At 45.2% G+C, this 71,718-nt stretch overlaps 4 protein-coding genes and 1 pseudogene across 4 annotated transcripts; all 5 read right to left on the bottom strand.

Moving 5' to 3' along the window:
- Positions 1–19,021: 19,021 nt before the first annotated feature.
- On the bottom strand, positions 19,022–20,108 carry LOC124705896 (probable glutathione S-transferase GSTF1). Its single transcript, XM_047237585.1, has 3 exons — positions 19,956–20,108; positions 19,609–19,657; positions 19,022–19,506 (listed from the first exon to the last, which is right to left on the bottom strand). Exons 1-3 carry the CDS (start codon positions 20,106–20,108, stop codon positions 19,022–19,024), a joined length of 687 nt encoding a protein of 228 aa, XP_047093541.1.
- A 9,306-nt stretch (positions 20,109–29,414) lies between these two features.
- On the bottom strand, positions 29,415–30,329 carry LOC124647191 (annotated as a pseudogene).
- A 9,343-nt stretch (positions 30,330–39,672) lies between these two features.
- LOC124649205 (glutathione S-transferase 4-like) lies at positions 39,673–40,567 on the bottom strand. Its single transcript, XM_047188863.1, has 2 exons — positions 40,300–40,567; positions 39,673–40,196 (listed from the first exon to the last, which is right to left on the bottom strand). The coding sequence occupies exons 1-2, from the start codon at positions 40,502–40,504 to the stop codon at positions 39,724–39,726; spliced, it is 678 nt and encodes a 225-aa protein (XP_047044819.1). The 5' UTR covers positions 40,505–40,567; the 3' UTR covers positions 39,673–39,723.
- Positions 40,568–45,658: 5,091 nt separating this feature from the next.
- On the bottom strand, positions 45,659–46,553 carry LOC124649211 (glutathione S-transferase 4-like). Its single transcript, XM_047188868.1, has 2 exons — positions 46,286–46,553; positions 45,659–46,182 (listed from the first exon to the last, which is right to left on the bottom strand). Exons 1-2 carry the CDS (start codon positions 46,488–46,490, stop codon positions 45,710–45,712), a joined length of 678 nt encoding a protein of 225 aa, XP_047044824.1. The 5' UTR covers positions 46,491–46,553; the 3' UTR covers positions 45,659–45,709.
- A 14,568-nt stretch (positions 46,554–61,121) lies between these two features.
- Positions 61,122–61,886, bottom strand: LOC124650453 (glutathione S-transferase 4-like). The gene is made up of 2 exons (XM_047189973.1): positions 61,682–61,886; positions 61,122–61,604 (listed from the first exon to the last, which is right to left on the bottom strand). Exons 1-2 carry the CDS (start codon positions 61,884–61,886, stop codon positions 61,123–61,125), a joined length of 687 nt encoding a protein of 228 aa, XP_047045929.1. The 3' UTR covers position 61,122.
- Positions 61,887–71,718: the final 9,832 nt, after the last annotated feature.

Genomic DNA, 71,718 nt, shown 5'->3' with positions numbered 1-71,718 from the left:
GTGTCCACTAGTGAAAGTATGATCCCTAGGCCTTGTTTCCAAATACTGCAATTATCGCTTGTTTACTGTTCGACTGCATCTGTACTGCCTGCAATATTACCACCATTGACTGCACGCCAGTTGTAGCAGCAAGCTATTTTCTGGTGCCGTTACTACTGCTCATATACATTCATACCACCTGTATTTCACTATCTCTTCGCCGAACTAGTGCACCTATACATCTGACAAGTGTATTAGGTGTGTTGGGGACACAAGAGACTTCTTGCTTTGTGGTTGCGGGGTTGCATGAGAGGGATATCTTTGACCTCTTCCTCCCTGAGTTCGATAAACCTTGGGTGATCCACTTAAGGGAAAACTTGCTGCTGTTCTACAAACCTCTGCTCTTGGAGGCCCAACACTGTCTACAGGAAAAGGAGTGTGCGTAGACATCAGGAAACATAGTGGTTCATCTCCGGGTGCGGGGGCATGGTTATTGGTCTTCCCATGGGGTCATGTCTTGGGTAGTAAATGAAGCGGGTACTCTTGAGCTTGTTCATATTCTGTCCACACAGATGGGCAAGTGCTTCTTGCATAGCTCTGACTAGTCCTTCCTTCCAGGTGTTTCCCGTTACAGAAAACCATATGGTTCCCCATATTGGGGCTCGGAGCCTTCCACTCAGATTTGCAGTAACTTCCCACCGAGGTTGTCCTCCCGATGGATTGTTAAGGGGTATTCCGAAGAACTCGGGATACGGGCGTCCTAAATACTCAACTAGTTGCTTCAAATCCTTCTCGAACATGAGGTTTCCTCCATGGCCAAGCTGATTAGACTTGCAAGTGTACTCCATCTGTGAACAATTAGGATGAGTAAGTTAGAGAAGTGGGTAGTGTGTCCAAATTTTATGTAGTAGTATAAGAAGAATAGAGCATAACTTTCTTATTTTGAAGAAGATCTCAAGGATGAGAGTGATAATAAGTTTTCATAAATAATTACTTCATTTGTTTTGAAACTAAGTTTTTCACACGTCCATTCTAACTAGGGTCTCCTAAGGTCAACAATGGCTCTGATACCAACTTGTCAACACCCGGATTTTTACTTCCAGATGCCTATTATGCCATTCATCGCAATCCCAGGAATATTGTTTTTGCGAGACATAATAGATTGATATCACAACACATCATTCATTACAACACATAATAGTCTTACAAATTAAAGGATCACATGATCCAGTCTCATTACAATAATAGATGATCTATTGATCAATTACAAAACACATAGCGGAAGCGAAGTAGCGTAGTAGTAGTCCATTTATTCCACAGGCAACTGTTGACGTCAGGAGTGATCCTAGTTGTCGTAGACGTCCTGTTGTCCTTCTTCCGGGTTCTGATACTCCTCTTCATAGTCTGGCCATTTGAATAGCCAGGGACACAGCCATGAGTACTTTTAAAGTACTCGCTGACAAGGTATCAACTTGTCAATGCATATGGATTATAGGCTAGGGTTTAGTTGGAAGTAGAGGGCAAGTAGATCTCGAAGGTTTCAGCCGAAAAGTACTCGACGATTATGAGAACTAGGGTTTGTAACAATGATTCGATTATCTCTTCGTCCCTCGACTCCCCCTTTATATAGGAGGCGGAGCCGAGGGTTTCGTTTTGTACAAGTTATAGAGTCCGGGCCGGTTTCTAACTCAACCCGCCAGATTACAAATAACACTTCCTATTACAACTCTAACTTTCCTTAATATATCTTGGGCTTCCGAATCTTCTTATTCCTCGGGTATTGGGCCTTCAGTAAACCTCGGGTACTATCTTTGGCAGGCCCATTGGGGATGCCTATGTCAGTAGCCCCCGAGATTTTGCTTGAATCGTAGAGTCAGGGAAAATCTCCACTGTTTATTTTTATTTGAGAACTGTAACCTTTTTATATTTCTTCACATAAAATTCTATATTGTACAGGGATAATGGTAGTTGGGGCTAGTTCATCTGACGGATCAGGTACTAGTTAACTGCTCTAGTGGCAATCCGCAAAAACCTACTTCAAGATCACGTCCCTGGACATGATCTCGGGATACTGGTGTAAACTTCGACAGGTGCCGCTTAAGGTCTTACCATTCTGTCGAGTCCCAGTCAAATTTATCGAGTACCTAACGCGTCCGTTAGGATTTTTCTTCGTATCTGTTGATACGGATAAAAATAGCAGAGCGCGATCTTCGGCGATGCCACGCCCAGCAGAACGGATCTGGGGTCTTACCTTCGCAAATTTTGCGGCATTCAGAAATTGATCGCAACTTTGGCGTTCTGAGAATATATTGTCGAGTGCTTTTCCGGCTGTTGGAATGGCACATTTTACCGAGTCAAATATGACTTATACTGTTCTCCCGATGAGAGTATATGTAGAGTTAATTATAACTCGAAATATACTTTTTTGCTTTTCTATCGTTCTATTTTAACTTTATCGGGCACGCGAACAGCGTTCCCGATGGGAGTAGCCCCCGAGGCTACAGCCAATGACTTGTACTTGGTTGTAGGCTCAACATTTTAGTCCACCTTGCCGCTATATTGTCATTATTTCTCGATATGATCTTCTTTTCATCTCTCGGGTGCGCGACCAGCGCTCCCGATGGGAGTAGCCCCCGAGGCTACAGCCAAGGACTTGTACTTGGTTGTAGGCTCAACATTTTCTATATTGCCATACTCGAAATTTTACTTTTGTCAAAGTAGCCCCCGAGCATTTGGGCAAAAACTTGTATTTGATCAAAGGCTCCCGAAGTATTCAATGATTTCTCCTGTCGCCAATCTGCTTTTATTTTTCTTGTCGACATGCTTCCCTTAGTCAAATTTACTTCATCTCTGTTAATAGTCGTGATTTTTCTGCCTTGTGGGTCCATTGTGTCCACCACGTTGACACGTCGTGCAAGTGGGGGACACACGTCCTCCGCTTTTCCTGGCACACGTTCAGTAACGCCACACGATTTCTTTCATCCAACGGTGAATTTCTTTGCCCGATTCCTATATAAACCTTTCTTCATCCTCCGTTCACTCCTTCGCTTGCGCCGCACCTCTGTTCCTCTTTGCAAAAACTTCCCCTACGCCCAATTCTCTTTGATCTTCCGCACGCACGAACGTTGCTTTTCCAGTGCCGTTGATGCCACCGCGCGCGCGACTTACTCGCCACAGTACTCCAGAGTCCAAGATGGCCGCTGAAGATCTTGAGTGGGAGAGATCTAAAATCTCCAACCAAGATATCAACCTGCTGAAGAGGCTAGGCCTGATGAAGAAAGAGGACGCCATCCGCTTTCCCAGCGAAGAAAGCTACCCAAACCCTCCAATGGAGTACCGGGTTAGTTTCGTTGATAACCTTATCCGCGGCCTTTCTGCCCCAATTCACGATTTCCTCCGCGGCCTTCTTTTTGTTTATGGGATTCAAGCGCACCGGTTGACCCCCAATTCCATCCTCCATGTCTCTATTTTTATCACTCTTTGCGAGTGCTTCCTTGGAGTCCCTCCTAATTGGGCTACGTAGAAACGCATTTTCACGCCTCCGCCGCAATGGCTCCCACAACGCCTCCTATAACATAGGCGGCGTTGTTATCTGTGTTCGATCTGACGTTGATTACTTCGACGTCAAATTTCCTGATTCTGTCCAAGGGTGGCGCAAAAGGTGGCTCTACATACACGAAGAAAGTGCCAATTCTGTTGAGCACAACATAACCCCTTTCGATGGAAGTGCTAAAGTTCAGCGCCGCTGCTCCTGGGATGCTGAAGCTTCCGAAAAAGAGAAAACGTCGACAGAAGCACTTATGTCTCGTATTCATCAGCTTCAAAATACTCGAGGCAAAGAACTGTCCGGTGTTCAAATCACCGCCTACTTCCTTAGGATTAGAGTGCAGCCTCTTCAGGCCCGCAAAAATCCCCTTTGGACGTATGTTGGTGCAAATGACGCCAATAGGCTCTCCAATGATCTTTCTGTAAAGGACTTGGAGAAGCTGATTCGAAGAATATCCTCGCTGAACAAGAAGGATCCTATTCCCTCCTCTTGCCGCGTGGAACCATACAGCTCCGCCAATCCTCTCCCCGAGGTATTTTGTCTTCTCGAATTTTTGTCTTGTTCCGAACTTTCCCTGCATCTCATTGTATTGATATTTCTCTAATTTTTCTTTTGTCGCTATTTTCCTGCAGAACCATCCTACTATGGCTTCCCTTCCTCCTCTTCCTGAGGATGGAGAAGTCGAAGAAAGGGCCATTGTCACGGATGACAATCAGGAAGCTCCATCTTTTGTGAACGAACCCGTGGATTCTCGAAAATCTGCGGGTAATTCCGAAGATACTTCATCGGCACAATCTCCTCCTCCCGCTGTCTCCCCGAAAGGCAAAAGGAAAAGGAATAATGTCGAAGACTCTGGCACTTCCAAAGCCGAAGAAGTTGATCCTTCACACCAGAAGGCAACTTACAATCCTTATCTTGAATCCTTCGTCAGCTCGTAAGTCCATTTTATTTCTTCTTATCTCTGTACCCGAAATGTTTTGTCTTGTCCTGCTTTTTATGCTGTCTTCTTTTAATTGTAGTGATGACGAGGGAGAAATACGAGCTGTCGATACAGCTCCCCGTACGAGTACGTCACATACTTTGCTTGCTTCGGATACACTAGTTGAAGGAGAAGAATCTTCACCTCCTCAACGGAACGTCGTCACCACTACTCCGCCATCAAGCCCCCTTGCGCCTTCACCAAAAAGGGCAAGGATTGAAACGATTGTTGAGCCTGCCCCTCAGTTAGGCGGCTCTTCTACTTTGTTTTTGGACGATGTAAGTTTGTCGATATCTATATTTCCTCTATTTTGTTTTTTCATGTCTTCACCCGTTTTTCATACCGATATTTCTCTCTCTTTTTTTCTTCTTTGACAGCCCATGGTCAAAGAACTTATTCGCATCGGATCCCAATTCGTTGGATACCGTGAACATGCCATCAGAACTGAGGGTAATAACTTTTTTGCTGTCTTTGTTTTTGACCTCTTGCTCCTGTCCTTTGTCGCAATCTTCTTGACCTTTCTTTTTTTCTTTTATACTTCGACAGAGAAACTTGCAGAGGCCAACGAACGTGCCGACACACTTGCTCAACAACTAAAGCAAAGTGAAGCGGCGCGTAAGAAAGCCGAACTTGTTGCTAGTGAAGCCAAGGCAGAGGCTGATGAAGCCAAAGCGAAGACTGCTCGTGTCGAGGATCTGCAGAAAAGGCTTGAGGATGCTGAGACTGCTTTAAATGAGCACAGAGCTGCACAGGCTGATCGTGAGCAGGGGATCCTCAAGCGTCTGAAATCACAAAGTCGGCGCACTCAAAGTAATATTATTGATTTCTTCTATTTTTGTGCTACCCGCTGTTTCTTGTTTTTGACCAACGTTTTGTTTCATGTGGCAGACCAAACAAACCAAGAATTTGACTTGGAGAACCCCGACAATGATCCTCTCCTTGACGCACTTTCTTATCTTGAACTTCATGGAGCCGAAATTCGTGAAGGCGTGGCGAATGCTAGTGCGGGACTGTCGGCGCTGTTCCCCTACTTCTTCCCGAAGAAAGAGGAGCCCCCGACTTTCCTTACCCTTGCCAAGAGTTTTAATTCATCAGATGACCTTGGACTGAAGATGCGCCAAGAAAACATGAAAATTGCTGTCGAGAGTACTGTTGCCTTGGTCGTCGACGATCAACAATCTGTTGATTGGATGAAGGTTGGCGACACCAATCAGATAGAGCAATCAAGATGGAGGTCGCTGATTAAAGCAGCCAAGCCCAACACGAAGAAAATCTTGGCCTATCTCGGGATCAAACCAGCCTCGACTCCTAGCTCATCAAGGCCGGAGGTCTAGTTGCATGCCTCTTTGTTTTTCTTTCTCTGTTTCTTTTGCTCTTGTCGCCAAAGTAGTTATTTGGCGACACGTACTTTATTAGCTCTACTGTAAGGCCTTTGTAATTATTCCGAAAGATTAATGAAAACTCGGTCTTTCCTTGTTGATTGATGTTGTCTTGTTTCATTAAATTTCAGTTGGTATGTGATAACTATACTCCATCCTCCGCTCCTTCCAATGTTTCGCCTTCTTCCTCTCGCTCAAGAAGAACTCTTGCTGATGTCACACCTGTCGAAGATTCCTTGCCGCGAGAATTGGATGAACTTCGGCAGCAACTTCAGTATGCAAAGAAGCAAACACTTGTGATGATGGAGAAATCTCGTAAGTCATCCGAAGCCGAAAAAATTGCACTTCAGCAAGCTTGCGAGGCCATGGCTGCTAAGGAAATCGCTGCTTCCGAGGCTGAAAAGGCGACTACTCGAGAAAATTTCATGCTCGAGTTAATGAGTGAAGCCAGTGCAGATATGTCGGGTACGCTTGTTTCATCCTCCAATATCTTCCGTCTTCATGCTATGTTTCTTGAAGTTTTCTGCTTCGTTGCTTTAATAGGTTCCTTTGCTGATGCTGTTGCCGAAAAAGAGAGGGTAAATACTAGGACGAACTTCCTTGTTAACCTTTCCCTTGACCATGGTTCTCTGTTTTGGGCTACCCCAGAGAGGACTCGCCAGATTGTCAGATTTCAGGATCGCGTCTCTCAAACTCGCGACTTCCTTAACTTTTGTACCAAGACCCTGTTTATGGTTTACAACTCCATGTTTCCTCGGAACGTTCAACCAAAAACTCTTCCCGAGTTAATGGAGAAATTCAAGGATGCCCACAGGATCCATGATTTTGTCAGAGCTCAACTTGTAGCTGGCGCCAGATTTGCCCTTATCATGCTTCAGATTTGCCACTCGAAGCTTGACCTGACCGAAGTTGTTGCGAAAGTTCATGAGAAGGTAAGGCGCCGAAGAATTGGTGTCGACCGAATTAACACGAAGGTTTCGCCTATAGCCGAAGAAATGATTGAAGACCTTCTTCGGATGGATGCTGACTTTTTTGCAGATGGTCATTATGCTGATTTTCTTGGCGCTGCTCCTGAAGAAAATAGAATTACCCTTGATGATATATTGAATCATGACTGATTATTTTCCTCGGGTAGATAACTTCTTCTTTGTAACCCACTGTTGTGATTTGTATTGTGAAACAATCATCATATTTCTATATTTGTCTAGCCCCCGAGTGTTGTGGTGGCTATTTTTGTATTTGTGTATTGCGAGGTTTTGAACCAAGGCATTTATTCAATATGCAATGTTAGCGAGAATCGGCCCCCGAACTTGTTTGTTAAGTACTATTTCCTCTCTTTATTGGCTCGCGAGGTATTTTGATACCAAGGCGAGGCTTTTCTTTTTTCGAAGAGCTATATTGGAATTCGTCGTGTTCGAAACTTTGAGCGTGTCGATGAGGAGAAAACATACTGATACTATCTTTATTATATTGCAGCACCGCGAGCCCGCCTCATTAAAAACCTTTCCCGGCCCCACTCGATGCCCCGAAAAAGGAAAAGAGTGCGTCTGAAAACTCGCGGGCGTTTCAGTACATTGAGGTTTTACAAAGACTATATTTTAGTTCTAGGCGTAGAACCGCCTAAGTTGCGCCACGTTCCAGGGGTTTTGCTCCTCTACCCCTGTCTTCTTGTCCTTTATCCTGTATGCTCCTCCTCCGATTACTTCCGTGACAATGTAAGGGCCAAGCCATGGTGATTCGAGTTTTTCATGACTTTTTTGTGTGAGCCGAAGAACTAGGTCTCCCACCTGAAAAGATCTTGGCCGCAGACGTCTACTGTGGTAATTCTTCAAGTCCTGTTGGTATTTGGTTACCCTTGATAGTACTTCATCTCGAGCTTCGTCGAGTGCGTCGACGTCGTCTTCCAATGCTGTCTTAGAAGTTTCTTCATTATACTCTGTAACTCTGGGGGAATCGTGCTCTATTTCTATTGGCGATGCTTGCCTCTCGCTCCATGGACCGGGAAAAACGGGGTCCCTGTGTCGCCGTATTTGGTGTTGTTCGGATGCTCCACAACACACTTGGTAGTTCTTCTGGCCAGGTATGTCGAGCTTTTTCTAGTGGTCCTAGCAGGCGTTTCTTGATGCCATTGCAAATGATGCCATTGGCTTTCTTGACTTGCCCATTGGTTTGAGGATGTGCAACTGACGCAAAGTGCAATTTGATACCCACTTCTTTGCAATAATCTTTGAATTCGTGGGATGTGAAGTTACTGCCATTGTCTGTGACGATGCTGTGAGGCACTCCAAATCTGAAGACGAGGCCTTTTATGAATTTTACTGCGGACGCTCCGTCGGGTGAATTTATCGGCTTCGCTTCTATCCACTTTGTAAATTTGTCGACAGCTACTAGCATATACTCCTTTCCTCCTGGCCAGGATTTGTGTAACTTGCCCACCATATCAAGTCCCCATTGAGCAAAGGGCCATGACAATGGTATTGGTGTTAGTTCTGCTGCTGGAGAGTGCGGTTTTGCGGCAAACCTTTGACACGCGTCGCACGTTCTTACTATTTCCTTGGCGTCCTCGATTGCTGTCAACCAGTAGAATCCTGCCCGAAAAACCTTGGCTGCAATAGCTCGACTACTTGCGTGGTGGCCACATATTCCTTCGTGAACATCCTTCAGAATTATTCTTCCTTCTTCGGGTGTGACACACCTTTGCAGGACGCCTGAAATACTTCGTTTGTACAATTCTCCTTTGATCACCGTGAAAGCTTTGGAGCGTCGAATTACTCGCCTTGCCTCAACTGGATCATCGGGTATTTCTTTCCTGAGGATGTATGATATATACGTCTGCATCCATGGTATCTGAATCATCATGATCAGGTCCTGGTCTTCTTCTTCTTCTTTCTCCTCCTTAGTAGCCCCCGAGGGTTTCTTCTCCTTCTTTTTTGATTTTATCGATTTAGTAGATCTCTCTGTTATCTCTTCCCAAAATACGCCTGGCGGAATTTCAAGGCATTGCGACCCGATGTTTGCAAGAACGTCGACTTCGTTGTTGCTCAATCTGCTAATATGATTTACTTCGCATCCGTCAAACAACTTCTCGAGCTCGTTGTACACCTCCTTGTACGCCATCATGCTGTCATTGACTGCGTCACATTGGTTCATAACTTGCTGAGCCACTAATTGTGAGTCGCCGAAGATTTTTAGTCGAGTTGCACCACAAGCTTTCGCCATCTTCATCCCGTGTATGAGAGCTTCATATTCTGCTTCGTTATTGGAAGCGTTAGGGAACGTCATCCGAAGGACATATTTTAACTTGTCGCCTTCAGGTGATACAAGTACTACTCCTGCGCCAGCTCCTTCAAGTCTTTTGGACCCATCAAAGTTCATGGTCCATGTTCTCGACAAGTCTGGGGGTCCTGTGTTTTGCAACTCCATCCACTCTGCAATGAAGTCTGGAAGAACTTGCGACTTGATTGCTTTTCTTTTTTCATACGTGATGTCCCGAGGGGAAAGTTCTATTCCCCAAAGGGAGACACGACCCGTAGCTTCTGGATTGTTTAGTATATTTGACAAGGGAGCTTCATTGACCACTATGACCGGGTGTGCCGAAAAATAGTGGCGCAATTTTCGTGCTGTTGTGAATACTCCATATGCTAGCTTTTGGTACTGAGGGTACCTTTGTTTTGAGGGCGACAGAACTTCGCTCACGAAGTATACTGGCCTCTGCACTCCATGGAGTTTTCCTTCTTCTTCTCTTTCGACAACTAGCACCGTGCTAACCACTTGAGGTGTGGCTGCAATATACAGAAGGAGAGGTTCCTTTTCCTTTGGCGCCACCAAAATTGGTGGTGTCGAAATTTTGCGCTTCAAATCCTCGAAAGCTCTATCGGCCTCTTCGTTCCATTGGAATTTATCTCCTTGCTTTATCAAAGCGTAAAATGGTAACGCTTTTTCTCCCGGCTGGCGACGAATCTGCTCAAAGCTGCGACTCGCCCGGTTAGGCTGCTTGTATTTCTTTCAACTTTGTTGGCTTCCTCATTGTTACTATAGCTTGTATTTTGTCGGGATTTGCTTCAATCCCTCTTGCTGAGACCAGAAACCCCGAAGTTCTCCTGCTTGGGACGCCAAAGGAACACTTCGTCGGGTTCGGCTTGAGGCAGAATTTGTCGAGGTTGTCAAAAGTTTCCTTGAGATCCTCGATCGGTGTTGCCCCCTTTTTGACGTTATGACGACATCATCGATGTATACTTGCACGTTTTTCCCAATCCGTGTCGCCAAACACTTCTGCATCATCCTACGATATGTTGCTCCTGCATTTTTTAGACCAAAGGGCATTGTTCACGTAGCAAAACACGCCGTATGGTGTAATAAACGCGGTCTTTACTTCATCTTCTTCTTTTAATCTGATCTGATTATAACCAGAATATGCGTCCAGGAAGGAAAGACGTTCGCACCCAGCCGTGGAGTCGATAATTTGATCGATCCTCGGGAGGGGAAAGTGATCCTTTGGACAATGTTTATTGAGACACGTAAAGTTGACGCACATGCGAAGGACTGTCGTGTGTTTCTTCGGCACCATCATCTGGGTTAGCTACCCATGTGGCTTACGTAGATATCTCTTTGATAAAACCAGCATCCTTGAGCCGATTTATTTCTGATAGCATAGATTTGCGGTTTGGTTCCGAAAAACGCCGCAAGGGTTGTTTGATTGGTCTCGCGAGAGGGTCTAAGTTGAGGTGGTGCTCGGCAAGTTCCCTGGGTACTCCTGGCATGTCAGCTGGACACCATGCGAAGATTTTCCAGTGCTCACGGAGGAACTTGACGAGCGCGCTTTCCTATGCGATATCCATATTTGTTGCAATGGATGTCGTCTTTTTCGGGTCTGTCGGGTGAATCTGCACCTCCTTAGAATTTTTCTCGGTATTGAAAGTTGATTCTTTATTTGGCCTTCCAACATCTGGTAGTACGTCGTAGTCAGTCATACTTTTTGACGCCAAATACTCAGCTTGCATCCCGAAAGTTTCTGATAACCGATGAAAATCCTTGTCGCATTTATCGGCCAAAGCGAAGCTTCCTTTGACTGTGATTGGTCCCCTTGGTCCAGGCAATCTCCATAACAGGTATGTATAGTGTGGCACCGCCATGAATCTAGCATATGCTAGTCGTCCCAACAAAGCGTGGTACTGCGACGGAAAATCTACGACTTCAAATTCCAGCCTCTCGATTCTATAATTCTCTCGGGTTCCAAACTGAACGTCGAGATTAATTTTCCCCAATGGATAATTTGGCTTCTCTGGTGTGATACCGTGGAACCTTGTGTCTGTTGGCTTCAGGTTTGCTAAGGATATGTTCATCTTCCTCAGTGTGTCTGCATACATGAGGTTTAAGCTGCTGCCGCCGTCTATGAACACCCGAGAGACATCAAACCCCGCAATAACTGCTGGCAGAATAAGTGCTGACTGCCCTGGTCGAGGAACTTGTTGCGGATGATCTGCTATGGTGAAGCCAATATCTTGCCCTGACCAATTAAGATACTCGACAGTTGGTGGAGGCATTTTTTCTGCCATAAACACTTGTCGTGAGATTACTTTCTGAGCTCTATTTGACGGCCTTGCCTTCTGAATCATCGACACCGCTCCGTGAGAGTTGGGATCAACATAAGGTGGTGGTGGGGGTGCTGCCGCTATTCTGAGCTGGTGTCGATTGTCATCTGTAATCGCGGGAGGTGGTGGCAGGTGAATCTCGCTCCTGGGTTCTCGAGGATTTCTCTGTGTTGCCCGCGCATTAGCGTGCTCTGCATATCTTAACATTGCCTGAAAATTTCGACAGTCTTTCTGCAGGTGCCCTGACTGTCTTTTACCGTTGGTCGTCGAGGAAAAAGTGTATCGACACGGCCCATTCATCATCTCTTCGGGGGACACGAAAGGCCTTGGGAACCTAGGCCCGCTATTTTGCCTGTTGTTGCGAGAATCATCCCTATTATCACCTCGCTGTTCACTGCTTCTCTGATAATCATCTCTGTTGTTTCCTCCTGTGTTTGCTCGAAAACCTGCTGAAATTTGCCCTGGAGCGTCATAATTCGGGTACTGTCGAGGAAATCGTCGCCTCGGTTGATAATTTCGACCACGGTCCTCCTCTGGCGACCTGTGCCGTTTGTTGTAGACAGCATCTTCTCCATCTGCCCATTTGTTTGCTATCTCCATTAACGCAGATACTGTCTTTGGATTGGTCCTTCCCAAGTCCTCGACAAAATCTCCACGCTGATTCTGCGACAAACGCATCTATTGCTCTCTCGTCAGATATATTTTCTGCCGAGTTTTTGATGATATTCCACCTTTGGATATACTTTCTCATTGGCTCATCTGGCTTTTGTCGACATGCTCTCAATTCCTCTAACGACGCAGGTTTTTTGCACGTGGATCTGAAGTTCTTGACGAATACGTCCTCGAAACTTTCCCAGCTGTCGATGGATCCTGGAATGAGTTTCTTTATCCACGATCGTGCGGCTCCACTCAAATGCACCTGAATGCTTTGCATAGCTGTTGCTCTGGTTCCTCCTGTGAGCTTCACTGTCTCGAGATAATCAACTAGCCAATCATCTGGATCTTGAAGGCCGTCGAACTTCTTGAAGTTGTCGGGTAACTTGAATCCTGAGGGGACTCGAGTTTTTCGGACTCTCCTCGTGAAGCATGGCAAGCCGCACATATCTTCATCGTTAAGCTCTGGAGATTGCCGATGATCCCTTCTGCTTTGTCACGCTCTGTCGACCCTCGTTTGTGCTGCTATGTCTCTTGCTCCACTTGGTCCTTCAGGTGCTGCCGCCGTTGCTGCTGCAGGTCGTGGACTATTTTGTCTTGCCGCTCCTTCGGGAGGCGTTGATACAAACGCTGTTCCCATAGCTCCAACCCCTGCTATCGCCATATTGTATAGTGTTTCCCTTGGATCACCTGGAGGTGGTTTAGATGCAAGGATAAAGGCTTGTGTCGCCATATACCCAGCTTCTGGTGTCTTAGGGATAATGTTCCCTCTTGTGTCTATCGACATAAAGGACATGTCGAGATTTTGAACCAAGTGCTCTCTTTCAGCTTCGGGTATGTGTTGTAACCTTGATCTTCCTCTGTTCCGAGCCTCCCTGTGGCTATCACCCGAAGTTCTAGATTGTCGACTTAGATCTGCCCTTCTCCTGCTGGATGCAGAAGCTGCCTCCTTTCTTCTGTTTAACTCGACTGTCTGTTTTTCCAACTCTCTGGCAGCTCGTGCGAGCCTATATTGATATGCTTGTAATTCCTCTGGTGTGGCCGTGGTAGCCATTGGTTCTGTACCGTTCATAGCTCTCGCGGCTCTGTCCCATGCTGCTTGTGAAAGTTGAACTCTGTCTCGCGGCTCTGGTCCGACGTATTTGTTGCCCAGGCCTTGTCGCAGATTGGAGGGATCGACGTATGGATTTCCCAAATCGTCGAAAGCCTCAGATGTTTCCTCTTGATCTTCAATGGCATAAATCTGATGATGCTTTGTACTCAGATCTATGTTGGGTTTGGTGACATCATTGTTGAGATTGATGAAGACCTTGCCCACTGTGATAGATTTGTCGATGAAGTCGTAACTGTCGACATCACTTGAGCCATCGCTTATATATGAGTCCGCAGATGACTCAAACGACATGTCGTTGAAGATCTTGGCGAGTTTCTCTCTTGTCCTGGTGCCGACGTAGCGTGTCGATGGAGTTTCTTCTTCTTCTGACTCGGTTGACGATGTATAGCTTGAAAAATCGGAATCGACCGCCGACGATCCCGATGAGATCGGAATTTCGACACGATACGATCCTTCTTTCTCGACGCGAAAATGAAACCTTCCGAACGTCATCTCCATAGGCTCCGCCAGGTACGCATATGCATCCAAACGGGAGGGTGGGTGAGGAACAAAATCGACAAGACCAGCAGCGATCTGTTTACCTCGATCCATTATGTTGCTTGCGGTTGATGATGTCGAAGATCTTGAACGTGCCATCGAGATCAGATCCTTACGCCTCTAGTTCCCACAGACGGCGCCAATTGACAAGGTATCAACTTGTCAATGCCTATGGATTATAGGCTAGGGTTTAGTTGGAAGTAGAGGGCAAGTAGATCTCGAAGGTTTCAGCCGAAAAGTACTCGACGATTATGAGAACTAGGGTTTGTAACAATGATTCGATTATCTCTTCGTCCTCGACTCCCCCTTTATATAGGAGGCGGAGCCGAGGGTTTCGTTTTGTACAAGTTATAGAGTCCGGGCCGGTTTCTAACTCAACCCGCCAGATTACAAATAACACTTCCTATTACAACTCTAACTTTCCTTAATATATCTTGGGCTTCCGAATCTTCTTATTCCTCGGGTATTGGGCCTTCAGTAAACCTCGGGTACTATCTTTGGCAGGCCCATTGGGGATGCCTATGTCACTCGCAAACTAATACTAAGGTAAATACTATCAACTATAGTAAGGGGGTTCTAAGCTCTGGTTTCATTTGCATAAAGCCAGTTTTATTTCATAAGTACTTTAATAAGTAAAACCTCTTCATTTGCCTAACTTAACTCAAGTGGGAACATTAGTGTCATTCCCACAACTCAGTTGTGATTCAAAGTCAAAGTCACCTTTCAATTCAAGTCACAAGTCACCATTCATATTTTTAGAAAAATTCTGATGACAGAACAGTATGGCCTTTCCAACTGTCCATGACCGCAGACGTGGCTATTCGAATAGGTTAAACTCTGCAGAGGTTGTACACTTGTGCCACAACAATTGCAATAGTTCGTCAGGGGTAACTGGCCCTGATTTATCGTACACAGTACGCGAACTACCAATCCTAACCTTTCATTTACATACCCTAGTATAGGCACCTCTCCCCATGAGCTTGGCCTCCCGGTGAAAACAAACCGTCAACCCGGGAACTGCACAGGGCTTGAGTAGGACATTCACCTCATTTCACGTCATTTCACTTTCAATGGAGGCAGCCTCGGCATAACCCCTATGACGCTTGTTCAGAGGGAACCCATACTAAAATACATAAGTTTCCAGTCAAGCCTTACCCCAGATTCAGGTATTGTGGGGGTACTTAAGAATTGGAATGGTATCGCATCCGAACACAACCATCAGTTTTGTAAAAGTCACCAAGTCATTCACCAGTCATATTCACCTTCAAAATCTTTCAATAGAATGACTCATCATTCCAAGGTTTTCAAAGTCATTTCATTTCACAAGTCCCCAACTAGAGTAGTTACTTTTAATGTTTAGCACTAGCAACTATTTATGAGGGGTGCTAAATAGCTTATAGCTCTCCAGGATAAGTGTGATGCTCTTGTACTACTCTATAACTAAACCAAGTGAATCATAAATCAAAAAGTAACTTTGATAAATAAAAATTAATAAAGCTTGCAAAGTAAAAACTTGGAATAGGATCATTAGGCATAAAGTAAAATGTAATGATGCCTTGCTCTTGTAAGCTTTGCACTAGTCTAGCTTGCATTGGTAATATCTTGCCTTGATTGGTGAGGTGATCAAAGTTTTCTTCTTCTTCCTCTTGGTAGAAAACCTCTTCCTCTTGATAGTCTCCGGTACTAGTGTGTATAAACGAATACGAGGATACAATCACCAAACAACACTTAAGTAGACTTAATTAGCCTTAACGGCTCACAAAAATGATCTAGCATCCTCGAGGTGTGGAGAGTTTTCCTGGAGTTATGGGAGGGAGGAAGAAAACGAGTACTACTACTACTCAGAATTCGAGCCATGCAGTTAGCAATAGCAGAAGGAAATCAGAGGTCACAGTGGCTCATTATTCATGCCTCCTCCTCCTCGATTATTTACCCATGCCTGTTTGGTTTCCCTTGCCATGTCAGCGATCCATGTCGCTTTTCATCTGAACCACACATCTTCATCTTCTCCCAAAAGCAAGATGCAGTTTTGGAGATTGGAATTTTCCCCGTATGCTCTCCTATTCCCTGTCCAACCATATCTTGCCTCCTCTATAAGTACAAGAACATAATTACCTAGCCGCTAGCGCATGACTTTTGTGACTTAGACTTTGGAGGAGGAGAGGACTTGGCCATGACGCTTTGGAGGAGTCCAGACGAGCGCCGTCGGTCACCGGCCGGCTGAATAGAGGTGATATAGCAGAGGAGGTCTCCTTCCTGTCATCTAGCAGGTGACTTCTTCTCACGCATGGATCCTTTGCTTTTTCCCATCGCGCGGCACATACACAATCCTCATGATTGACACGTGGAGGTAGCTGAGCAAGAAATTTTTAGGAATATTATATGACAAATTAAGGAATCTAATCACTGAGTTCTAAGAAAGTAATTAATTTTCAAAGGAAATCTAATAGTCCCCGATACATCCGCTCTTGAGGCCTAAATAGAGTAAAAAAATCTTCATGATACATGCCATGCATGGATGTAGCCAAGAAACGGATTTGCAAAGTTAAGCCATATATGCTACTACTACTAGTAACAAAGGAATCTAATCACTGACTTCTAGAAAAGAAATTAATTTTCAAAGGAAACCAAAGAGTCCCTGATCCATCCCCCATCGGGGCGCCTACAATTACTACGCCGACATGCACGCAACTAGAGATTTAAGGACTGGCTTCCAAGTCATCGATCCGTGACAAGAATCATCTTAGCCAGTCATCCATCCTTAGCGATCCTTGAAAAGAATCATCTCAGCCGTTCCTGCATCCATGGCCATCCAACAGGTGGTGTTCAAGAGAAAAAAAATAACGGGACTGCTTCTCATCTTCTTCTTCCATCTAATTCTAATCCTCTCCTTCTATAAGTAGAGGCCCTTTGTTACCGTCCGCGTGTGGCGAGCGCGTGTGACTTTTGTGACTTAGACTTTGACTCTTGCTCGGAGAGGGGAGGGGGCTGCCGTGATGCTCCGGCCGGCGGAGACGCGCGGCCATGTCGACTTGCTCGGAGGCGCTTGCAAGATTTCCGGCCGGTGGCGATGCCGGGTCGGCGGAGGGCTCGGCCATGGTGTTCCAGAGGCGAAACCACGCACGCACGGTTGCATGGTGGGAGGCGAGCGTGGCTCCCGGGCAGCTAGCCGCGCGCGCCATCATCTATGTAGCAGGTGACTCCTCTGCATATCTCTGTTTTCACGTTTGGATGAGATCGATTGGGTTCGCAAGAAAAACTACTTTCCAACCGACTCATGCATAATGCTCCGTGTAAATTTGTGCAGTACCGACGGCAAGCTAAGGTACGCACAAACCTCTCACCTAAGGTACGCACCAGCATGGGCGTTCATCTTCCTCTCTACAGCACTACCTCTCACCTAAGTTGGGTAATTAACATAAAAACATAAAAATGTAATTAACATAAAAACTAGCATAAATTCACATGTATGACTGTATGTGGGGTGAATCTAAATGTTCGTAAAGATGAATTGTTCTTTATAACACGAGAAAATTTAAATGTTCGTACTGAAGAATTCGAATTTTATATATACCTATTTTGGAAATGACAACTTTTAGATCACTGGAGGTATGTTCTACCTTTACGTGTAAGTTCGATTCTATTCTTCTTGGTATTGTCACTGCCACTATACTTTTCTAAGGGTTTGTCTCTGTGTTTTCTTTCTTTGATTGTTCTTCACCCAAACAAATACCACTTCTTTATGCATGTTATTGTGCAATCATGGATTCATGGGCCACATTGCTAACATGTTTTATTAACAAAGTGCATAGATTTCTGTTTATAGATATTCATATATCTGTTTCCTGAGAAGGCGATTCAGGCCAATGTAACTAAATGGTGCCCTGCTGCCGATGTTCTGAAGCTGAATACAGATGTTGCTCTCCATCTGGTGAGAGTGGTCGCTGGTGCAGGCATTGTGGTGCGAAATAATGAGGGAGCTTTTATTGCAGCTGCGTGCAGGAGGTATAACCACATCGAAGATCTGCTCTCTATTGTGCTAATGGCATGTAGAGATGCAATGGTTTTTGCAATTCAGCAAAACTACACCAAGGTGATGATTGAAACTGACTGTCAAGCTGTAGTGGAGATGTGGAGAAGAAGAAAAGACAGTTTTGTCAGGGGTGCATCTCATTAGGGAGATGCAAATTTATGAGGAGTCCTTCCAGGACTGTGAGCTCATTTTGTTTTGTGATTCCAACACTTTTCTTGCAGTAATATGACTATGAGAGATATCTACTTAAATGTACCAATTCATCAATATATGTTTGACTTAGCTATTAAAAGTGACATTTACTGATGAGTTAAACTTGTTCCTTTATATTTGACTTCAAAATGCTAGGCATAAGAACGTTTGAGAAAAACTGGAAGTTCAGAGCAGGGTTCTGGCAAATTATCAAAAAGCACATGCGGTTTGTTTGTGAATTTCTACCAGGGAGCGCTTCAGCTAGAAAGAATTAATTGATCAGCTAAAATAGTTACAATTTATACTGAACTCTTATAATTTTCAAAGTTCTTTATTTCCATGTTACAATTTTTTTGTGAATCATGTTCTAATATTAAAAAGTTCAATCTTCTATCATTTAATCAAGACATTTAGCCACATAGCAATGTTGCCAAATTTTAATTGAATTTATATATTTATTATATAATTGTAATGTATCTTCTAGTAAAATTTTGTTCTGCTAAATGGTAAACTATATTTTTAATAAAAAATCCTTGAATTATTTTCAATAAATAAATGAACAAGACATTGTATATGTATTATGGTAAACATCTCTAGATCATAGGCTTAACAATTATCTCCATAGAGATTTCTGGCAAACAACGAGTTAGCTATACTTACCGAAACTACTAGAGTTTAAATTGAACCGTTTGCATGATTCATGCTAAAAAAAAAAGTGTCTTACAAGTTTCAATGGGTTCAGCAATAAGTTATGAACGTTTTCAAGTTTTGCTATACTTCTTTATCTGGTATTTGCTTGCTGTAGTTTGTGCCCGTGAGCTGATTTCTCATGTTGTAGTTTGTCTCTACAAGACTACAAGTTACTTCCTAGAAACAACACATTCTTGTTTTATTTTTTATGGTACTTCAGGCAAACATCTATTTCATAGAACACAATGTGTGCAAACACTGTGGATCTGAACAACGCCATATGGTAGAACCTAGTGAGGCTCCGATATGAATAATGTGTTGAAACATTAAGAAGACGACATCTGCTTCAGCAACCCGAGGTCGATCAGAGCGGCCACCTTCCTCACCGCCGGCCTGGCAATGATCCTTCCCCACCATGCCCCGACGCTGGCGCGCTTCACCAGCAGCGGCGTGTATTCAGTGCCGGCCATGAGGCAGTAGGTGAAGGCAAAGTGCGCGAGGTCAGCGAGGCTGAAGAAGTCTCCGGCTAGGTACGGCGAGCTCGACAGCCGCGCCTGGTACACGTCCAAGACCTTTCCCAGCTTCCCAACGTTCTCGTCCACCACTGCCTGGTCGCGGGCGCCCCCGATCAGCGGCATGATGACGCACTGCCGGACTATGTTGGAGATGGCCGGGTGGTACTGGTGCGCCTCCACCTCCGTCCACGCGTCCACCATGGCTGATTCCTCAAGGTTGGATTCTCGTAGGAGATCTTTGGGGGTGCCGGCAGGTCCGTACTTGCGGAGGATGTACCGCGAAATTGCGCGAGATTCTGTGATGTTGTCGGTGCAGATTAGTATCGAGTTGGTAAGACAAGGTAAGATATGTGATGATGATTTGCGAGGTGATGTTAAACTGTCGATTGGTGTCATACCGAACAGCGTGATTTCCCCGTCCTCAAATGTAGGGATCTTGCCGAACGGCTGCAGTGTTAACATATGCAAATTTTCTTAAATAACAATGAAGATCATAGATATTTGAAACTACTATTCGTTTTGTTTATAAATGAGAGACAAAATCATAACAAGACAACATAAAGAGTACAACTGCACCGGAGCAGGAGCTAACAAGGCTGAACGAATGAGCAAAATGTTCAGTACTAGACTCGCACGGGAAGAAAAGTTTATCCCGGACCGGCATACAGCTGAGCTTGTACCGATTGCAGGGAGCCAGAGAACAGTAATTGAGCATCTGAATCGTAGATTAAGACAGGAAACTTACGTTTCGGGAGAGGTAGGGCTCGGTCTTCTGTTCCCGCGCAGCCATGTCGACGGGGACGAGCTCGTAGCTGACGCCGGTCTCCTCCAGGCACAACAGCACCGTCGCGACGAACGGAGACGCCACAACCCCGTACACCTTCACCGCGCAGCCCATCTCTCTCTCTCTCTCGCTCTCTATCTCGTCTCTTCTCTCCCTATGTACAGCTCTGTTTCCTAGGTTAATCCATCATTATAAGAAGTTCCGAAGAAGGTGATTGCTAGTCGTACTTTGACTAATTTGTTCCGGGCATCCGGCTCCGGTTGTCTAAAACTATTGTTTTGCACGTTGGCGTGTTACTACAAGACAATTTTGCCATCAAATTCTAGTATGATATATTTGGTTAATTCAACGGAAATTTTACATTAGAAAATGAAATTAACATAGAAACTAGCATAAATTCACATGTATGACTTGGGAAGGTTGAATCTAAATGTTCATAAAGATGAATTGTTCTTTCTAACACGAGAAAATTGTAAATAATCGTACTGAAGAATTCAAATTTTATATATACTTTTTTTTGAAATGGCAACTTTTAGAGCACTGGAGGTATGTTCTACCTTTACGTGTAAGTTCGATTTTTTCTTCATGGTATTGTCACTGCCGCTATACTTTTCTAAGGTCTGGTGGAATTTTGGAGTGCTTATGATCAATCTAAGTAAAATTATATTTATCTTGACTTGTGTCTCAAGTCTAGTTTCCTTCCTGTCCAAGGAACTACGACTTCATCCATAATGATGTTGTGCAAATCAATATATATTATCTGAATATATTATGGATATTTCTTTGCCTTCCTTGTTAGTTTTTCCATGTTGACTTGTCGAGGCTGATTTTAAACCAAAAAGTTAGTATCAAGCTGATATAATTCATAAGAGTCACACTCAGGCATCTGCATGGGTAGGGTGTACACAGCCGCAAGCACGCACAAATACATACACACACATATTTATTCGAGTCTTCTTAACTAAATAGAAAAAGGCACGTATATGTATGACATTCTCAAAAATCATGAGAATGTGAGTTGACTATGGTGGCCTCCTCGAGGCACAATAACAATGTGGCAACGAACAGGGATACCGCCAGCTCGTGCACCTTCAAATTCATCGAGTTAGCTTGTTTTGCCGAATGGGCAATGTACATGGCAAGCGTGACCTGGATGTGATATAATATCTACCCACTGTATTTCTAAACTTAAAATAGTGGCCTAAAAGGGTCATGCTTCTATACAAAGTTGCCTATTGATGTAATCCACTTTACCTTGCGTGGATAAAAAGCTAAGTGGTGAGTTACTTTTAGTGACGGCCATAGGCCATTAGAACTGGAGTGAAGTTCATGCCAATCCCCTCCTAAAAACTGACCTGAAACTTAAGCGAAGCACTTTGCTCCCACATTTTGTCGTTGGAAATCACTCTCTGCCCAAATACTGAACTTTATCTAGATACAGATGTATTTCTAACTAAAAAAGAAAAGGAAAGATTGATGGCACTCACTGATGAGCTAGACATAAAAGCTGATACTACTCTAATGGTAGCTTCTGAGAAAGACACCTTGAGAAACGCGCATGACAGTTCAGCTAAACTTAGACGAGAAGATGAAGCTAAATGGGATCAGAGAGCAAAAGTAAATCACATGCAAGAAGAAGAAAATAATACGAGATATTTCCACCTAATTGCCAATGTTAAGCATAGGAAAATAGAAAATCTTGCAGTTCGAGCGGGACGAAGGAACAATTGTAGGCGATGACAACTTGCAAATTGACTTTAATAATGTTTATGATAAAGTAAAATGGACTTTTCTTCAACAAACTATGTGCATGAAAGGATTGTCACCGGAATGGTGTCAGCTAGTTACAAGTTTTGTTTATGGAGGGTTAGTTGGTGTACAGGTTAATGGCGATATTGGTCATTACTTCCAAACAAGGAAGGGGCTGAGACAAGGAGATCCTCTATCCCCAATCTTTTTTAACATTGTGGCCAATATGTTGGCCATCCTATAATTGCCAGGGAAAAAGAGGATGGTCAGGTAGGTGGTCTCTTCCCTCATCTGGTTGAGGGGGGAGTATCCATTCTACAATACGCATATGATAATATTCTTTTCATGGAGTATGACTTACAGAAGGCCGTTAACATGAAACTAATTCTATGCATCTTCGAACAATTATCTGGCCGTAAGATCAACTTTCATAAAAGTGAAATCTTCTCTTTTGGAAAGACTAAGGAATAGGAGGAACAATACAAGCAAATTTTTAGATGCGAGGCTGGCTCTCTTCCCTTGATATCTAGGTATCGCAATACATTACAGGAGAATTTTAAACAAAGAGTGGAATCCAGTAGAAAACCGCTTTGAATGAAAGTTGGGATGCTAGTAGAGCAAGCTACTCTCATACGGAGACACACTGGTGCTTATAAATTCTCATCCATCTAAGCCATTGGTACCGGTTCCCTTACGAACCGGTACCAATGGGGTCATCTATACCGGTTGAATGGCTCTGGCGGGCGAGGAGATTTGGTACCGGTTCGTTAGGAGCTTTCGTACCGGTTCGTGTTAGGAACCGGTACGAAAGGTCTTCGGCCAAAATTCAGACGCGTGGTGGGGCCCGGGCTGGACCTTTGGTACCGGTTCTTAACACGAACCGGTACCAAAGGGTACCCAGCTATATCAATCGCCCAGATCCCTTCCCGAGCCCCCTGCATGCTGGCTCTCATTTTTCTCTTCTTCCTCACACTCTAAATTTTTCTCCACCTCTCACACTCCAATAATCTTTATTTTTCTCCACCATTTTAACAAGATTAACGACCTCCATCTATCCAAGGGTTAGCAATATCATCCTTTCTTCCGGCGTTCCTAATTTAGCTCATTTCTTTGGTAGTTTAACTCGTACTATTTTTCTAGTGCTAGCAAGGTGTTTGATGAAATGCCTAAGTTAGGGATTTTACTTTTTTTATAATCAATTTGAGCTGAAATTATGGTATATTTTGTAGGTTTTAATTAGTATCATCCCCGTCCTCACCGCCGTCGATCGCTAGCGTCGTCCCCTAGCCGGCACCGTACAACCTCGGTGAGCCTCTTCTTTTTATAAAAAAAACTTAGTTTTATGTGATGAACTTGAATATTAATTAAGCTGGTCACTCATATATCCATGATGTTGTGTACTTAATGATTTTTGATATACATATAAAATGCAGATGAGTCGACAATGGATGTACGGTGACCGGTGCCATCCCGAGTTCATTACTCGGCATGCATTATTTTCTCAACGTGGTCTGAGGCAAACAGAGCGGTCGAATGGTTTCATGTATTGTCCATGTAGTTCCTGTAAGAATATGAAGGATTACTCTACCTCGAAGACCCTTCACGTCCACCTGCTGGAGAATGGTTTCATGCCCAGCTATAATTGTTGGACCAAGCACGGAGAAAGAGGGGTTATATTGGAAGACAACGAAGAAGAAGAGGATAGTGACAACTATCCCAGCTTATTCATCGAAGACGGTGGTAGTAGAATGGGGAAGACGAAGCTGAAGAAGAGCTCATTTTTGATGAGCCGATTTTTGATGACCCGGATGACGATTTGGGTCGGGCCATTCTTGATGCGAAGATGAACTGCGGAAATGAAAAGGAGAGGTTGAAGTTGGAGAAAATGTTAGAGGATCACAACAAAGCTTGTTGTACCCAAATTGCGAAAATGGTCGAGAAAAAGCTGGGTACCACGCTGGAATTGCTGCGGTGGAAGGCGAGAGAATGGTACTTCGACAAGGGATTTGAAAAGTTGCTGAAAATAATAAAGAAGATGCTTCCAGGGGAGAACGTGTTGCCCTCTAGCACGTACGAAGCAAAGAAGGTTGTCTGCCCTCTAGGATTAGAGGTGCGAGAAGATACATGCATGCATCAATGTCTGCATCCTCTACCGCGGGGAGTACGAGAATTTGAATGCATGCCCGGTATGTAGTGCATTGAGGTATAAGATCAGGCGAGATGACCCGGCGATGTTGAGGGTGAGTCCACCCCCGGGAAGAGGGTTCCTGCGAAGGTGATGTGGTATGCTCCTATAATACCACGGTTGAAACGTTTGTTCCGGAACAAAGAGCATGCCAAGTTGTTGCGATGGCACAAAGAGGACCGTAAGAAAGATGTGATCTTGAGACACCCACGACGGGTCGCGGTGGAGAAAAATCGACGAGAGAGTTCAAGTCATTTTCAGATGACGCAAGGAACTTAAGATTTGGTCTAAGTACGGATGGCTTTAATCCTTTCGGGAGCAGAGCTCCGGTCCATAGCACTGGCCGGTGACTCTATGTATCTATAACCTTCCTCCTTGGTTGTGCATGAAGCGGAAGTTCATTATGATGCCGGTGCTCATCCAGGGCCCGAAGCAACCCGGCAACGACATTGATGTGTACACGAGGCCATTGGTTGAAGAACTTTTAGAGTTGTGGCGTGACGAAGGTGTACCTGTGTGGGATGAGCACGAACAAAAGGAATTTAACCTACGAGCGTTGTTATTTGTAACCATCAATGATTGGCCTGCTCTTGGTAACATTTCGGGGCGAGTCAAACAAGGGATACAATGCATGCACACACTTGTTTAGGTGAGACTGATAGTAATTATTTGGGAAACAAGAATGTGTACCAGGGCATCGTCGATTTCTTCCAAAACAACATCACGTAAGAAAGAGAGGAAAGCATTTCGGAGGTGAGGCGGATAACCGAACGAAGCCTACCCGCCCTAATGGGGAAGTTATATATGATATGGTCAAGGATTTAAAAGTGATCTTTGGAAAGGGTCCCGGCGGACAATCTGTTCCGCATGATGTTGACGGACACGTACCCATGTGGAAGAAGAAGTCGATATTTTGGGAGCTACCCTCTCGGAAATTCTTAGAGGTTCACTCTGCAATCGACGTGATGCACGTGACGAAAAATCTTTGCGTGAACCTGCTAAACTTCTTGGGCGTGTATGGGAAGACAAAAGATACACCGGATGCACGGCAGGACCAGCAAAGTATCCACGAAGGAAACAACCTGAATCCAGAGAAGTATCAAGGTCACGCCGACTATGCTCTTACCAAAGAGGAGAAGGAGATCTTTTTGAAGTCCTGAGTAGCATCAAGGTCCCGTCGGCTTCTCGTCGAATATAAAGGGAATAATAAACATGTCGGAGAAAAAGTTTCAAAACCTAAAGTCTCATGAGCGCCACGTGATTATGACACAATTACTTCCGGTTGCATTGAGGGGGCTTACGCCGGAAAATGTTCGAGTACCCATTGTGAAGCTATGTGCGTTCCTCAATGCAATTTCTCGAGAAGGTGATCAATCCACTTACTCTACAAAATTTACAGAAGGATGTGGTCCAATGTCTAGTCAGCTTCGAGTTGGTATTCCCACCATCCTTCTTCAATATTATGACACATCTCCTAGTTCAACTGGTCGAAGAGATTGGCGTTCTCGGTCCTGTATTTCTACACAACATGTTCCCCTTTGAGAGATTCATGGGAGTCTTAAAGAAGTACGTTCATAACCGTGCTAGGCCAGAAGGAAGCATCTCCAAGGGCTATGGAACGAGAGGAGGTCATTGAGTTTTGTGTTGACTTTATTCCTGACCTTAAGCCGATCGGTGTTCCTGAATCGCGCTATGAGGGGAGACTAGCGTGGAAAAGGCACGCTAGGAAAGAAATCAGCAACGTGTATGGACGGACATTCTTTCACTCAAGCACACTACACAGTTCTACTTAATTCCATCTTGGTGGCTCCGTACAAAGAGGAACACAAGGAGATCTTACGCTCTAAATACCGGAGCAACGTGAAGATTGGATTGATGGAGAACACATGAAGACTTTCGGCGGTTGGTTGCAAACACGTCTCATGAATGTCACCGATGACGAGCAGCTGTACTTGTTGGCCAAGCAACCATCTTCTACTATATCGACTTTTCAAGGGTACGAGATTAATGGGAACACATTTTACACTTTCGCCCAAGACAAAAAGAGCACCAACCAAAACAGTGGTGTCCGATTTGATGCAGAAGATGGCAATGGGAACAAGGTCACATATTATGGGTACATAGAGGAGATATGGGAACTTGACTATGGACCTAATTTCAAGGTCCCTTTGTTCCGGTGTAAATGGTTCAACCTGAAAGACGGAGTACAGGTAGACCCGCGGTGCGGAATGACTACAGTGGATTTCAAGAATCTTGGGTACGACACCGAACCATTCGTCCTAGCCGGTGAAGTGGCTCAGGGTTTTTATGTGAAGGATATGTCTAGCAAACCGAAAAAAATAAAAGAAAGGCAAGAGGACACATCATACGATGAGCCAAAGCGGCACATAGTTCTTTCGGGAAAAAGAAACATCGTGGGAGTAGAGGACAAGACAGGACATGTCAGAAGATTATAATAAGTTTGACGATATTCCACCCTTCAAGGTAAAAATTGACCCAAGCATCATCTTAAACAATGAAGATTGTCCATGGTTGCGTCGCAGTAAGAAGAAAGGGAAACGAGCGAAGAAAACTCAGAAGACTAGCTAGCTACATATAGGGATCATAACTTGTGTATCTCAATATGGAAATCACTTTTGTGTAATGATGTTACTGTATGTAAGATATTAACAATGGAGATGGTTGGCTTGTTTTACTAGTTAAGTCACGGGCTTGCAGGGAAATTTTTCCGAGGCGGAATATGCCATATATAGGGCATGTGCACCAAGGGCATATTCGAGAAGTTCCGCCACGGGAGATTTCCCAACCCTTTCCGCAACATTGTTAGAGGAGATGGAGTCTTCCACGGGCTTGCAGGGAAAAAATTCCGAGGCGGAACTTCCGAAGATGCCATATGGCATGTGCACCAAGGGCATCTTCGACAAGTTCCGCCACGGAGATTTCCCAACCCTTTCCCCAACATTTGTTAGAGGAGATGGAGTCTTCCACGGGCTTGCGGGGAAATTTTTCCGAGGCGGAACTTCCGAAGATGCCATAGGGCGTGTGCACCAAGGGCATCTTCGACAAGTTCCGCCACGGGAGATTTTCCAACCCTTTCCTCCATCCATGGTGATGAAACTCTCCATCCATGTTGGCTTGTTGAGCTGCTTCCCATGGTGTATCGATGCTCCTTTTATAGGCGGAGCGTCCTTATCCTGCTGACGGCTTTAGTACCGGTTGTAGACACGAACCGGTACTAAAGGTTACCCACGCGTCCTTATCCCACCGACGGAGCGTCGTGCGCTACATACTTTATCTCATCGAGCGGGGCGTCCTTATCCTGCCGACAGCTTTAGTACCGGTTGCACCCACCAACCGGTACTAAAGGTTACCCACGCGTCCTTATCCCACCGACAGGGCGTCGTGCGCTACATACTTTATCTCATCGAGCAGGGCGTCCTTATCCTACCGACAGCTTTAGTACCGGTTGCACCCACCAACCGGTACTAAAGGTTACCACGCGTCCTTATCCCACCGACGGAGCGTCGTGCGCTACATACTTTATCTCATCGAGCGGGGCGTCCTTATCCTGCCGACAGCTTTAGTACCGGTTGCACCCACCAACCGGTACTAAAGGTTACCACGCGTCCTTATCCCACCGACGGGGCATCGTGCGCTACATACTTTATCTCATCGAGCGGGCGTCCTTATCCTGCCGACGGCTTTAGTACCGGTTGCACCCACCAGCCGGTACTAAAGGTCACCCACGCGTCCTTATCCCACCGACAGGGCGTCGTGCGCTACATACTTTATCTCATCGAGCAAGGCGTCCTTATCCTGCCGACAGACTTTAGTACCGGTTGCACCCACCAACCGGTACTAAAGGTTTGCCTCTGTCTTCCCGCCTATTTTCTTCCCACGCTTTTCACCGGTTCCCGCCTTTGTCTTCCCGCCATTTTTTCACTATATATATGTAGGCTTGGCCACCATTTACATATCACATCTAGACTCATATCTGCAAACCTCATCATTCTCTCCCATGGCTTCCATCGCATCTCTAATCCGCCGGGAGGCGGAAGCGCTTTGCGCCTCGAACTACCCCTGCCCGCCGGGCTACCGCGTCCCGACCGGCTGGTTGCTAAGCGTCGGAGCGTGCCGGTCCCTCCCAGTCCCTCTAGGTGTGGCGCGCGAGATGGCCATCACGAACCACTACTACTTCGAGCTCACGCCGGAGCAGCGGAGGAATCCCCGGTGGCATCCCGACTACAGCCCGACTTGGGAAAGCTTCTTCATCAATCGGCGTGAGAGGGCGCTTTCCGAGGCATGAGGAGGGCGGTCCGCCTCCTTCGAACTTCCAACGAGGCCGGCCGTCGGGCTGTGGTGGCGCGGCCGGACTCTCCGGGCGTCATGGCCTACCGTGGCCCCCGCCTGCGCTACCCTCGGTCCCAGCCCACGCGTGCTCACCCGCCGGCCGGAGAGTACCGCGACCCCGATGCCGGCGACGATGATGACGGCGACTACGGCGACTACGAGTGGCGACTACTACGGGGCTAGGCACGAGTATGAGCTGAATGACTCCAACGGTAGAATTTGGCCATGTATCTTTAATTTTCGGTTAAGCTATGTATTTTAATTCGAGTTCAATCGTAATAAAATTTTATTCCCGCCCTTTCTTTCCCGCCTTTTTCCGTCGTACGTGGCGGGAAAGTTTCCAGCAGCGGACGGCGTCGTGGCAAGAGTAAAGAATAGAAATAGATAATATATAGAAAAGAATTAGAAAATATATAGAAAAGAAATATAAAAAAGGATATAGAAAACAAATAGAAAAGAAAACAAACGGAAATAGAAAATAGAAAAGAAATAGAGAAGAAAAGAAACAGAAAATAAAAAGAAAAGAAAAGAAACACAAAAGAAAAGAAAAAAACATAAAAGAAAAGAAAGAAGAAACAGAAAACAAAATAAATAGAAAAGAAATATAAAAGAAAAGAAACACAAAAGAAAGGGGAACGAAAATGAAAAGAAAAGAAATAGAAAATGAAAAGAAATAGAAAATGAAAAGAAATAGAAAATGAGAAGAAAAGAAAAGAAACACAAAATAAAAGGAAAAAGAAACAGAAAAGAAAGAAGAAAACAGTAAAAGAAAAAAGAAACAGCAAAAGAAAAGAAAACAGTAAAAGAAAAAGGAAAACAAAAAAAATACATTTGGTACCGGTTGGTAGCACCAACCGGTACGAAAGGTCTTTCATACCGGTTGGTGGCACCAACCGGTACCAAAGGTCGATCCCCTGTTTTAGACTTAGCCGGCGGCCGAAAATCCCCAAATCCCCTCATTCTCTCCCTTAGCCGCGCGACAAGCGAGAGGCGCCGACGCCGCCGACGCACCCACGCCGCCAACGCACCCACGCCGCCGCCAACGCAGCCGCCGCCGCCGACGCAGCCGCCACCGCGCGACGCAGCTGCCGCCGCCCGCAGGTAACCTCCCGGCCCTCTCCTCCTTCTTTCCCTCCCTAGCTACCGCCGTGCCCACTGCCCGCAAGGTGTTCGACGACGAGCTCCACCCGCGGTGGGTCGGGCACGAGCGCGGTGCCGCCGTCGCAGCGGATGGCGAGCAGCGCGGTGTACTTGGCGTCCTCGTCGGGGCCGCCGAGGGCTGATGGCCTCGAACGGGAACGCGCGGGGGCGCGCGCTCGTTACAGGAGCGGTGGGCGAAGAAGGCCGTGGCGGCGGCGCTGCACGTGCCGAAGTGCACAGCCGGCACCCGCGCGCGTTCGGAGGCGAGTGGGCGAAGAAGTCGTAGAGGAGGACGTCCGGGCGCCGGGCGGAGGCCGTCGAGCAGCGCGCCGAAGCGGGCGCGGCGAGGTCGCGAGCGCGCTTGAGGGCCGGCATGAGGCGGGCCGGGAGGCGCTTGGTGGTGTGCAGCGCGGGCGGGAGGTCCGGGAGGCGAGCTCGAGGGAGGTGGAGCGAGACGAGGTTGATCCTGTCCGTCCGGTGGCAAGCGAGGGCGCGAGGTTGGCCGGCGTGGAGACGAGGTGGACGACGACGTCGAGGTGGGAGGTGACGGCGGTGAGGCGCACGGCTAGCTCGAGGTGCGGGTTGATGTGGCCGTGCGCCAGCCACGGAACATTACCACGCTCATGCGCTCGCGCTCCGCTGCGCCATGGCCGGCGATCGATTTGTCAGTCGGATCAATACAGTGTAGCTAGCCGTATATAATATATGTAGTAAGTCAACTTATTTTGCAATTGTGCTAAAAAAAATAAATCTATCATACTATTTATATGTGTATTCCTTTGAGGGGAGAATATCGAGTTTATGTTCAAAGGTAAAGTGATTACGAGATATCCGCCGCAACGCGCGGGCACTTAGCTCACCAGCGTGGACGACGCGCTCTTGCGGAACGACGGCTCCTTCATTGTCGTCATCGCCTCGGTGCTGCACCGGCTCCTTCATTGTCGTCGTCGCCTCGGTGGGTTAATTGCCGGAGGGCACACTGCCGGTGTTAGGGTTAGGGTCCGTAGCGGTGCCGAGTCCGTGGCGGTGCCGCCGCGACATAGAGAGAAGAGCGAGAGGAGGAGCGCCGAGTGTTAGGGTTAGGGTCTGTAGCGGTGCCGAGTCCGTGGCGGTGCCGCCGCGACATAGAGAGAAGAGCGAGAGGAGGAGGGGGAACACCGTGTTCGTGGTCGTGGCGGTCCGTTAGGGTTTTTTGCTTTCTTCATTTCAATTGTTATCCATCTAGCAATACGGTTAATTTTGCTTTCTTAATTTTGCGGTGACATTGAGGTATGGAGGACGGCACCTTCGTCCGAGATGAGGAGGGGGAAGAAGCGGTGCAGCGATTGATCTATGAGAGTGCCCGTGGTCCGGAACCCGACGATGGAGATGACAACGAGTACCAAGACTTTCTGAATGATTTTGGCGAGGGACTTGAGTACGAACAAGTTAGAAAAGACAATGAAGTGTCCATCACAAACTCCGGCGAGGTGTATATCTATGTATCAATTAGTCTGTGTTCATCCCTAGATGCATTCATTTATTTGTATTGCACTTATTAACGAATATTTTTTCTTTTAGCCTTCTGGATCATCGAGCAAGTCTGTTAGAACAAAACGAGGCCCGACGCGGGTGCTAAAGGGCGAGGGCAGGTTAGCCCTCACGGCATTCAAGGATAATGGTGAACCAGTGGAGCCCAAGGAGTTTTGCCGCAAATTTACAAGTCAATCCGGAGTTATTGTTAGGGACCATGTACCGATCAGCATTCAAGAGTGGCATAAGCCGAAGAACCCGGAGAGTGGTGCTACTTATGTCAACGACAAGATGAAAAAATTTCTTTGGGACACGCTACTGACAAAGTTCAGCCTACCGGAAGACATGACGGAAGGCGAGAAGAATAAAGTCAAGGAATGGACATGGAAGAAGATGGCCATACAATTCCAGAGCTTCAAGAAAAATTTATGGGACAAATATAAGAATGAAGATCCAAGTATTCGATGATAATCTAGTGAAGATAAAAGATCAACGGGCCGCATTTAAGGAGTATAAGAAATCGTCTACTTTTGTGTCCCGATCGAAGAAAAATACCGAAAATGCTGCAAAGAAGAAACTTCCGCATCATTTGGGGTCAGGTGGCTACAAGAGTGCCATTCCGAAGTGGACAGCGTTTGAGAATAAACTGATGGATCATGGAATCACTCCACAGACATGGGACTGGCCCGAACGGTCCAAGTTCTGGTTGTTCGCTCATGGGGCAGGGTTGGACCCAAAGACAGGGTTGATCGTTGAAAAAGGGAAAATGGAAGGAAAAAATTGAGGCAATTGTACCGAAGCTTGTAGATGCAATTGAAAAGGTCAGAAAGGGAGAGTACATTCCCGATCGAGAGAATGACGAGCTGACACTCGCTCTGGGGAACCCTGAACATGTTGGACGGGTACGAGCTCGCCCAGGTCTCACCATGAAGGAAGCGTGGCCGGACAGCGCTGACACTTATAGAAGCCGTTCGCGAAAGAAGAAGAAGGACGCCGACATTGTAACGGGGTTGTTATCTAGGGTGGAGGCTCTTGAGAGAAATCAGAGGGCACCTGATCAGCCGCTATTTCTACAGGATCCACAAGCCGATGCTGCCCCATCTCAGCGAAGAAGCAGTGTCGGTTCCTCGCATCTTGACGGATGTGGAGGAAGCTACCCCGTGGATTATGTCACGGAGAAGACAGATTGCGAGCTACATATGTTAATCGGGACCGCGTCCGTTAAGGTGGCGGTCGGCTATGTGTACCCAAGTGAAGATGGAGCAATGCACCATCATATGCCCATTCCACCTGGTTGTGTTCGTGTCGGGGTGGATGAAGTTGTTTCGGGTTTTGAAAAAGTGGAGCTTGATATTCCTAGAGGTGAAGATGAGAGGACACTGGGCGATGTCAAGCACGGTTTCGCCCTATGGCCGAAGAAGTACGTCATCCTTTTGCAAAGGCCACCGACTCCTACACATGAGCAGCAAATGCCATCGACTCCTCCCGGTGGCGGTCCTGGTGAGCAGCCAAGTCCACACCTACCGAGAGGGACCCCGGCGTGAGTCCACCATCTCGAGATCCTCCGCGTAAGACAGCGTCCGTTAAGCGGAACGGTGCGCCGCCTAGGAAGAAAGCTAGAAAGGAGAAACAACTGCCGCCTCCCGAGAAGTTACCTTGGGAAAAAACTCCGAGAGGAAAATGCGGAGGCCGTTCGGGCCGAGGTGAAGAAATTTTTGCACCGAAAGTGCCGGAGATACCTTTCGAGAAGACACTAGATCGGGAGAAAGTTGTGCGTACCGTTGACAATCTATATGACCCTGTACCATCGCCGCCATCCGACTATGCGCGTTCTATTGAAAGGTCGTATGACAAGATGATCGAGGCGACAAAACCCGTTAAATCGGGTATCGGGGAGATAAAAGGGATACACGAGTGTCTACCAGCTCGGACAACAACCCGTTCAATCGGTCGCCCCTCTCAAGGTGTTTGACGGGAAGACCGTTCAAAGTTCTCGACAAGACGCAACTGATTACGCCTTCGGCTGAACGAGCATATCGGTTTGTTCAAGGGAAAGATTTGGTCGAGAATCTCAGGAAGGTACCAACATGTATGCGTAACTTGCATTCGTGGTACCTTAAGGCCTCAAAGGAAGGGATCCAGACTATCATGGTGCGAGTTAGGGAAGAGCACTACTTTCAGTTATACAATCTCCGGGCCCTCGACAAATCAATCATCAGTTGCTATTGTCTGTAAGTGATTTATTTATTTAATTTGAGAAGTCGTTCATTGTCTGCAGATTATAATCTTTTGTGCGCTATATTATGCAGATCGAAGATGCTCGAATGCAAAAGGGACGATATCACGGACATTGGGTTCATTGACCCGAACACAATGCATGTCAAAACCATAGAGAATCCCCTCTATAACAAGGATACACCGCAGACTTTGCTAAGGTTTTTGAAGCGACAACGTGACAAAAAGCTAATACTTTGGCCTTACAACTTCGAGTGAGTCTTACTTGTCTTATAACACATTATATTTTGCTCACCGTATGTCAAAATTTTAACTAATGACTACATATTGAAACGTGCGTAGGTTTCACTTTATTCTTCTCGTCATCAATTTGGAAATTGGAGAAGTTGAAGTCTTGGACTCACTAAGCAAAAAAAGGATCTATACGTGTCTTGTTTTTTAATGCTCAGAAGGTAATTTTAATTCTTATCGGTTTGTTTCGTTAATTTCCTGCTTTGAACTAATTGATGACTCTTTTATGCATTTTCTTTTGTCGAGCAGCGTATGGCAAACTTTCATCAAGGAAGATACGTCCCGTGAATGGACACCGAAGCTGCGATGGCGTGCGAAAGTAAGTAGTACTACCTAGGTCCACACACCTTTCAATTATCATACTTGACTATTGTTTGATTGAATTATATTCTTGTAAAGAAATGCCCGCAACAACCTCCGGGGACCGATCTCTGTGGATTCTTCGTTTGCGAGTACATCCGCAGAATTGTCAACGAGAGAACGAATAATGAAAGAAATAAAGAGGTACAAAAACAATCTTCACAAATTTGTTTTGTTATCATAAGTTGTGCTGAGTTTCAGTAATAGTTGTTTCATGTATTCATTTGTATCTTATTCTTTTATAGTTGGCAAGAAAGCGGAACAAGCTCTCAATCGATGACCGCTTCATAGCAATAGGCGAGGAATTGGCGGGATTTTTCCTTCGGGACGTCATACCACAACTCGCAGAGCACCGAGTATGAATGAAGATGTACATGTTACATATATAGTTGACTCGAAGAGTACCACTATGCTACATGTAATAGACATATATAGAGTACGCCTCGGAGAGCACCACTATGCATGAAGATCGATCTTCATGCATAGTGCTACTTAATTTGCGATCTTATGCAATAACATGTGTGTTATATTATATGCACCAACTTGCTATGCATCATCTTGATCTTCATGTACTACCTAAACCCAAACGCGTTTCCGGTGCATCGACGCGATATGAAACAAACCGATATCCCTAAACCTCTCCAAAACCCTAAAAAGCCAATTCTCCGCCGCGGCACGGATTTGGGCAAATTCCCTGCCGCGGGGGAACCTTTGGTACCGGTTCGTATTACCAACCGGTACCAAAGATCCTTAGCCCCGAGCTCTCCTGGTGGCCCACGTGGAGGCCCCTTTTATACCGGTTCGTAAGCAACCGGTACGAAAGGGGGGGCTTTAGTGCCGGAAGTTTTATACCGGTTGCAAAACCGGTACGAATGCCCCTCTGGAACCGGTACGCATGAGAGATTTTCTACTAGTGTATAATATCTACCCACTGTATTTCTAAACTTAAAATAGTGGCCTAAAAGGGTCATGCTTCTATACAAAGTTGCCTATTGATGTAATCCACTTTACCTTGCGTGGATAAAAAGCTAAGTGGTGAGTTACTTTTAGTGACGGCCATAGGCCATTAGAACTGGAGTGAAGTTCATGCCAATCCCCTCCTAAAACTGACCCGAAACTTAAGCGAAGCACTTTGCTCCCACATTTTGTCGTTGGAAATCACTCTCTGCCCAAATACTGAACTTTATCTAGATACGGATGTATTTCTAACTAAAAAAGAAAAGGAAAGATTGATGGCACTCACCGATGAGCTAGACATAAAAGCTGATACTACTCTAATGGTAGCTTCGAGAAAGACACCTTGAGAAACGCGCATGACAGTTCAGCTAAACTTAGACGAGAAGATGAAGCTAAATGGGATCGGAGAGCAAAAGTAAATCACATGCAAGAAGAAGAAAATAATACGAGATATTTCCACCTAATTGCCAATGTTAAGCATAGGAAAATAGAAAATCTTGCAGTTCGAGCGGGACGAAGGAACAATTGTAGGCGATGACAACTTGCAAATTGACTTTAATAATGTTTATGATAAAGTAAAATGGACTTTTCTTCAACAAACTATGTGCATGAAAGGATTGTCACCGGAATGGTGTCAGCTAGTTACAAGTTTTGTTTATGGAGGGTTAGTTGGTGTACAGGTTAATGGCGACATTGGTCATTACTTCCAAACAAGGAAGGGGCTGAGACAAGGAGATCCTCTATCCCCAATCTTTTTTAACATTGTGGCCAATATGTTGGCCATCCTATAATTGCCAGGGAAAAAGAGGATGGTCAGGTAGGTGGTCTCTTCCCTCATCCGGTTGAGGGGGAGTATCCATTCTACAATACGCATATGATAATATTCTTTTCATGGAGTATGACTTACGTGAAGGCCGTTAACATGAAACTAATTCTATGCATCTTCGAACAATTATCTGGCCGTAAGATCAACTTTCATAAAAGTGAAATCTTCTCTTTTGGAAAGACTAAGGAATAGGAGGAACAATACAAGCAAATTTTTAGATGCGAGGCTGGCTCTCTTCCCTTGATATCTAGGTATCGCAATACATTACAGGAGAATTTTAAACAAAGAGTGGAATCCAGTAGAAAACCGCTTTGAATGAAAGTTGGGATGCTAGTAGAGCAAGCTACTCTCATACGGAGACACACTGGTGCTTATAAATTCCTCCCTTACCAGTTTACCAATGTTTCTGCTATCTTTCTAGAAATACCTAAGGGGTAAGGAAAAGGCTAGATTTTTATAGGTCAAGATTTTCTAGGCAAAAATGATGATCATAATCGTAAATATCGATTAACAAGATGAAATATTATTTGTCGGCCCAAAGATTAGGAGGGCTAGGTGCGGAAGTGTTAGATATAAAAAACAGATGCTTACTTGGCAAATGGTTGTTTAAGCTCCTGAATGAAGATGTGGTATGGTAGGAGATATTGCATAATAAATTCCTTTGTCACAAAATACTGTCACAAGTGACTTCAAAATCCACCGAGTCCCATTTGCAGAAAGGAATAATGGGGGTTAAAGATGAGTTTTTCTCGCGGAGTTCTTTTAAGGTCGGCGATGGGCAGAAAACTCGTTTCTGGAAAGACACCCTGGTTAGGAGATGAGCCACTATCATGACAGTATCCTTCTTTATAGAACATTGCCCGCCAGAAAAATATTTTGTTAGCTGATGTTTTAACTGGTAATCCTCTAAATATGAAATTTACAAGAATGTTATCACACAATAAATGGGAGGCTTGGCTGCATCTTATAAGACGTCTTTTTTTTTCTTAACTTGATCAAAGAGCCAGACGTATTTATGTGGAAACTAACAAATTCTGGGGTGTTTTCAGTCAAATCGATGTATGTGGATATGATGAATATGGGCATACAATTTTCCTACGCAAATATATTTGGAAAATAAAAGTACGATTAAAGATTAAGATCTTCATGTGGTTCTTATATAGAAAAGTAATCCTTATTAAAGACAACATCGCTAGAAGAAATTGGAACAGTTGTAGAAAAGTTTGCTTTCTGTGATGCAAACGAATTAATCAACCATCTATTTTTTGTTTGTTCCTTCGCTAGATTAATTTGGAGAACTATTCAGTACAGGTTATCCATGTGGTTACACACTGGATCCACGAATGGTCATAACTTATACCAGAGGCACAGCGGGCACGTATGGATATTGGATGCAGTCGTCTGAAAAATGTCGCTCATGATATCTACAACCTGGGTGGCGGGCGGCTTGCTGGTTTGTTTTTAGTTTCACCTTGTTGACCCATGAGCTGTAGAACATTTATACTTTGTACTCTTCATACCAAAATTTCGCAATAATGGATGCGTGCATCAATCGATATAGAGGCCTGAGCTATGCCCCCATTTTAATAAACAAATCTTTATCTGATAAAATTGAGACATCTATTTTCAGATGGAGGAAGTACGAAACCTCTCTAAAATTAATACGCACCGTGTGTTGAGTGCAATGCCGTGGTATATAATTGCAGAATGTGTAATCTTCATCATGAACGTACATGCTGTGCAAGCTCGTTCGTGCATGCACTTAACGAAAATTAATGCAAGTAAACAACAGTAACACACGCTCCGCGCTTCACGGAAGGATCTGGACCACTTTTAACAGTCAAACAAAGAAAATTTCCTGACAAGTTTCATGAAAATTATTTCTGCAGCATTTGAAATCAGGATGACAAGGGGCAAATTTTAGCATGACCAAAGACATCTCAAAGATCGTACGACAAGAATTATAAAAAGGAGAGAGTATTAGCTAAAACATGACACGATGTGTCCTACTGTTTATTACATGCAGAAGTTTTCCAAAATCTACCTAAAATAAGAATCACAGAGTTCGCATGGCAAAAAGTAAGTTTTTGTGTGACAGGCAGGTAAGAAGAGTTAACTGCTTGAGTACACTTCAACATGACAGGTGCCGGTTACGTACTACGCACATGCTAGTCAACCATCAACAAAAACTTTGGTCAAAGTGGGTAGATGCCACTAAAGCAAGCTTTGTCCCTTGAGAGTTGAGTACTAACTGGGAGCAATTTTTTGATGTATATGTTTTCATTATTTTAAAATACATCTTTGATATATTTTGAAATGTTAAAGAGATTAAACAAAAAAATCATGAGTACATCTTCAAATGGTGCGTGTGCACAAAGTTTTCTATGAAAATGGACTTGTCGTTAGGATTGCATAGAAAAGTTAAAATTTGGTGATAAAAATATAGGTTTTCATGAAAAATAATTTTTATTTTTTTACATTGATCACAAAAAGTATCATTTTTTCGCAAGTTTTACGAACACACATAAGTGGTGGGAGCATATGCACTCGGGAGCCGAATTGATTTCCGGTGCTAACTTTTCCAACTAATACTACATGTGAATGGTTCTAAAAAAGTTAGTATAACTATTTTATAATCTGATGGAAGATTGCTGAGATTATTGTTAACTTGGTGAACCTTTTCTAACTTGTTTCATCAGTCAAGCTTCCTTGCTGCTCAAGAAATTGTGACTTCATCCAGATTTTTTTGAATGTCATCAGAGTTGAATCATGGACATACTCTTTGTTCATCCGAATTTGTGTTGAGGTGGATCGTGCAATTTTATGTCTTTTTTTGTACTGATGTCATGGGTTCCTATTATTGAAAATGTGTTATAATATAAAAAGCTTATCAAAACCTCCAACAGATCAGAGCCAAAAAAAGCAAAATATTTTAATTTTCATTCACCAGAGCAGCAGCGTATGTTCATTGTCCCAGTGGTTGCAAAGAAGACAGTACAATTTTTTCTTTTGAAAAAACACAGTACAAACGCAGGCGTCCACATACACGTGTATACGCTCACCTCTATGAACCCACACACGCACACCCTACCTCTATGAGCATATTCGGAAGACTGAGCCAGCGATTTAGATCTTGAAATTGATGAAGTTACCACGAGTGCCTCCCACTGGATGAATATTATGTTTTATGAGACACACAGATATCAAACATGTGGTTTGAACTTTGGTGGGCTGAGAGTACAACCACCATCCTAACCACTCAACCTTAGATTGGTTCTTAGTACAACTATTTTTCTGATCTCGTGAAAGATTGTATAGCTTATTGTCAACCTAGTGAACTTCTCTTTCTTTTCGTTCATGGCTTGTTCCAACAGTCAACTTCCTTCCGGCTCAAAGAAAGGTGACTTTATTCATAATTACTGAAGTTTTTCAAATCATCGTCTTAGTAGAGCTCTATGGATAACATTTCTTTATTCATGGGGATCAGAATTGAGGCGGGTCAGACCGTGTCTGTTAGGAATAAGCACTTCGGCTGCACAACACCGTACACTTGTGTATACGAGAGGTATACGTGCAAGTCTAAACCGGTTTGTAGGTGTATTACCGATTAAGTTTAGAACTTATAATTGACTAGCATTGGTGGTGTTGTCCGCGCGTGTATACAAGTACACGGCCAGACGTACCACCGTAAGTTGAGCAATAAAGAAATACAAAGCTCGATATGAGCATGTGGCAATCAATCACCCCTATTGCGTGCGTGAGCTAGTAGCTAATCAATTAATCTATCAAGGTTTCGTTGCTTAGCTAGTTTATACGCACCACCGCGGAAGTACTGGTGTATGTGCGTCGCAGGATCGTCTTCGTCGTCGGTCGTCGGAAAACACTCGGCGGCAGAGGTTGTGCTACATATCGAAGCGGCGAGAGTATTGCCAGGTCTGGGCCAACAGTAGTGTCATGGTTTTTCTATTTTTACATTCATGTCATGGTTTTCAATAATGAAAATCGGTATGTATGCCAAATCAAAAAGGAAAACATGGAGCCATACACAGGTGCAGGCCGGCGCCGGTTCGACACAGCACAAACCGGAGACTACATGACATGCTCGGTCGTCTTGGTTGTTGCCATCACTGCTCTGCCTTCTTTCCCAGACCAAAGTCCACCGGCATGAACTCCGTAACCTTCCTCGCCGCCGGCCTGGCCTTGAGCTCCTCCCACCACGCCTTGACATGCGGGAGCTCCTCCACGAGCGCCTTGTACTCGGTCTCCATGAAGTAGCGCAGCATCGGGAAGTGGCTGAGGTCGGCCAGGCTCACCGATTCCCCGGCGAGGTACCTCGACTTCGATAGCCGCGCCTCGTACACCTCCAGCACCTTCTTCAGCTTGGGGACGTTCTCGTCGATGACGGCCTGGTCGCGCGCGCCGCCGAGGAGCGGGGCGAGGATGCACTGCACCATGATGGCGCCCGTCGGGGCGTGGTGCTGCTGCGCCTCCACCTCCAGCCACACGTCCACCATGGCCGCCGCCTCCGGTGAGCCGTCGCCCACCAGCAGCTCCGGCTTGTGCTTGCGCAGCACGTGCCTCGCGATCGCGCGCGACTCTGCGGTGCGGGGAGATTCGGGTTGCGATTAGTACGAGTTATCCTTCGGAATTGGTGTCAGATAAGGAAGAACGGAGATTGGCGGGAGGGAAATATTACGAACCGAAGAGTGTGAGGTCGCCGTCCTCGAGGACAGGCACCTGGGCGAACGGGTTCCTGGCGAGAAAGTCCGGCTGGAGGTGGTCGCCGGCCTGGCGGCTCATGGGGACGAGCTCGTACTCGACGCCGGCCTCCTCCAGGCACAGCAGCGCGCGCGCAACGAACGGCGACATCGCCCACCCGTACACCTTCACGGCCGCCGGCGCCATTCTCTCGATCGGCTAGCTTGCTTCCCGGAGATTGATCGGTGAGTTTGTTCGAGGCGGTTCTTGTTTGTGGCTTCGACTACTACTGACAACTCCGCTAGCTCAGAATTAATAGTGTTGCGTTGTCGCCGCATGGGGTGAGAGCGCGACGTCACTGCTTGCGTCGGGTGTGCGCGGTAATCCCGATTGATCGTCCATTGCATTTGCGTTCTGGTCTTCTGGCTTACACCAACCTGTCGAAAAATAGTTATTCTTTTCCCAGCATGGGCCGGCGAGGTGTCTCGAGATCAGTTCGTCGTTGTGCTGACAAAATTTATTTTCTTCTTCCGCAAGTCATCGAGGTGCTGACAAAATTTATATTTTTTTCATGGAGCATGACTTACAGAAGGCCGTTAACATGAAACTAATTCTATTCATCTTCGAACAATTTTTTGGCCTTTAGATCAACTTTCATAAAAGTGAAATCTTCTATTTTGGAAAGGCTATGGAGTAGGAGGAACAATACAAGCAAATTTTCAGATGCGAGGCTGGCTCTCTTCCCTTGATATCTAGGTATCGCAATACATTAAAGAAGACTTTTAAACAAAGAGTGGAATCCAGTAGAAAACCGCTTTGAATGAAAGTTCGGCTGCTGGTAGAGCAAGCTACTCTCATACGGAGACACACTGGTGCTTATAAATTCCGTCCTTACCAGTTTACCAATGTTTCTGCTATCTTTCTAGAAATACCTAAGGGGTAAGGAAAAGGCTAGATTTTTATAGGTCAAGATTTTCTTGGCAAAATGATGATCATAAGCGTAAATATCGATTAACAAGATAGAATATTATTTTTTGGCCCAAAGATTAGGAGGGCTCGGTGCGGAAGTGTTAGATATAAAAAACAGATGCTTACTCGGCAAATGGTTGTTTAAGCTTCTGAATGAAGATAGGGTATGGCAGGAGATATTGCATAATAAATTTCTTCATCACAAAATACTGTCACAGGTGACTTCAAAATCCACCGAGTCCCATTTAATTTGTAGAAAGTAATAATGGGGGTTAAAGATGAGTTTTTCTCGCAGAGTTCTTTTAAGGTGGGCGATGGGTGGAAAACTCGTTTCTGGAAAGACACCTGGTTAGGAGATGAGCCGCTATCCTGACAGTATCCTTCTCTATATAACATTTCCCGCTAGAAAAATATTTTGTTAGCCGATGTTTTAACTGGTAATCCTCTAAATATGAAATTTACAAGAGTGTTATCACACAATAAATGGGAGGCTTGGCTGCATCTTATAAGACGTCTCTTTGTTCTTAACTTGATCAAAGAACCAGGCGTATTTGTGTGGAAACTAACAAATTCTGGGGCGTTTTCAGTCAAATCGATGTATGTGGATATGATGAATATGGGCATACAATTTTCCTACGCAAATATATTTGGAAAATACAAGTACGATTAAAGATTAAGATCTTCATGTGGTTCTTATATAGAAAAGTAATCCTTATTAAAGACAACCTCGCTAGAAGGAATTGGAACGGTTGTAAAAAAGTTTGCTTTCTGTGATGCAAACGAATTAATCAACCATCTATTTTTTGTTTGTTCCTTCGCTAGATTAATTTGGAGAACTATTCAGTACACTTTAATGTTCCCCCACCAACCAGTTACAAATATGCTTGGAAATTGACTTAATGAGATTGATACAAAAAATCTAAAGAGTATATTAGAATAGGGATTAGTGCTTTTTTTGCGGGTAAGGGATTAGTGCTTTGATGTGGGCTATATGGAATTGTCGTAATGACATTGTTTTTAACAAAAGTACGAATGCTCATTTTCTACAGGTTATCCATGAGGTTACACACTGGATCCACGAATGGTCCTAACTTATACCAGAGGCATACCGGCCATGTATGGATATTGGATGCAGTCGTCTGAAAAAAGTCGCTCAGGATATCTACAACCTGGGTGGTGGGCGGCTTGCTGGTTGATTTTTAGTTTCACCTTGTTGACCCATGAGCTGTAGAACATTTATACTTTGTACTCTTCATACCAAAATCTCTCAATAAATGGATGCGTGCATCAATTTATACAGAGGCGTGAGCTATGCCCCCATTTTAATAAAAAAATCTTTATCTGATAAAATTGAGACATCTATTTTCAGATGGAGGAAGTACAAAACCTCTGTAGAATTAATAAGCACCGTGTGTTGCAATGACGTGGTATATAATTGCAGAATGTGTAATCTTCATCATGAACATACATGCTGTGCAAGCTCGTTCGTGCATGCACTTAACGAAAATTAATGCAAGTCAGCAACAGTAACACCATGGGCGGACCTATAAGTTTCTAGAAGCCTGGGCAAACATGTCTACCATGCCATTTTTTGAGACAAAATGCTATAGAACATCACATGATACTAGGCGTGCCACCGCCGCCAAGCCCGGGCGACCGCCCGGGCTGGAGGGATGGTGGATCCGCCCATGAGTAACACAAGCTCCACGCTCCACGGAAGGATCTGGACCACTTTAACAGTCAAACAAAGAAAATTTCCTGACAAGTTTCATGAAAATTATTTCTGCAGCATTTCAAATCAGGACGACAAGGGGCAAATTTCAGCATGACCAAAGACATCTCAAAGATCGTACGACAAGAATTATAAAAAGGAGAGAGTATTAGCTAAAACATGACACGATGTGTCCTACTGTTTATTATATGCAGAAGTTTTCCAAAATCTACCTAAAATAAGAATCACAGAGTTCGCATGGCAAAAAGTAAGTTTTTGTGTGACAGGCAAGTAAGAAGAGTTAACTGCTTGAGTACACTTCAACATGACAGGTGCCGGTTATGTACTACGCACATGCTAGTCAACCATCAACAAAAACTTTGGTCAAAGTGGGTAGGTGCCACTAAAGCAAGCTTTGTCCCTTGAGAGTTGAGTACTAACTGGGAGCAATTTTTTTATGTATATGTTTCCTTTATTTTAAAATAGATCTTTGATATATTTTGAAATGTTAAAGAGATTAAACAAAAAAATCATGAGTACATCTTCAAATGGTGCGTGTGCACAAAGTTTTCTATGAAAATGGACTTGTCGTTTGGACTGCGTAGAAAAGTTAAAATTTGGTGATAAAAATATAGGTTTTCATGAAAAATAATTTTTATTTTTTTACATCGATCACGAAAAGTATCGTTCTTTCGCAAGTTGTACGAACACACATAGGTGGTGGGAGCATATGCACTCGGGAGCCAAATTGATTTCAGGTGCTAACTTTTCCAACTAATACTACATGTGAGTGGTTCTAAAAAAGATAGTATAACTATTTTTATAATCTGATGGAAGATTGCTGAGATTATTGTTAACTTGGTGAACCTTTTCTAACTTGTTTCATCAGTCAAGCTTCCTTGCTGCTCAAGAAATTGTGACTTCATCCAGATTTTTTTGAATGTCATCAGAGTTGAATCATGGACATACTCTTTGTTCATCCGAATTTGTGTTGAGGTGGATCGTGCAATTTTATGTCTTTTTTTGTACTGATGTCATGGGTTCCTATTATTGAAAATGTGTTATACTCCCTCCGCTTCTTTCTATAGTGCCTATAGATTTTTGGCATTTATTTCAGAATATAAGGTCATAGCTTGGCTTTTTTTTAATTACCCCCTCCCCGGTTCAGCTCCCACACAACATGCGTGAGAAAAAATCCATACAAAATTGAAAACAATTAATTGAGATTCCTAATGCATGGTCCAACGATTCCTTAAAATTAGGCAGCAATGTTTTACTTTCCTTGATTGAACTTGCTGCACATATATGGAGAATCAACAAGAGAGATTTGTGAGATTTATTATGGTAAGTTAGGAAGATATGGATTTCCCAAATTTTACGTTGATCTCAAATCGTTCAGCTAGGGGGTCTTGTGTAAAAAATACTCTTGCGCTAATTTCCGTGCCAAAAAACTATAGGCACTATAAAATGGAACAGAGGGAGTAATATAAAAAGCTTATCAAAACCTCCAACAGATCAGAGCCAAAAAAAGCAAAATATTTTAATTTTCATTCACCAGAGCAGCAGCGTATGTTCATTGTCCCAGTGGTTGCAAAGAAGACAGTACAATTTTTTCTTTTGAAAAAACACAGTACAAACGCAGGCGTCCACATACACGTGTATACGCTCACCTCTATGAACCCACACACGCACACCCTACCTCTATGAGCATATTCGGAAGACTGAGCCAGCGATTTAGATCTTGAAATTGATGAAGTTACCACAGGTGCCTCCCACTGGATGAATATTATGTTTTATGAGACACACAGATATCAAACATGTGGTTTGAACTTTGGTGGGCTGAGAGTACAACCACCATCCTAACCACTCAACCTTAGATTGGTTCTTAGTACAACTATTTTTCTGATCTCGTGAAAGATTGTATAGCTTATTGTCAACCTAGTGAACTTCTCTTTCTTTTCGTTCATGGCTTGTTCCAACAGTCAACTTCCTTCCGGCTCAAAGAAAGGTGACTTTATTCATAATTACTGAAGTTTTTCAAATCATCGTCTTAGTAGAGCTCTATGGATAACATTTCTTTATTCATGGGGATCAGAATTGAGGCAGGTCAGACCGTGTCTGTTAGGAATAAGCACTTCGGCTGCACAACACCGTACACTTGTGTATACGAGAGGTATACGTGCAAGTCTAAACCGGTTTGTAGGTGTATTACCGATTAAGTTTAGAACTTATAATTGACTAGCATTGGTGGTGTTGTCCGCGCGTGTATACAAGTACACGGCCAGACGTACCACCGTAAGTTGAGCAATAAAGAAATACAAAGCTCGATATGAGCATGTGGCAATCAATCACCCCTATTGCGTGCGTGAGCTAGTAGCTAATCAATTAATCTATCAAGGTTTCGTTGCTTAGCTAGTTTATACGCACCACCGCGGAAGTACTGGTGTATGTGCGTCGCAGGATCGTCTTCGTCGTCGGTCGTCGGAAAACACTCGGCGGCAGAGGTTGTGCTACATATCGAAGCGGCGAGAGTATTGCCAGGTCTGGGCCAACAGTAGTGTCATGGTTTTTCTATTTTTACATTCATGTCATGGTTTTCAATAATGAAAATCGGTATGTATGCCAAATCAAAAAGGAAAACATGGAGCCATACACAGGTGCAGGCCGGCGCCGGTTCGACACAGCACAAACCGGAGACTACATGACATGCTCGGTCGTCTTGGTTGTTGCCATCACTGCTCTGCCTTCTTTCCCAGACCAAAGTCCACCGGCATGAACTCCGTAACCTTCCTCGCCGCCGGCCTGGCCTTGAGCTCCTCCCACCACGCCTTGACATGCGGGAGCTCCTCCACGAGCGCCTTGTACTCGGTCTCCATGAAGTAGCGCAGCATCGGGAAGTGGCTGAGGTCGGCCAGGCTCACCGATTCCCCGGCGAGGTACCTCGACTTCGATAGCCGCGCCTCGTACACCTCCAGCACCTTCTTCAGCTTGGGGACGTTCTCGTCGATGACGGCCTGGTCGCGCGCGCCGCCGAGGAGCGGGGCGAGGATGCACTGCACCATGATGGCGCCCGTCGGGGCGTGGTGCTGCTGCGCCTCCACCTCCAGCCACACGTCCACCATGGCCGCCGCCTCCGGTGAGCCGTCGCCCACCAGCAGCTCCGGCTTGTGCTTGCGCAGCACGTGCCTCGCGATCGCGCGCGACTCTGCGGTGCGGGGAGATTCGGGTTGCGATTAGTACGAGTTATCCTTCGGAATTGGTGTCAGATAAGGAAGAACGGAGATTGGCGGGAGGGAAATATTACGAACCGAAGAGTGTGAGGTCGCCGTCCTCGAGGACAGGCACCTGGGCGAACGGGTTCCTGGCGAGAAAGTCCGGCTGGAGGTGGTCGCCGGCCTGGCGGCTCATGGGGACGAGCTCGTACTCGACGCCGGCCTCCTCCAGGCACAGCAGCGCGCGCGCAACGAACGGCGACATCGCCCACCCGTACACCTTCACGGCCGCCGGCGCCATTCTCTCGATCGGCTAGCTTGCTTCCCGGAGATTGATCGGTGAGTTTGTTCGAGGCGGTTCTTGTTTGTGGCTTCGACTACTACTGACAACTCCGCTAGCTCAGAATTAATAGTGTTCGAAAACCTCTTTTTACAGACGCCGTACCTACAGCAGTGATGTCAGCAATGACGTCAGCCATGTGCTGACCAATTTTTGTACCAAATTGTGAAACAAATTTGAAACATAACTGAAACACTAATATTTTTGTGAAACAAACCGTAGTGACATCAGCAATGATGTCATCAGTTTCACTTTTTGTCAGACTGTTTCACAATGTTTTTCATGTATCACTTTAGTTTCATAAAAGTTTCACTTCTGTTTTAATAATTAGTTTTATATTAGACAAATATCAAAAGGCTCACCAATCTCAAAGCAGAGAATGGACGCCGGTAAATTCGCCGCTCTCTAATAGTGTTGCGTTGTCGCCGCATGGGGTGAGAGTGCGACGTCACTGCTTGCGTCGGGTGTGCGCGGTAATCCCGATTGATCGTCCATTGCATTTGCGTTCTGGTCTTCTGGCTTACACCAACCTGTCGAAAAAACGTTATTCTTTTCCCAGCAATCCCAGCATGGGCCGGCGAGGTGTCTCGAGATCAGTTCGTCGTTGTGCTGACAAAATTTATTTTCTTCTTCTGCAAGTCATCGAGGTGCGATCTGAATCATGCTTTTGACACCCATTATAGCCAAATTAAAGGCCTTCACCCACTGTGAATGCGGCTTGAATCAGACTTTCTGTCATCCAGAGTGTGCTCACCAGTCACACGTCTAAGATCTTCTCCAATAGATGATGAAGCAATTATACATCACTATTTTTGCATTTTTTTCAGCTTTTATATCACATGAAATCTTCTCAAAACTCAGATGAAGTAAAATACATCACCTATTCTCCGAAGGAAGCGACTAAGGAGCGGTCGACTGAGATATTGTTAGGGCATCTCCAACGGGGCGACGCATTTTAGCATCCGGAAATGTTTGGACGAGTCCGTTTGCATCGGCCGAAATGGTCGAAATCGACCGCACGTCCGTTTGCATCGGGGTGGCTCCAGCGGCACGACGCATTTTTTGCTCGAATAATTTTTTTATAACATGAAAACATAATGTACATAGTTTAACACGTGAAAATAAACCCTAAAGGCGGGCGCCTACTGCTGCTCATCGTCGCTGCCGAGAACGATGAGCTCCGGTACCGCCCACGGCCAGTTGAAAACCGGCAGAACGTACGCCGTACGCGCCGGCGGTGCTGGAGGTGGAGGCGCCCAGGCCTGTGGATGTGGCGGTGGTGGAGGCGCCCAGGGCTATGGCTGCGGTGGAGGCGCCCAGTGTTGTGGCTGCGGTGGAGGCGCCCAGGGCTGTGGCTGTGGCGGCGGTGGAGGAGCCCAGGGGTTGTACGGCGAAGGTTGTGGCGCGGCCGAGTCCTGTAGCGCCAGTCGTAGGGCTTCATCCTCCGACAGGCCCGGCGGCATTAAGCCGGTGGCGTAGCGGGGCAACGGCAGCTGCACAGGTGGCTCGTTCTCGGAGACGAGGACGCCGAGCTTCGCCATCTCGTCGTCTGTCATGTTGTCCGGGAACTCAAACTCACGGCCCTCCGCCATGGCCAGCTGTCAATCCTGGAAGACGGCCGCGACGTAGTCGTCGCTGTCGTCCTTGACCTCCTCGTTGTGATACACCAGCGCCTCGATGTAGTCGTCGGCGTCGGCGTATTTGTCATCCTCGTCGCCGTACTGCGCAGGCTGCGCACGCGTCTACGTCTGCTGTCTTCGAGGACGAGGCGACGGATGGTCGAAGGGAAAGTCCCTGTCGCCCATGAAGCCCGCCCTCCTCCGAGAGATACGTACGCCAGCTATCCGAGTCGATGGCGTACGCCGGATCGGCGCGGAGGTCTGGCGGTAGGTACCGCCTCCTTCGCCGGATCTCGGCGGTCCTATCTGGCTCGCGCGCAGGCACCGGAGGGACGGGCACCCGGCGGTAGCTGAGCCGCCAGCCGCCAGGCATGTGCACGTCCCTCCAGGTGTCGCACGGCGTCCAGTGCGCGTGCATCACCCTCCCCACGCTGACGGGCAGCGGCACCCTGCCCCGCCGCTCGTCCTTATTCGTGCCGCTGCCGGACGTCTCGAAGTCGTTCTTCTTCTTCCCCATGGTGCTGCGGCGGTGGTGGTGCGACTGGAGGTGTGGGCGATGGAGGAACGGTGCCGGTGGACTTTTAAGGCCGGCCGCACGCGGGAAACGATGCCATTGAAGACGGCGGAGAAGCCCAGCCGCCGCCTGCCAGTGCGCGCGCAGAAGAGGCAGCTACGACATTGATGGTGAAGGCTGCGGCGCAGACACGGAAGCGCGGAAGCGATGCCCTCGATACAGGCTCGCTGCCAGGCATGCCCGGTGGAGACGCGAGTGGACACTTTGCGCGTTCGCACAGCGTCCGCCGCGACGCATTCCTGGCGCAAATATGCGCCGGGTTTGCATCGCAGTGGATGGCCCGATCACGATACATCGCGCCGCTGGAGGTGGTAACAGATGCATTTTTCAGCGGATGCAAACGGTTGCTTAGGGTTTGTTTGCGTCGCGACCCTAGAGATGCCTTACGTCTGAGTCGATGCATAGGAACATGCAGTATCACAGCGCGTATAAACGTGCAGCGAGAAGTGTCAGGCCACTTACGCCGGATGACGCACATGCACAGCAGCATATGTATCCATATTTTGCTAGCTAGCAACCTACATGTAAGGCTGTACCTGTTGAATAACATGACGTACAGAGTTTTAATTTGGACGGAGCTAACTACCAATAGTTTAGATTTCACTTAGCCTAGTACTGGTACTTGAAATTAAAATTAAACATGCTTTAGACATTTTATAAAATTTAGTTGAAAAGTGTCAGTGATTTATAAGAACAAGCAAAAAAAAAATACGAATTTGCTACGTCTTAGTCGACCGAGAATTTCTTAAATCGCAGTGATCCACAAAAGTGTTTTAGTTGCACTTTTCTAGCAAAAAAGTTCAATTGCACTTTTCTGGCCGAAAAGCGCAACCGGACCGAGTTACATTTTTTTATAACTGAAACTTAAGAAAATCTTGCTCGGCTAAGACATAGACAAAATCAACCTAAAAATATAGGAAAAAACATAGGAACCAAAAAAAGATGCTAGTTGCATATTTCTTTAGAAAAGTGTAACTTGTATTAATAGTCGGATGCTAGTTGCATATTTCTTGGGGAAAAGTGCAACTCAAAATGAAAAACCATATGGAGTTGTCTTATGAAAAGTGCAACTCACATCAAATATAGGATGCTAGTTGCACATTTTTGAGAAAAAGTACAACTTAAAATGAAAAAATAGATGGAGTTGCACATTTCTTATGAAAAGTGCAACTCACATCAAATATAGGTTGTTAGTTGCATATTTTTTTGAGAAAAAGTGCAACTTATATCGAAAAGTTACATTTTTTGTGGAGAGAAGTGCATCTCATATAGAAAAAACTTCTAGTTACACAATTATTTAGAAAAGTGAAACTCGTATCAATAACTAGTTACTAGTTGCATATTTCTCGAGAAAAAGTGCAACTCATATTGAAACCGGATACGGTTTCATATTTCTTTTGAAAAACTGCAATTCATATTGAATATAGCTTGCTAGTTGCGTATTTCTTGAGAAAAGTGCAACTAGTGTCTAAATTTTTTTACTAGTTACACATATCTTCTCCATCGATAAAAGTGGATATTGATCAACAGTTTTGAAAGAAATAAAACATGGCTCGACAAGATAATAAATTAGAACAAAAATAGTTATTTTTGCCGACAAAAAGTGCAATCTATTTAGATGGCAAAAAATAAAAATCTCCAAATAAGGAGGTAGTTGCACATTTCTTGAAAGGTGCAACCACAGAAATGAAACAAAAAGTATTCAAATAGTGATAAAGAAGGCAGAAGTAAATAAAATTAGCACAAATGCCCTCTCATTTGTTATTTGTACTAAATGGAAACAGAGTTGAAACTATAACAAGCTACCGTAGACATTGAAACTAACGTGAAGAGGTTGTTCTAGTGGTTGGGCTGTCGCACCCCTTTTCTACGGGACGGGATCCTCTAACGTGCATGAGTGAAGTCAGGTAAGCAACAGTATCCTGACTTCTCTTCTTTCAATTTGTGTGATCAAGGCCAAAAGGACTTAAATTATTTCAAACAATACAAATTTTTGTTATGCATTTAGAGTAACTACATACAGACAAAATTATGGTGCAATAAAATTTAATTCAAACTTTTTATGTCAACAGTAATCATCTACAGTAATTATTTATAACACATAATATGGTAATTCTGCTACAGTTTCCTGACTTTGCCACCTTCTTTGTTCGACACTGCGCGTTATATCTGGCCATGGGCAGCCCGGCCCGACGGCCCGGCCCGGACCCGGCCCGAAAAACTCGGGCTTGGGCCAGAAATGTTGGCCCGACTGCCAGGCCGGGCCGGGCCTGGGTAGCCCGAAAACTCACTTTAACACTACGGCCCGGCCCGCGGCCCGATGGCCCGACGGGCTTGGTGGGAATTTGGTCGGGCCGGGCCGGGCTTGGGCCGGATTATTTTGCGTCGGGCCTACCTCGGGCCGGCCCGAGGCCCGGCCCGGCCCGACACATGCCCAGGTATACTGCGCGTTGCTCCTTGCTCCTCCCGAGTAATAAATGCTCCAGCAGATGTATTTTACACTCTATTCGAAATAGGTTTCGCCTTCTATATTAATATAGCAACCACACGATACATCGAGCATGGTAGAACCATAACACAACCAAGCCTAAATGAAAATACAAAGAAAGATAATAGAAATAAATACCGACGCCAGCAGATCGACGTAAAACAAAGATGTCCCGCCACCGCCGCGTCCTCCGAAAAAGTTCCTTCTATATTAATATAGCAACCACACGATACATCGAGCACGGTAGAACCATAACACAACCAAGCCTAAATAAAAATACAAAGAAAGATAATAGAAATAAATACCGACACCAGCAGATCGACGTAAAACAAAGATGTCCCGCCACCGCCGCGTCCTCCGAAAAAGTTCCACCACGCTCCTACCACACTGAATCACCGTATACCAAGCAACACGTTCAACAAGGAAAGCTGCGACGACACTGCTGCCCAGACTAGTGAAGGAGATATGCCCTAGAGGCAATAATAAAGTGGTTATTATTTATATCTTTATGTTTATGATAAATGTTTATATATCATGCTAGAATTGTATTAACCGAAACATTAGTACATGTGTGATATGTAGACAAACAAGAAGTCCCTAGTATGCCTCTTAAACTAGCTTGTTGATTAATGGATGATTAGTTTCATAATCATGAACATTGGATGTTATTAATAACAAGGTTATGTCATTGTGTGAATGATGTAATGGACACACCCAATTAAGCGTAGCATAAGATCTCGTCATTAAGTTATTTGCTATAAGCTTTCGATACATAGTTACCTAGTCCTTATGACCATGAGATCATATAAATCACTTATACCGGAAAGGTACTTTGATTACATCAAACACCACTTCGCGTAAATGGGTGGCTATAAAGGTGGGATTAAGTATCCGGAAAGTATGAGTTGAGGCATATGGATCAACGAGTGGGATTTGTCCGTCCCGATGATGGATAGATATACTCTGGGCCCTCTCGGTGGAATGTCGTCTAATGTCTTGCAAGCATATGAATGAGTTCATAAGAGACCACATACCACGGTACGAGTAAAGAGTACTTGTCAGGAGACGAGGTTGAACAAGGTATAGAGTGATACCGAAGATCAAACCTCGGACAAGTAAAATATCGCGAGACAAAGGGAATTGGTAATATATGTGAATGGTTCATTCGATCACTAAAGTCATCGTTGAATATGTGGGAGCCATTATGGATCTCCGGATCCCGCTATTGGTTATTGGTCGGAGTGAGTACTCAACCATGTCCGCATAGTTCTCGAACCGTAGGGTGACACACTTAAAGTTGGATGTTGAAATGGTAGCACTTGAAATATGGAATGGAGTTCGAATATTTGTTCGGAGTCCCGGATGAGATCCCGGACATCACGAGGAGTTCCGGAATGGTCCGGAGAATAAGATTCATATATAGGATGTCATTTTATGTGAAATAAAATGTCGCGGAAGGTTCTATGGAAGGTTCTAGAAGGTTCTAGAAAAGTCCGGAAGAAACCACCAAGGAAGGTGGAGTCCACATGGGACTCCACCACCATGGCCGGCCAGCCCTAGATGGGGTGGAGTCCCAAGTGGACTCCACCATAGGGGGCCGGCCACCCCCACATGGGAGGTGGAAATCCCACCCTTTGGGTGGGAGTCCTAGTTGGGCTAGGTTTCACCTCTTATGGAAGGTTTTGGTTTCGGGTCTTATTCGAAGACTTGGACACCAACACTTGGGATCCACCTATATAATGAGGGGCCAAGGGAGGGGGCCGGCCACCCCAAGACCACAAGCTGGCCGCCCCCCATAGAGTGGCCGGCCACCCCTCCCAAACCCTAGCCAAGCTCCTCCACTCCATATTGCCCGCGTAGCTTAGCGAAGCTCCGCCGGACTTCTACACCGCCATCGACACCACGCCGTCGTGCTTGTCGGATTCAAGAGGAGCTACTACTTCCGCTGCCCGCTGGAACGGGGAGGTGGACGTCGTCTTCATCAACAACCGAACGTGTGACCGAGTACGGAGGTGCTGCCCGTTCGTGGCGCCGGAACCGATCGTGATCGGGATCTTCTACGCGCTTTTGCAAGCGGCAAGTGATCGTCTACCGCAGCAACAAGAGCCTCATCTTGTAGGCTTTGGAATCTCTTCAAGGGTGAGACTCGATACCCCCTCGTTGCTACCGTCTTCTAGATTGCATCTTGGCTTGGATTGCGTGTTCGCCGTAGGAAATTTTTGTTTTCTATGCAACGTTATCCTACGGTGGTATCGAGCCGTGTCTATGCATAGATGGTTGCACGAGTAGAACACAATGGTTTGTGGGCGTTGATGCTCTTGTTATCTTTAGTTTGAGTACTTTGCATCTTTGTGGCATAGTGGGATGAAGCGGCTCGGACTAACTTTACATGACCGCGTTCATGAGACTTGTTCCTCGTTCGACATGCAACTTGTATTGCATAAGAGGCTTTGCGGGTGTCTGTCTCTCCTACTATAGTGAAGATTCAATTTACTCTTCTATTGAAAATAGTAGTATCAACGTTGTGGTTCATGTTCGTAGGTAGATTAGATCTCTATCGAAAACCCTAAACCACGTAAAATATGCAAACCAAATTAGAGACGTCTAACTTGTTTTTGCAGGGTTTGGTGATGTGATATGGCCATAATATGATGATGAATATGTATGAGATGATCATTATTGTATTGTGGCAACCGGCAGGAGCCTTATGGTTGTCTTTAAATTTCATGTTGAGTAGTATTTCAAAGTAGTTGTAATAGTTGCTACATGGAGGACAATCATGAAGACGGCGCCATTGACCTTGACGCTACGCCGACGATGATGGAGATCATGCCCGAAGATGATGGAGATCATATCCGTGCTTTGGAGATGAAGATCAAAGGCGCAAGAACAAAAGGGCCATATCATATCACATATGAACTGCATGTGATGTTAATCCTTTTATGCATCTTATTTTGCTTAGATCGCGACGGTAGCATTATAAGATGATCCCTCACTAAAATCTCAAGATAATAAAGTGTTCATCCTTAGTAGCACCGTTGCCAAGACTTGTCGTTTCGAAGCATCTCGTGATGATCGGGTGTGATAGAATCAACAAGTGCATACAACGGGTGCAAGACGGTTTTGCACATGCGGATACTAAGGTGGCCTTGACGAGCCTAGCATGTACAGACATGGTCTCGGAACACGTGATACCGAAAGGTAGAGCATGAATCATATGGTTGATATGATGAACACTTTGAGTGTTCGCCATTGAAATCACACCTTGTCTCGTGATGATCGGACAAAGGTGCGGTGGATTTGGTTCGTGTGATCACTAAGACAATGCGAGGGATATTGTTTTGAGTGGGAGTTCACCTAGGGTTTTAATTATGTTGAATTAAAATTTGAACTCAATTTGTCATAAACTTAGTCTAAACTATTGCAAATATATGTTGTAGAGATGGCGTCCCCAATCAATTTTAATCAGTTCCTAGAGAAAGAGAAACTTAAGAGCAACGGTAGCAACTTCACCGACTCGGTTCCGTCATGTGAGGATCTTCCTCTCCGGCGGAAATCTGCAATTTGTGCTTGATGCACCGCTAGGTGACCCTCCTGCAGAAGATGAATCCGATGAAGTAAAAGCTGTTTACGCAACTCGGAAAACTCGGTACTCTCAAGTTCGAGTGTGCCATCTGTGCAGTCTGGAATCCGATCTTCAAAAACGTTTTGAGCACCATGATCCTCATGAGTTGATGAATGAGCTGAAAGCTATATTCGAGACTCATGTGGCCGTGGAATGCTATGAAGCATCGAAACATTTCTTCAGCTGTATGATGGAAGAAGGCAGCTCCGTTAGTGAGCACATGCTCGCCATGACCGGGCATGCGAAGAAACTCAGTGACTTGGGAATAGTGATTCCTAACAGATCGGGGATTAATCGTGTCCTTCAATCACTGCCACCAAGTTACAAGAACTTTGTGATGAACTACAATATGCAGAACATGAACAAGGAGTTACTCGAACTCTTTGGCATGCTAAAAGCTGCTGAGATTGAGATCAAGAAAGAGCACCAAGTGTTGATGGTCAACAAGACCACCGGTTTCAAGAAACAGGGCAAGTCTAAGGGAAAATTCAAGAAGGGTGGCAAGAAAGCTGCCACGCCTCCTATGAAACCTAAGAACGGCCCTAAGCACGATGCTTGAGTGCTATTACTTGCAAGGAGAAGGGACACTCGGAAGCGTAATTGCTCCAAGTATCCGGCTGATCCGAAGAGCGGCCTTGTCAAGAAGAAGAAAGAAGGTATATTTGATATACATGTTATAGATGTTCATTTCATTGGTTCTCGTTCTAGTACACGGGTATTTGATACTGGTTCGGTTGCTCATATTTGTAACTCGAAACAGGAACTAAAGAATAAACGACAAGCTGCCTGAAAGATGAAGTGACGATGCGCGTTGGAAACGGATCCAAGGTCAATGTGATCGCGGTCGGCACACTTCCTCTACATCTACCTTCGGGATTAGTTTTAAGCCTAAATAATTGCTATTATGTACCTGCGTTGAGCATGAACATTATATCTGGATCTTGTTTAATGCAAGACGGTTATTCATTCAAGTCTGAGAATAATGGTTGTTCTAATTTTATGAATAATATCTTTTATGGTCGAGCACCACAAAAGAATGGCTTATTTCTATTAGATCTCGATAGTAGTGATACACATATACATAACATTGATGCTAAGCGAATTAAACTTAATGATAATTCTACTTATATGTGGCACTGTCGTCTTGGTCATATTGGAGTGAAACGCATGAAGAAACTCCATACTGATGGATTACTTGAATCACTTGACTTTGAGTCACTTGATAGATGCGAAGCATATCTAATGGGAAAAATGACAAAGACTCCATTTTACGGTATGATGGAGCGAGCTACGACTTATTGGAAATCATACATACCGATGTATGTGGACCAATGAGCGTAGCATCGCGCGGTGGTTATCGTTATGTTCTAACCTTCACAGATGATCTGAGTAGATATGGGTATATCTATTTCATGAAACATAAATCCGAAACTTTCGAGAAGTTTAAGGAATTTCAAAGTGAAGTAGAAAATCAACGTAACAAGAAGATCAAATTTCTACGATCTGATCGTGGAGGTGAATATCTGAGTTATGAGTTTGGCATGCATTTAAAGAAATGCGGAATACTTTCACAATTGACACCGCCAGGAACACCTCAACGTAACGGTGTGTCCGAACGTCGTAATCGAACTCTCTTAGATATGGTTCGTAGTATGATGTCTCTTACTGATTTGCCGTTATCATTTTGGAGTTATGCATTAGAGACAGCCGCATTCACTTTAAATAGAGCACCATCAAAATCCGTAGAAACGACACCGTATGAATTATGGTTTAATAAGAAACCTAAGTCTGTCGTTCTCGAAAGTTTGGGGTTGCGAAGCCTATGTAAAGAAGTTACAACCGGACAAGCTAGAACCCAAAGCGGAGAAATGCATCTTCATAGGATACCCTAAGGAAACTATAGGGTACACTTTCTATCACAAATCCGAAGGCAAAATCTTTGTTGCTAAGAACGGAACCTTTCTTGAGAAAGAATTTCTCACTAAAGAAGTGACTTGGAAGAAAAGTAGAACTCGATGAGATTGATGAATCTATACTCGTTGATCAGAGTAGCGCAGTACCGGAAGTTGTACCTGTACCGCCTACACCGGCAACAGAGGAAGCTAATGATAATGATCATGAAACTTCAAACGAGGAAACTACTGAACCTCGCAGATCGACAAGGGAACGTGCCACTCTGATTGGTATGATCCTTGTCTAAATGTCATGATTGTAGATAACAATGATGAGGACTCGCGACGTATGAAGAAGCGATGATGAGCCCGGATTCCAACAAATGGCAAGAAGCCATGAAATCCGAAATGGGATCCATGTATGATAACAAAGTATGGACTTTGGTAGACTTACTCGATAGCCGAAAGGTCTGTCGAGAATAAATGGATCTTCAAGAGAAAAACATATGCTGATGGTAATATTACTGTCTATAAAGCTCGACTTGTCGCAAAGGGTTTCCGACAAATTCAAGGAGTTGACTACGATGAGACTTTCTCACCTGTAGCGAAGCTAAAATCTGTGAGGATTTTGTTAGCAATAGCTGCATTTTTCGATTATGAGATTTGGCAGATGGATGTCAAAATGGCGTTCCTTAATGGAGACATTGAGGAAGAGTTGTATATGGTACAACCAAAAGGTTTTGTCGATCCTAAAAATGCTGACAAAGTATGCAAACTTCAGCGTTCAATCTATGGACTGAAGCAAGCATCAAGAAGTTGGAACCGACGCTTTGATAAGGTGATCAAAGACTTCGGGTTTATACAGTGTCATGGAGAAGCCTGTATTTACAAGAAAGTGAGTGGGAGCTCTGTAGCATTCCTGATATTATATGTAGATGACATATTATTGATCGGGAATGATATAGAACTATTAAGCAGTGTTAAAGGTTATTTGAATAATAGTTTTTCAATGAAAGACCTTGGTGAAGCATCATATATATTAGGCATCAAGATTTATAGAGATAGATCAAGACGCCTAATAGGGCTATCACGAGTACATATCTGGACAAGATTCTAAAGAAGTTTAGAATGGACGAAAGTAAGAAAGGGTTCTTACCTATGTTACCGAGGCAAGGTATTGAGTAAAACTCAAGGACCGGCTACGGCGAGAAGAAAGAGAAAGGATGAGTAACATCCCCTATGCCTCGGCGAGTAGGATCTATCATGTATGCCATGCTATGTACTAGACCGGATATAGCACATGTTGTTAGTTTGACTAGCAGATATCAAAGTGATCCAGGAATGGAACACTGGACAGCGGTCAAGAATATCCTGAAGTACTTAAAAAGAACTAAGGATATGTTTCTTTGTTATGGAGGTGACCAAGAGCTCGTTGTAAACGGTTACACCGATGCAAGTTGGAACACTGATCCTGATGACTCTAAGTCACAATCTGGGTACGTGTTTATATTGAATGGTGCTGCAGTAAGCTGGGCAAACTCGAAGCAGTGCACGGTGGCGAAGTCTTCAACAGAATCGGAGTACATAGCGGCTTCAGAGGCTTCATCAGAAGCGGTATGGATGAAGAGGTTCATTGTAGAGCTCGGTGTGGTTCCTAGTGCATTGGACCCATTAATCATTTACTGTGATAACATGGGTGCCATCGCCAATGCACAAGAGCCAAGGTCACACAAGAGGCTGAAGCATATCAAGCTGCGTTACCACTCGATTCGCGAGTACATCGAAGATGGAGAAGTAAAGATTTGCAAAGTACACACCGATCCGAATGTAGCGAGATCCGTTGACTAAAGCTCTCCCTAGGGCAAAGCATGACCAACACCAGAATGCCATGGGTGTTAGGTATATTACAATGTAATCTAGATTATTGACTCTAGTGCAAGTGGGAGATCGAAGGAGATATGCCCTAGAGGCAATAATAAAGTGGTTATTATTTATATCTTTATGTTTATGATAAATGTTTATATATCATGCTAGAATTGTATTAACCGAAACATTAGTACATGTGTGATATGTAGACAAACAAGAAGTCCCTAGTATGCCTCTTAAACTAGCTTGTTGATTAATGGATGATTAGTTTCATAATCATGAACATTGGATGTTATTAATAACAAGGTTATGTCATTGTGTGAATGATGTAATGGACACACCCAATTAAGCGTAGCATAAGATCTCGTCATTAAGTTATTTGCTATAAGCTTTCGATACATAGTTACCTAGTCCTTATGACCATGAGATCATATAAATCACTTATACCGGAAAGGTACTTTGATTACATCAAACACCACTGCGTAAATGGGTGGCTATAAAGGTGGGATTAAGTATCCGGAAAGTATGAGTTGAGGCATATGGATCAACAGTGGGATTTGTCCGTCCCGATGATGGATAGATATACTCTGGGCCCTCTCGGTGGAATGTCGTCTAATGTCTTGCAAGCATATGAATGAGTTCATAAGAGACCACATACCACGGTACGAGTAAAGAGTACTTGTCGGGGAGACGAGGTTGAACAAGGTATAGAGTGATACCGAAGATCAAACCTCGGACAAGTAAAATATCGCGAGACAAAGGGAATTGGTAATATATGTGAATGGTTCATTCGATCACTAAAGTCATCGTTGAATATGTGGGAGCCATTATGGATCTCCGAGATCCCGCTATTGGTTATTGGTCGGAGTGAGTACTCAACCATGTCCGCATAGTTCTCGAACCGTAGGGTGACACACTTAAAGTTGGATGTTGAAATGGTAGCACTTGAAATATGGAATGGAGTTCGAATATTTGTTCGGAGTCCCGGATGAGATCCCGGACATCACGAGGAGTTCCGGAATGGTCCGGAGAATAAGATTCATATATAGGATGTCATTTTATGTGAAATAAAATGTCGCGGAAGGTTCTATGGAAGGTTCTAGAAGGTTCTAGAAAAGTCCGGAAGAAACCACCAAGGAAGGTGGAGTCCACATGGGACTCCACCACCATGGCCGGCCAGCCCTAGATGGGGTGGAGTCCCAAGTGGACTCCACCATAGGGGGCCGGCCACCCCCACATGGGAGGTGGAAATCCCACCCTTTGGGTGGGAGTCCTAGTTGGGCTAGGTTTCACCTCTTATGGAAGGTTTTGGTTTCGGGTCTTATTCGAAGACTTGGACACCAACACTTGGGATCCACCTATATAATGAGGGGCCAAGGGAGGGGGCCGGCCACCCCAAGACCACAAGCTGGCCGCCCCCATAGAGTGGCCGGCCACCCCTCCCAAACCCTAGCCAAGCTCCTCCACTCCATATTGCCCGCGTAGCTTAGCGAAGCTCCGCCGGACTTCTACACCGCCATCGACACCACGCCGTCGTGCTTGTCGGATTCAAGAGGAGCTACTACTTCCGCTGCCCGCTGGAACGGGGAGGTGGACGTCGTCTTCATCAACAACCGAACGTGTGACCGAGTACGGAGGTGCTGCCCGTTCGTGGCGCCGGAACCGATCGTGATCAAGATCTTCTACGCGCTTTTGCAAGCGGCAAGTGATCGTCTACCGCAGCAACAAGAGCCTCATCTTGTAGGCTTTGGAATCTCTTCAAGGGTGAGACTCGATACCCCCTCGTTGCTACCGTCTTCTAGATTGCATCTTGGCTTGGATTGCGTGTTCGCCGTAGGAAAATTTTTGTTTTCTATGCAACGTTATCCTACAACTAGTCCTAGGGTTCTCCGGTGAGGAGGGGTACACCCGACGCCGTGCAGGAAGAAACGATGGCACCGCAGACGTCACTGCGCACCACCCATCCACACTGATGCAGTTCCTCCACCTCTAGGGCTCCATCACCACTATAAAAAGTTTGACCCTTTTTTACATCTATATCTGTTGGATCTCTATTCTTGACCAATGTGATGTATAATTGCAGTTATTTTTTATCTTCATTATCTGTTGGACATGCTCAAATATACACGAACTCCCTGTTTCGTATTAGTTGCCTCTAATTTAGTATTCCGACCTTTGCTGACATAAGCTATATAGTTTTTCGACAAAGATTAGTAAAATATAAGATCTATTGCGTTGCACCAATCTTTTGGAGATATTTGTTGAGATTTGATTATGTTTTCTTATGTCACGAAAACTCCCACTATATTTTGCGAAAATTCCTCCGATTTATTAATAATCATTAGTGGGAATACAAGCAACCTCAAAAGTAACAAAAATTACAAATAAATCATTGGAACAGCTATCAACAACTACAAGTACTAACACCAGCCGAAGTAGCGCATCATCGGAAAAGCTGCACACGGACCGTGACTTCTTCGATCAGTGACCGTCGCCGGCCAGCCAGTGTTGTTGTCATCGATCACTAGTTCACTGCTGCTCTGCCTTTTCCAGAGCCCAAAGTTTGGCGGCATTGACGGCGTGCTCCGTGACCTTCCTCGCCGCGGGCCTGGCATTGAGCTCCTCCCACCAGGCCTTGACATGCGGGAGCTCCTCCACCAGCGCCGCGTACTCGGTCTCCATGAAGTAGCGCATCATGGGGAAATGGCTGAGATCGGCGAGCGTGAGGGACTCCCCGGCGAGGTACCTCGACGCCGAGAGCCGCGCCTCGTACACCGCCAACACCTTCTTCAGCTTGGCGACGTTCTCGTCCACGACGGCCTGGTCGCGCACGCCGCCGAGGAGCGGGGTGAGGATGCACTGCACCATGATGGCACCCGTTGGGGGGTGGTGCTGATGCGCCTCCACCTCCAGCCACACGTCCACCAACGCCGCCGCCTCCGGCGAGCCGTCCCCGACCAGCAGCTCCGGCTTGTGCTTGCGCAGCACGTGCCTCGCGATCGCGCGCGACTCTGCGTGGGTTCCAGGTTGATGGTACGAGCTTTCCTTGGAGGATTAATGGAAAGATTGGTGGGTGCGGGTTACGTACCGAACAGTGTGAGGTCACCGTCCTGGAGGACGGGCACCTGGGCGAAGGGGTTACGGGCCAAGAAGTCCGGGCGGAGGTGATCGCCAGCCTCGCGGCTCATGGGAACGAGCTCGTAATCGACGCCGGCCTCCTCGAGGCACAGCAGCGCACGCGCCACGAACGGTGACACTGCCCACCCGTACACCTTCACCGCCGTCTGCGCCATTCTCTGGTTTCTCCTAGGCTTGCTTGCTTCTCTGGGAGATCGCTCGATCGACGACTTTGTTGGAGGTGGTGCTTCTTGCTGCTGCGACTACTACGCACAATTCCGCTTGGGAATTAATAGCCGTGCGTGGTTGCTGGGTCACTGCTTGCGTCGCGCGCGTCTCCAGTTGACTGTAGATAGATGTTGTCCATATCCATGCCGTTGCGTTTTGATCTTCTTGGCCTACACGAAGCTGTCGAAAAGAACAGTTAGTTATTTACTAACATGGGCAGTTCGTCATGGAGCTGACAAAATTTGTTTTCTTCCTCTGAAAATCATCCAGCGATATATATAGTCAACGGTGGAGAATTCTTTTACTAGTTGTGTTTATATAACACGCACTATGAAATAAATAAGTGATCATATGCCGTGTGAAATAAGTGATCATGTAAACCCTAACTTATACTTATTTGTAAACTCAATTTTAGTAATTTGACTATGCTCCCGTCTACTTTGTTGTCGGTTGAATTCGAGAACGAAGTTGAAGGTAGCAAACAACAATAAAATAAACAAAGTTATCAATAAGCTTGAAGATATCAACAACAAGTCTCAAGTGAATCTGGTGCTATCAGTATTGTCTTCCATCTTTCGTACTGGATGAGAGACAGGGAAAGTGGGTATCAACAAAAGCTACATCAAATTTACTTTTTACCAAAATAGACATTTCTTCATTTGGAGTTGTGTAGGCAAAACAATATCATGGAAATCATTTCGAACCCGAACTTTTTTTTATACGAGTACAATACACTAGAACAGAATAGCCTACCAGTTGCGTGCCTAATTTGGCTACCAGTCGCGGCCCCAGCCCGCTAGTGGTACCTCTCCACTTGCCCTACGAATCGCATGCTGATGACGCTCGCTTATATCTTCAATTCATTGGGACTCCAACCGCAGAGTGTCCTATCAAGAGAAGCTTTCCCCACAAGGGTGACATGAGGGTTTATATCGAACTCTCGATGAATTGGCATAGAGGTATCTCCTCTTCCTCTTCTTTCAGCAATCCTGCAAAGCAAAGTTTTGCCTTGTGTCTCCAACTCCACCATGTAGTTGTCAAGCACAAGGTTTCGTATTAGCAAATGTACATGAAAGATGTATTGAAAGTAAAATAAAGTAAAGGAAATAAAGTAAGTAAACTAAGTAAGAGTGGTAAAGAGATAGTTGTTTTTAGGTTTTGTGTGTGATTAAGTAAAGAAAGTACTTTTGTATTTTCGGATAAAACTGCAAGTAGAAAGTATGATAAAAGTAGTGGAAATGTGTTTCTTATGATTAAAATTGGACCAGGGTTCATGGGTTCACTTGTCTACTCTCTTTTTAAGTTGTAGTGGATACTAACAATTGATCAATGACATAATATTGGTGAAACTTCAATGTGTGTTTGATAAGCAATCATATGGGCATCACATCCTAACATAGAGAAGATGCAACACATCTCTCTTATACTCCACAAGAAAGGGAAAACTCCAAACAATCTTGTATTAAGACTTAACACAGCATAGACTTAAATACTTTAACATGATGTTTCAATAGCAAACATGCTACCTTGAGCAAACAAGATTATCAGTATTGTCACACCACCTTGCTTTTCTGATTAGGTCGTCAAGCTAGAGTGCGACATGGTGGGCAAGGGGTGGTTCCCTCCACCCGGCTACCAGGACAACATCGTCTTGAACCATTGAACGAGCGCTCTGAAGATAGAGGTGCATGGCAGGGTGGAGGTTGTGCTGAAGCCACCTACCACCATGGGCCGCCAGCCTAAGTTGGGCCACTTCGCCAGGGTGCTTATGCCGCCGAGGTTCGACGCGCAGCTCAGCATCGATGACCTCCACATGCTCGCTGTGTCACCATGGTTTCAGCATACGCTCTGGTAATGGATCAAGATCCCACTCCCACGCAGTGTGCCAGTGGCTGCATGTCGCCTCGGTGACGAGTCGGTGCAGGTCACCTACCATGGTGGCCACGTGGTCTTTGGCAGAAACTGCGCGCAAATAGTTTACAAGTACGATCTTCATCATGGCGACATCGTGGAGTTCAATCTCCAAGCCGACGTCATCAATACGATCATCTACATGGCCGACTCCTCCAAAGCTAGGGTCTACACCTGCCACGACCACGGCTAGGCGGAAGCGGACCTCCTTTCATTTGTATGCCTATTAATTATGTCCATATGTGTAGTTGTAATGGTGCTTCGTCGATGTGTAGTTGTAATGGTACTTATGCCCTATTCATCGTTCCGTACATATGCTTACAAGACAGTGACTTGATTTTGATCAATGGTTTATAGGGGCATGTATAGCCCTAGAACATCCTTGCTATTGATCAGGGCGCTTTAGCAAGCCCCGATGATGGTTAATATGTGATGCAGATAGCTTCTTGTGTCTGTTCTGTTGTGTGCTTTCCCTACCGTGGTGTCTTGGTAACGACTAGTTAGGTGTAAAAGCACTTTATGAAAAGGGAGGTAACAACATCGCTGCTTAGCACATAACAAAACAACCGATGTTTCCCTCGTTAGTCGTTAGCCAACGTAGTGCAGATTATTGCCAACCAATCAATGGGTCGAAACTGCACCATGAAACTTTGTTAGGATCTAAACGTAGTACATAGATAGGCCCAACACCAGTTTCACCTCATATTGGATGCCGGCCACACCCAGAAACTGCAAAATTTCGGTGCAAGCAACCAATCAACCCTTAGCTCTATATAATTTCTTGATGACTTGTCATCTACATCATCATCTACAGGACAGCTCTGACCTGCCGACGGCACATGCGCTCGTCCTGGGTCCTGCGACCAGTGACGATCTCACGCAACGCAAGCCTAGCGCCGCCACACACACGACGTGCCACGTAACCTCTGAAGGGTATAACTTTAAACTCGTAAGCAACAATGCGTGATGAAGCATCGTACCGTGTAGACGAATTCGGGACCGGGGAAAAGGGATCTCGCTGTAACGCGCCATGGAGCTCACCGACGCAGCTGCCCTCCGGCGAACGCTATTGTTTTCTTCAGAGCGGGTGGTCCCGGGGCAGAAGAGGAGGTGAGCGCCGGCCAGGATGTCCTGCGTCGGCCGCGAAGGCGGGACATCCGCCGAGGTGGCGCACCTCAGGTACTCTATAAATATGCGAACATAGTAACGATGTTCACCATGTACTCTATATTTGTAGAATATTCAGTCACTATTTCTTACGCTTATGGAGATTTTCTTTTGGTAAAATTTCATGGAATTGCTTTAAAAAAATCTGGACTGTTCGTACATTTGATCGCCCTACCTCAAAATACTATCCTAATGTAGAATTTAAGGCACCACTAGCCACGTGACAATGGAGCTACCATGCAATCTCGAGCTACAATCGATACTGATTTACTCCAGCAGACTGTTCAGGCCGTGGTTGCTGCGGTCACGGCAGCAAACAAAGTCAGTGAATCGGCTCATGGGGCTCCTTCGGCTGCAGGGTTGACAGGTGGTGACGGGCAGCATACAATGGCATCGGTTTCCTTCCCTGCGTTAGCTCGGACTGCCGTAGATGGATGACAAGGCCATTCTAGCGACCGAGCTCCTCGAACTCACTCTGGCCGGTTGCCAGCTTGAGGGCATCTTCCTTTCTCAGTTCCACCGACATGATCTCTGGGTCGACGACAGGCAGAGAAGGCGCCCCACCATTGGCAAACATGGTGTCCTCATGGCCCACCTCATCGTCAATGCCGTCATCTTCATCCTCGTCGTCATGGCCGAGGCTGATGCCAAGCTCCCGGTTGAAGTAGCCGACATCATCGAGGTAACCCGCGCGGGTGGAACTCGTATGTCCCGAACGTGGTCCAATTATACGAGTTCAGGGTGAAGGACGGATCGTCGTACAAATCTAGTGGCAAGATAAAAAAGGCAGGGCGTCAGATCATGTCGTGTCGTTCTTGTCCCTAGTGCGACACCAGTGGCACCGGCAGACGCCGGGAGTTCACATACCACCCGCCCGGCAGGCTAACGTCCCGCCAGAAGCACCAACATGTTCGCGTCGAAAAACTTGTCAACAGGAGGAAACATTGTTTCATCTGTTTTGGTATGTTTTTTTGCTTCAGTATGCTGGGACTTCGTTTCTTCACAGAGAAAAATAAATCTTTGAGTATTTGGATCACACGAAGTAATAAAATCTTCAAAAATCAGCAGCCATCATTCAATGGATGGAAGACAATTTATCTCAAGGAATTAACTTGTCTTAGGAAATATCCAGTGGGCTACCCATCATGTTCTGCGCAGTCTGGGCTAGTCCGCGCGAATAAGCGGACCAAAAAAACAACCTCCAACGAGACGACCCAAACGGAGCAACTGCCCGCGTGGGATCCATCTGTCCACCAAATTTGAGTCATTAATGGGTATGAATGGGTCTAGCCGGACAGCGATTGTCCACTTTGCTCTTCCTCCCATTCTTAGCAGGGCAAGGTGGGCCACGGTCCCCCATGTTTAAATGCTCCTATTGGTCAGTAGCAACACCTTTTTTATTTGATGGACCATGTTCACATGGCCATATGGGAATGGACAACAGCACACAGCCACATGAGTGTTGTGGGAAAAAAAATTGATTCTTACTGTTGTGGCACGTGTCCGCGCAGGCCGAACAAGCCACCTCAAACTGTTCGTGAGAGGATCAAATTGGACAAAACCGGACGATTTGGTTATCGATTTGGGTTGTGCCGCTGGAGATGCCCTTAGTTACAGAATGAGGAGCACACATCTGATGTTTTCTAATCATTTCTTTATGTAAATATGGCGTACAATCTATCCCTATAAATAAAGTTGCAGTCTTCAAAACAAAAGTTGGAGCAGGCACCAACCAAACAGAAGGCCGGCGACACTTCCACAAGTCACCAATCAAACGAAATTTCACATTCAACTTTTAAGGCAAAAAAGGGCAATCCTTCAAATAGATTTGTAGGGCAGGATTTACGTTCTTCATTTTCGAGGCTGAAATCTTTTTTTTTCAAAAAATCCAAATCTATTAATAATCATCAACAACAGTACAAAGATGACTAAAAAGCTAAAAGTACTAAAAATTACAAATATTTCATTGGACCACCTAGCGACGACTACAGACATGTAATATCCCAGGGTTAGAGACGATCGAGGGGTAGATTTTAGAAAGGGATGTGCATTGCATCGTAAAATCTGGGGAAATTTCGCGCTTTTAAAAGAAAACTGCATCGAAGGGGGACAAGTTTCTCTCTCGACACCTTACAGGGTTACGGTTTCGAGAGTGCGATAGACTTGGACCTAACTTCACTCAATTAGAGTTTTCGAGAAGAGAGGGGAATAGTGCATCTCAAATTTAAGTTGCATGATTGAATTCAACTAAGTGTTTGAATTTCAAATTTCAAACATCACTTGATCATGTCATAATTCAAATTGAGATAAATTATTATAAATACATAGAAATGCAAGTATATAAATAGTACATCTATAATATAAAGCTCATTAAGGAAAATTGGAGCTTTATTGATAATCACACATGATACATTGTCAAATTACAATATTCCAAATTGAATCATAAATATTACAACACATTTCTGGAATGAATAAATGAAATAAGAAAAAGGAAAATTACGAGGAATTGAAATGTCCTAAACTACACAAGTTAAACTTCAAGAACTTCTGTTTCAATATGATCTTGAGCTTCTCTTGATCATTTTCTTGATCCCTGCACACACACGCAAAACAAACATAGCATTATGCCAAGTGGCAAAAACAATGGAATGAAGGGGATATAATCAAAGATCAGCCGAGCTGATCCATTCCAAAGCTCAAGTACCCAGCACACACACAGGCAGCTCACACTGCATGTGTGCATGCTAAACAGCACACCAGGAGTGTTGCATGCATTCCACACACACACACACACACAGCCAGGGGGGAAGCACCAGCACAGCATGGCTGTCGACCAGAGAGGCATGGAGAGGGCCAGTATAAGGGCTTCTCAACAGCAAACCCTAACCATTCCATCGACAAAAGCTCAAAGGGTAAGAACACCAAGAACAGGAAGAACAGCTAGAACTGTTCAAACCATTCCATAAATCACCAGAAATCATCCAGCAACAGATTTCACCAAGAACTGTTGGTTGTTGATCAAGCACATGCTGAGGTAGATCATCACAAGTCACCAGGAGGAGCAGGGCAAGCACAAACCACAAATCCAGAAGCAAAACCTCTCCACCAACAACCTTTCTAGGAGCTGGAGTGAGGTATACCAAGATAAACCTGAGCAAAATCATGTTTTGCTCATAAATAAGCATGCCATGCATCACAGGAGCATAGAAGGGTAGAACCCTGTTTGTGTCATCATCTGGCTATTTAGCCATTTGGTGCAAGCAAACATAGGGAAAGCCAATAGGAAACTAGCCCAAGGGAACACTGGTTATACCAAACCAGTGGTATAACCAAAAAAATCCAGCATGGATATGAGCCTATTTAGCTAGCCAACATCACTTAGCACCTATAACTAGTACACCATCAGACAGATAGACAATAGAGTGTCTATTCATGTTTGTCAACATCAAAAGCCACTGTAAATCCAATCATGGATCAAACAGATAGCATGTGAGAGCCACAGCAAGCCAACAGAGGTGGGAGCTACCTAAACAGCAAGGAATTGCTGTTGAGGTCACCTCAACCACACAACTAGTCCGAACAATTAAGCCATGCACAGCTATCATCACCCAGAAGGGTTCAAAGGAGGGCTAGGGTACCCAACCAAAGGTTGGCATCCATCTAGCCCTACTAAATCCATTGAAATGATCATTACTGCAAATCAGTTCACATCATTTATCCATTCAACAAAGCAAGGCAACACAGATAAATGACTTACACAAGTAAGAAATGCACCAGCACCTTGCATATGATCCAAGGAATCACTGCAAGCATCAGCAGATGCTTGAGCAAGTACAAACCAACACCAGTACCAGATATGGAGCCACACATACACAGAGATAAGCAACAGTAAGGCACAGACAGCAGGTGAGCAATCCACCAACCAGCAGCTGATGATCATATGATCATCAGAGCTTAATAGAGCATGCCAGTGCACGTTAAAGCATCACTGAGCAGCAGAGCATGGACCAGTCAATGAATTAAGCCACAGTTAAGCAACAATTGTATCACAGATAATCAAATCAATCATATTCAGAAGCAAACCATCCAAGGATAGAACTATCTTGTAGAAAGCATGCTCAACAGGGCATTTTTGTGAATAACAACATAAGGGATAGTACACCAGGAGCACTGGCACTTGCAGAATGCAAGAATTATGCATAATAATCAGGCCAGGGGCTAGGAAATGAGCACACATGAGAGGCATGACACTTATAGCAACAGCTAGAGCAACATGGCAAGCCATGAGCATCACAGCATGCTCATGAGAAAATATAGAAGCATCACATGAGAAGAAATTATATGAACATAAGCATAAGATTAGCACACGCGCATAAGCTAGTAAGAGAAGAGCATCAGCACAAGCACAGTAGCAGCACAGGCACAGGCATGGCCACAGAAGCAATGGCCAGGGCAAGCAAAGCGCAGCAGCAGCACACGCAGGAGCAGGCACAGTAGCCATGGCGCGGCAAACAGCAACAACAGCAGCAGCACGGCACACCATGGCATCTCTGTGTAGGGAGATAGCCGTAGCTCAGCTAGGAGGAGGAGTAGATAAAGAAGAAGGAAGGGAGCACTTACAGGCGTAGCGGAGAGAAGCACAGCCATGGCGGCACGGCGGCACGCGCCGGGCGAACGACGGCGCCAGGCCAAGCTTGGCCAGGCGGCAGCCTCGCCGCAACGCCAACACCTCGCCACATCACCACGGCGGCGCCACAGCGCTAGGGACGTCGGTGAACGGCGGATCTTCACGGATCCGTGCGGCCGAGGCACAGCAAGGTTGGGGGCGAGCAGGAACGGCAGCGACAGTCAGATCGACGCGGACCACCATATCCGCCGTCGAGAGGCGGTTCAGAAGCGCACCATCTCGTCGCCGGCGACGGCTGGAGGCGGCTAGATTTAATCGGCGACGGCGGAGGCGATTTGGTGTCGTGAGAGCCAGAGAGGGGTTAGGGTTAGGTCAAGGCGAGGAAGACGACGCGACTGGGTCGGTTGGACCGAGCCCAACGGGCTGGTCCAACCTAACCAGTTGGCCGCCTGACAGGTGGGCCCGAGGGGTATTTTTGACTTTTCAAAAATACCCAATTAAGTGAATCTTCACTGAATTTTAATAAAATAAATATAGCTGTAAAAAAATATTAAAATCACTCAGCATAAAATTCTCTATCATAATAAAATATGAAATGGAATTTTTTGAGCCAATTCCAACTAAGACATATTTAAATGCAAGGAATTAAACATTATAAACCTTGTATTTTTTATGATAAAAATGAATCCATAAATACCTTTGGATTTTAAAAACACCTTGCTAATATTTCAAGGTAGTATTTTACCCTAAATTGAGTATCTCCAAATTATTCTTAGTAATTACCTCTCAAATAAAATGATAAAACACCGAAAGGGGGGAAACAAACCCTAAAAGCTGAATCATGCATAATTGCTTCTTTAACCATTGCCCTTATCGGACAATGATGCTATTTTTCAGCAACAGAGGACAAGGGTCAGTCCACACCATCCAACTGAACACTTTGCAGTTTTCAGGCAAGTTCATCGCTTGCTCATGTCATTTGAGTATTTTTACCAAATTACTTGCAAAGTACTATGTTTATCACTATTGCATAAAAATCAAAACCACTATTTTCATAACTATGAATATGACTATGTGGTGGGCAATGGAACCATGGATTGTGTTGATATGGTGGAGGTTCCATTGCAAGGGTTTATATCCATCTAGGATTAAACAACAAATGTCGTCCAGTGATTCTTGTGTCGTAATACCCGTGTTAACCATAAGATCTGGAGTGGGACAAACTAGTCAAAAGTGTTTCCACCTCTCGTTCATCAACGGATGCGCTTACCGTAGACACTTGAATCCTGAGGGACAAGCGGTAGGGTGGGGAACCCGTTAAAGTCCCCACGGTAATGCGGTCTATGATGGGTTGCAACGACCGGCGAAGGTTGATTGCCGTGATGCCTGATATTAGTCGAGGTCGGATGGTATCCTTTGGATACGCTGGCCGGCGAGGACCCAAGGTCGGAATTGCAACAAAGGGTGGGCGTTCGAGGTAGCGGAGGAACATGATTGGCTAGACCTTATACCGGGCCTCACACCAAAGGAAGTGTGGACGGGAAAGCTGCCCGGTTGGCACCAAGGTTAAGATCTCTTATGGGTAAAGCAACACACCTCTGCAGAGTGTAATGAATCGTGACATGTCACTCCCTGTTCCGGGATTTGGAACTGCGAACGCTGCCGGAAAGGAACTACATGAAGTTCTAGTAAATCGGTGAAGGCTAACGGACATAGTTCTTCTGAATAAAAACAACCTCTTGAAGAAATGATTATCAAAACCTGCATTGGTATTAGACTTTCTGGTCTGATATCGTAGCTAGTGCATTAAACACCTCTTTTCTATAATGAACTTGTTGAGTACGCTCGTACTCATACCACTCTTAAATCCCCTGCTTAGATTGTCTGAATCGACTTGAGGAGGACAACGACGGCCCCGAAGGAGCAGAAGACATCTGCTATGAAGAACCAGACCTCTCCGGGGGTATAGAAGGAGTTGACTATCTCATCGTCTATGGAACCGGGGAGGGTTCCGGAGGAGAACAAGCTTAGACCTCACTAAGAGTAGTAGTATCCGAGCAGTGCAAACACTTAGT

The sequence above is a fragment of the Lolium rigidum genome, chromosome 4 (assembly GCF_022539505.1).
Source record: "Lolium rigidum isolate FL_2022 chromosome 4, APGP_CSIRO_Lrig_0.1, whole genome shotgun sequence".
Taxonomy (NCBI): domain Eukaryota; kingdom Viridiplantae; phylum Streptophyta; class Magnoliopsida; order Poales; family Poaceae; genus Lolium; species Lolium rigidum.
This window is presented reverse-complemented; position numbering and strand designations above follow the sequence as displayed.

Coding starts and splice junctions, on each gene's coding strand:
- LOC124705896 (XM_047237585.1), bottom strand. CDS start 20,108: ATGGGCTGCGCGGTGAAGGTGTACGGGGTTGTGGCGTCTCCGTTCGTC. Junction 19,658..19,955: donor AGCCCTACCTCTCCCGAAAC/GTAAGTTTCCTG, acceptor TTAACACTGCAG/CCGTTCGGCAAGATCCCTAC. Junction 19,507..19,608: donor CGGGGAAATCACGCTGTTCG/GTATGACACCAA, acceptor ACAACATCACAG/AATCTCGCGCAATTTCGCGG.
- LOC124649205 (XM_047188863.1), bottom strand. CDS start 40,504: ATGGCGCCGGCGGCCGTGAAGGTGTACGGGTGGGCGATGTCGCCGTTC. Junction 40,197..40,299: donor CGGCGACCTCACACTCTTCG/GTTCGTAATATT, acceptor CCCGCACCGCAG/AGTCGCGCGCGATCGCGAGG.
- LOC124649211 (XM_047188868.1), bottom strand. CDS start 46,490: ATGGCGCCGGCGGCCGTGAAGGTGTACGGGTGGGCGATGTCGCCGTTC. Junction 46,183..46,285: donor CGGCGACCTCACACTCTTCG/GTTCGTAATATT, acceptor CCCGCACCGCAG/AGTCGCGCGCGATCGCGAGG.
- LOC124650453 (XM_047189973.1), bottom strand. CDS start 61,886: ATGGCGCAGACGGCGGTGAAGGTGTACGGGTGGGCAGTGTCACCGTTC. Junction 61,605..61,681: donor CGGTGACCTCACACTGTTCG/GTACGTAACCCG, acceptor GAACCCACGCAG/AGTCGCGCGCGATCGCGAGG.